We start from the raw sequence: 55,590 nt of genomic DNA, 5'->3' as shown, positions 1-55,590 counted from the left end.
CTAATGGGAGGTCCGAGGGTGGGGGTGACATGACTCTTCTTAGGTTCCCATGCCCTGTAGCACACTCATGTCACACTCCTGCAAGTAATACAGATGACAACAGCAGAGAGGGTGCACTGTCCATCTGCTCCCCTGACACAAAGACACTAAGAGATGCAGCGGTACTGTAGCTGGACGCTGAGCATTAGTGTGTGTGTACAAGAGGATGTGTGGACAGTGTGTGTGTGTGACGTGAGGGTGGTAAGATATATAACATGATGTATAGGAACATGTGCCACACACACACACACACACACACACACACACACACACACACATACACACACACACACACACACACACACACACACACACACACACACACACACACACACACACACACACACACACCATTATGGGAAGTGGGATATATATCTATATATATTTGTTCCTTTATGCTGAAGGAAATGTAATCCTTGGGGATGTGAGCAGAAGGGGGGTCTTTATCTTTTCACATCCAATATTCATCACATTTTACTAAGATGTATTTTGTATTATTTGGAATCAAGTTGTGATGAAAATATTATGATGCTGTAGAGCAGCCACAGATTGCCTGTGCTTAGTTCCCTTTTATTCACAATTGTTTTACCTGCTATTTACTAAGATCATCGAGAAGCTGCAACTTATCTGTTTAGGTTCTATAGATAAAAAGAATGCATTTTGTCTTTGAGAAGAAAACACACAACATACATCAACCTCAAATAATTAAAAAACAAAGCATGCTGATACGATACCATATTCATAACAGAGTCAGTAGAGCACATTTAAAAATGTGTTAAGAATTTACACTAAGCTACACAACAATGTGAGCAGTTGCCAGGGAACGCATGAGGAATGAATTCAGAACCAATTGTTAACCTTAAAGGGGACCTATCATGCAAAATGCATTTTTGTACGTCTTTTATACATGAATATGTGTCCCCGGTGTTCCAGGGAACTCACCAAGTGTCAGAAAACACAACCCTCTCTATTTTCCTCCATACCCAAATCTCTTAAAAAGGGGCTGCAACGGATCTGATAAAAACTGATCCAGATTTGAACACTGTCCTGACGTCAGGACGGTGGCGCTACGGCTATTGGGCCAACTCTCCACCTATCAGGGGAATGTGGGGTTGGGCCACGGCCATTGCCGCTCGAAAGCGCTGGAGACGCTGTAGTACATATGCCAGGCCTGTAAGTGGCGCTGTAGTCTGCCACAAAAGCAACGAAGAAGACTTCCCGCCCATAGTTACCATGGTTACCCTTCTGTTTATTCTCTGCTGTGGCTCTTTTTCTCCCTCCCCGAGGCAAGCGTTTGCTCCTGCTGCTGTAATTCAATGCAATCCCTCCCCGTCGAGGCAAGCACTGTAGTTCTCTCCGGTTAGTCCACCAGCAGATGACAAACACCCACCTCTCCGCCTCTTCCAAGGAACGAGGGGACCGTGCGGCAGAGTTTCAGTTTCAGTTTGTTTCGCCGGTCAAGATGTCCGTTACATTTTAAATCTTCCGGACAAAATTAGAAAAGTGCCGGTCAAAGGTCTTCTTTGTTATTTATTGAGCTTTAAAACAAATGAATAACGACTCTATATAATAAAACACGGAGGACGGAGATCTCTTTTTCTTCCCCTCTTCTGACAGCCCAGCAGCTGATCAGAGCACGTCTCCCCTCTCCTGCAGGGGGGCGTGGTCAGCAGAATCAGACCCGTAGACAGCAAACAGCACATAGAGCGAAATGAGGCATGGCTAAAATGCATGATCTGTTTGGTATTTTGAAAACAGAAACGTATAAATATACCTTATATAGGTATGGCCCTACAATATATCATTTAAATATAGCATGATAGGTCCACTTTAAGTTAATTCCTTATCAAATTTGAGTTGCTTTTGATTAATTAAGGCTTGGATAGGTACATTTGAGAAGGCAGTGAGAGTAGGTAAGATCTTAAAATTATTCAAACAAAAAACCTAGCTCAATGCCGCCAATCCTTTTCCAGCAATAATCAGCACTAGCTTCAAAAGTCGTTACATTTAGAGAACAAAGTTCTAATGTTGGCTATTTTGACAACCCCTACAGACCACTTCACCATAATAATCTTAGGTTGGCCGTCCAATCAATACATTCGACCGAATGAAATGATATATCATCATTAACGCATGAGTACTGAATAGTTACTTCATCCCCCATACATTATCGTTATCTTTACAATTAGTTATTAATGAGAAATCAAAGACAGGTTTCTTTAACAAGTTTATTTTGTTCATCATATACATTAACAATAACATACATGGATATTATGAACATAATATAACTTCACACACTTTAGCCCCATTGACTGTTGGCTTCATTATCGTATGTTGGTTAGCCTAGCATGCTAACATGTTCACTTCAGTCACAAGTTGTTGTTGCATGGAAACAGTTATTTTCTGAGGTTGAATAAAGGAACATAAAAACTCAACCTGACCATCTTATCTTAATACAAAATGTAAGTTGACTGTTGGTGCACAATCTATACATCCTACCTGAAGCCAAGTGATATGTACATGTGCAACTCTCAACCAACAAAGATGGAAAATAAGTGAGATGGGTGAAAATGCGGTGTTTAATAAATAGTATTTCCTCTTGTAGAGAATATTCACAGCATATACCTCATCGGAATGCATCAAGAAGAATTTAAACTTGATGATGATGATGATGATGATGATGATGAGGATGATGATGATGAGGATGAGGATGAGGATGTCTCAAGTTACTAACAAGTGAGCTGTCTGTTTCATTCCCATCTCTGGTAAAATGTATTTTCACTGTTTCTATTTCTGACGCTTGTACAGCATGATTATTAGTTGTTTGTCAGATAGTCAAGTTGAAATTATTTGGTATTGTTACTTATCCTGACATAAGGATTAAGCATGAGGGACTACTTAGGAACTTAAGAACCACTTTTCACTTTACTTGGGTGGACAGAAAATCAGTAGGCTAACTCATTTTTAAGAAATTCCTTCTTCTCTTGTTTCTTATTTTACTAATCATTAGCCATAATATGTGATAAGGAGTTATACTCGTTAACTTAGGAATCACCAGCAGTTATTTCCTCTTTATCCCCCCTCATTTGTTCCCTGTTAACTCCTTTTTGTGTCCCTTAATGTAGTGTTCCCAAAAAGTGTACTTTGATGATTACCTTCTTCTCCTTATAAGATAAATAATGCTATAAACAAGCCATTTTCATTTTTAAATAGCATGTTTTTAAATGTACTCTCCAAAAGTTGAATGAAACTTTAAAAAACAAAAGGAATTCCTTGGCCCCCCTTTTGGGACCACTGTTCTGGGCTTGAGGTTTGACATTAAAGTTAGTAAGCTAACCTTGAATAACAACAAGAGGCTGCTCCAGTCTTTTATCTTCACATACTTTGCATACAACTGTGTGTTTCCTCCTCCTTTAGGACTCTGTCCTGCACAGAAGCGTGCCAGGATGTTCAGGGGGCCACCTCAGGCACGCGTCCTCTCCCCTCATTACAATATCAATGGAACCCCACCCCCAGCCGCCTACTATCACCATGCACATAACACACGCGTTCCAGGGTGGAATTAATAAACACAGAAATGTCATGCAGTTGTCATCTTGAAATCTCTGACTTTATGTCAGTTTGTTGAATTTGTTCCTTCCCTTTCTGAATCAAACTTGCTTTTTATATCTATTAATGATTATGTGTTGATGTATTACACCACCATCGCTGTTTGGATACAGAACTTTACGCACCTTCAAGCGACCATAACCATAAAGTAGCGAACAGAACACCAATGTTTATTTTAAGGTTGTGAAACTTAAATTACCTTATATTATAATATAAATCTGATGCTGTTCACTATTAAATCGCTCATTCGGGTGGATCAGCTTTAAAGTAAATAACCGTTTAGGTGTGTTTACCCTCCACCATCCAGCGACGACAGCTGCTGAAACCGACGGCCAGCCAGAACCCTCCTAAATCAATACTGTGTGTGTGTGTGTGTGTGTGTGTGTGTGTGTGTGTGTGTGTGTGTGTGTGTGTGTGTGTGTGTGTGTGTGTGTGTGTGTGTGTGTGTGTGTGTGTGTGTGTGTGTGAGGGGGTCCTGCAGAGTTTGGACTATCATGTTGCTTTTGTCTGGACTCATGCGAACAGCTGTATGGTAATCAACGGCACATGGTCGACCGTGTGGGGCTCCAAACCGGCTATTGTCTCCCCAAAGCGTCCACCCACAGCACACACACACACACACACACACACACACACACACACACACACACACACACACACACACACACACACACACACACACACACACACACACGCACACACACACGCACACACACACACACACACACACGCCTCCCCCTTCCTTCTTGTATACCCCCGCACCCTTCTCCAGGAGCGCCACAGAGGTCTGAATAGCCGCCAGACGCACAATAGTCCCTCTCCAGGACCTGCCCACTTTCTTTGTCACCCCACACGCGTTGGAGCAATTACAATGTTGGGCATAAAGAAAGAGAAGTTATATGTGCTATTCTTCACCGCTTCCTTCTGATCTTTGTGTAGGCCAGCTCCAAAGAAAAAACAAATAATGATCTGTATATTGGTGAAACATTTAATGTAGTGATGATGTAATGCAGGAGTCATTGATTGTATAGTTTCCTGGCACGCTCATTGTTTGGCACATTCCCACAAATCTGGATGTAAAAGTATTTTTACATATTTTTATGGCGTGTGTGTTATATAAGGCATATAATCTACAGTTTTCCTTCCACTCAGTTATAAGATAGAAGACATTAATGTTGGCCTCACGAGCTTGGATAGACCTTTTGTGGCGCGTTTGATTCAATTCCACCACCCACATGCGTTAGGATTCATACAGATATGCTTAGATATCTGCCTTGCACTAGCTTATGCATATCCTTATTACAAATTCAGTCCAGGTGTAATGTGGGTTTCTAAATCCCCAGGCCGGCGGGCAGGCTGGGCCCCCGTGTCAGGATGCTCCCCTGAGGTCTGCCCCTGCTCCTCCTCTTTGCCAGTGACGCGCAGCAACAGAGAGTATAAAACCACTCTGCGCCTTTTACGAAGCAGAACCAAAACAAGTGGAGTACCAACCAGGACCGAGTAGAAGCCTGTCAGCAGAAGACAAGGATTTAGGATAGACCACCAGGATAACAGATGTCAAAGGGATGAAACTTTTTTAATTTTGATCCAACATTTTTTGGGAATATTATCGCAAGCGACGAATGCGAACATTCACATAGAACTGGAAATCAAACTCCGAGAAGAAAATGGCACATCTGCACCTGAGATACCTATTAGCTCTGGCCTTAGTGCACGTAGTAAGTTGGCTATCTTTGTATGTCCTGATAAGATCATCTTAACATGTCTTTACGCACAGCGTGTCTGACATCATGTGTTTCTGTCATTGCAGGTTTGTTCCTCCGGTGTGTTTGAGCTGAAGATAAACTCATACCACACGGCGCAGCGGATCTGCAGAAGACACAGGGACTGTCACATATTTTTCAGGATTTGCCTTAAACACCCCGAGGATGTGATCTCAGCCGAGCCACCATGCACCTTTGGCACCGGACACACCAATGTTATCAGGGCTGATCACACCTCCATCTCCAGCAGCGCTCCTATCAGGGTGCCTTTCCACTTCAAGTGGCCGGTAAATGGAAAAATCATACTTAAACAATTACAAGTTTTAGATTTCGGAAGTTTAAGGTTTGAAATCGGGCAATGTAACAATGACAGATTCGTGCGTAAATACCCCCATTGACCAATTCCGTTTTCTCTATTATAGGGAACATTTTCGTTGATTATTGAAGCCTGGAATGCCGAGAATCCGACTGAATACACAGGTAGGTTGTTTATACTATGAGATGCTAAATCATTGAGTCGAAGTTTTATGTATATCACTAAAACTTTATTCTGATATAAATCACAAGTGTACGTAGGCTTTGGGCTGACGCAGGCAAGGGTAATAACAATTGTGCTCATTCCCTCTTCAGACAACCAAAACAACCTTGTGAGCCGCCTGGCCACCCGGAGGAGACTTGCCATCGGGGAGGATTGGTCCCAGGATGTTCACTTTGGAGAGCAGAGCGAGCTGCGCTACTCCTACCACGTCTTCTGCGATGAGTACTACTTTGGAGACGGCTGTGCCGAATACTGCAGGCCGAGAGACGACACGCTGGGCCACTACACCTGCGACGAGGAGGGAAACCGCATCTGCCTGGAGGGCTGGAAGGGAAACTACTGCTCTGAACGTAAGTTTAATAATAAGTACCAAAGTGTTCTGGAGCAAGGCGCCTTATAATAGTTTGCTGAGGCACTTTAGGGACTCAAATATGAGAGAAAACACTGCATTTGATTACCAAAACACATGTAAAAAGTGAATAAAGTACAATGCAATACAAGAAAAAAACAGTAAGAAAAAAAACAACACATTAATTAAATGTCATCCTTCTGGAGACTGTTTACTGTCATTCTATAGGAGTTTCCAGTCCGTGCACTCTCTTCACTAAACAAAACAGTACATCACAAAACACACCAACAAACATCTGGCAAGAAAGTCAAGAAATGTAGGGCATTTATTGAGTGGAGACAAATGTAGGCATTTGTTACTCAAAAATCTGTTAAATGGAGGAAAAAACCCAACCCTTTGTCCTCCCAAGGCTTGAAAAATTACACCCAAGTTTTGTCAAAGCAGAGATAAACATAGCTTTTTTATTTAGCACTCAGGTTGATCTCTTACAGTTAGATATGTGTTCAGAGCATATAGATTTTATTTTATCAGAGTGATGTCCCGTAGTGCTGTGTGTTACCGGCTGTGGTGTTCCATCTGTCTTTTGTTCTCTGTTACAATGAGAGAAAGAGCTGTGGCCCCTATTACACACAAACACACACTCACACACACACACCTACACTCACATCACCTTGAAATGTGTGTGTGTGTGTGTGTGTGTGTGTGTGTGTGTGTGTGTGTGTGTGTGTGTGTGTGTGTGTGTGTGTGTGTGTGTGTGTGTGTGTGTGTGTGTGTGTGGAGATAAAAGAAAGCGTTTTCTCCGGCAGTGTGCCTACCAGCTGCTTGGCTTAATACTTAACCAACAGTGAAGTCTGGAGCAGCGCTGGGGTCAGACAAGGGGCCCTGTACGTGTGTGTGTGTGTGTGTGTGTGTGTGTGTGTGTGTGTGTGTGTGTGTGTGTGTGTGTGTGTGTGTGTGTGTGAGTAAGAGATGTATGAGGAGGCATTCCCATTGTAATCATGCCCCCTCTCTCCCCCCCCCTCTCCAGCCATCTGCTCGGCGGACTGCAGTGAGAAGCACGGTTACTGCGAGGCCCCTGGGGGCTGTACTTGTCGCATGGGCTGGCAGGGCCCCTTCTGCACCGAGTGTGTTCGCTACCCAGGCTGCCTCCATGGGACCTGCGGCCAGCCCTGGCAGTGTACTTGCCAGGAGGGCTGGGGGGGGCCTCTTCTGCGACCAGGACCTCAACTACTGCACCAACCACAAGCCCTGTGCCAACGGGGCCACCTGCACCAACACGGGCCAGGGCAGCTACACCTGCACCTGCCGGCCCGGCTTCGGAGGGACCAACTGTGAGCTGGAGACCAACGAGTGTGACAGCAACCCCTGCAAGAACGGAGGCAGCTGCAACGTGAGTACAAGGGGATCAAGTGTTATTCGTTTGATTTTAAGGTGCAATTTTACTGAAACACCTGCATAAAGAAATACAAGCTTTAAAGTTAGGATAGAAAGGATCCCATGCGTGGAATATCAAGTGTCACAACAGCAGAAATATAAGAACAGTATCAGAATCAGAATACTTTATTTATGTAGAAACTGAAATAAATGAAAATTGAATAAAAATACACATGAGAAGTTAAAGTAAGAATGTGCAATAAAAAGTGGAATAATTTATAAAATACAAATAAATAAATGTATATAAACTGAGGAAATGAAAGTAATATATTTAATTAAATTAAATGTAATACAAATATGTATATAAACATAAGAAGCTAAAGTAGAAGGGTGCACATTGTACTACATTATTTAAAATGTATATTGCAATATATACAGAGGGGTATTAATAAGATAATAATGCAGAACTGCACAGTTTAAAAGGGTTTGGCTGCTGATGATGTCATAGTGCCAGTCTATTAACTTACAGTGCTACCAGTATATAGATTATTTTGCATTTAAGTCGTGTGAAGAGACTATTCATTTGCAATAAACAAGTAGATTGCTGAACTGCAAATGTACAACTTCATGTAGACTCATTTGATGCATATTGAAAATGAAAAGCTTGTATCATCCCTTTACCTAACATTAAAACAGCTGCAGAACAACATGGCGCCACACATCTATCCCGAACTTTATTTCTTTTTTAACATAGACCTTTTATCTCCCTCTGTCCACAGGACCTGGAGAATGACTACTCATGCAGCTGCCCTCAGGGATTCTACGGTAAAAACTGCGAGATCATCGCCATGACCTGTGCTGACGGTCCCTGCTTCAACGGAGGCACCTGTGTGGAGGCCATGACTGGGGGCTACACCTGCCGCTGCCCCCCCAGCTACACCGGCTCCAACTGTGAGAAGAAGCTGGACCGCTGCAGCAACAGGCCCTGTCTGAACGGTGAGTATTCCTCTGGCGACATCTAGTGGCTGAAAGACAACCCAGCAGTTACTTGGCAAAATATCAAATCGTTTTCCTGAATCACTGTCAACACTCCAGCATCATTGCACCTGCTGCAAGGGAGTGTTAAGATGTAATCACATTAACAACCCTTTTAACAAAGAGTCGTCTCAGATCTCTTGGATGCTCAACAGTATTTTCTCTCTCCTGCAGGTGGTGATTGTCTGGATCTCGGCCAGAGCGTCTTGTGCCGCTGTAAGGCCGGCTTCACTGGTGCCAACTGCCAGGTCAACATCGACGACTGCGCCTCCACCCCCTGCCAGAACGCTGGAACCTGCCAAGACGGTGTGAGCGGCTACACCTGCTCCTGCACCCTGGGGTACACCGGCAAGAACTGCAGCGTGCGCTCAGATGCCTGTGGAGTCCTCCCATGCCAGAACGGGGGCACCTGCTTCACCCACTTCACCGGGCCGGTGTGCCAGTGCCCCAAAGGCTTCATGGGTCCCAGCTGTGAGTTCACCCTGCAGCCCAGCTTCAAGCCCGCCCTGCGTCAGACCTCCCAGCCCTCCTCCGCCACCCTCACTGTCTCCTGCATCCTGGCCGTCCTGGTGCTGGTCCTGCTGGCAGGTATCATCTTCCTGAGGAGGAGAAGGAGGCTGCAGGGGAGGAAGCAGCTCAGCGACGTTGCAGTCTACAACGACTTAGAGAATGTCAACAACGTTGGAGGAAGCGAAAGAGACTCCTTCCTCGGTCCCAACGGCTTGTTCAAGATCAGCAACGGCACGGCTCGCCTCAGCCTCTCCCTCTGCCCAGACGGAAGATCCGGGTACAGACCCACTCCTGCTGAGAGCAGACCGGCCAGAGACGAGCGGCAGGACTTTATGTGGAGGGACGAGGCCAGCCTGGGCTCTGCAGCAGGGCTGAGATGAAACACTGAAGGAACATGGGACGTTCATACAGGGGTAAAGAAATATTAGCACTTGTTGCTCCTCTCTTGTCATGCACAGTGAAGAAAGGAGCGAATCCATGAGTTGAAAACCACTCATGCAGAAGATGTACCATTAAAAATGTAAGCATACAAAAAAAAAAGACAAATGAACTATTCTGTTGATGATGATTTTCAAAGATTTTGACTAGGTGTATGGGGCAAAGCTCTTCCACGTTTCAGATCCAAAGAAACAAATAATACGATCAACCCTTCATAGGACCTACAACACAAACCAAATACAGGAAGTCACAAAACTCTTTGGAAAAATATGTATAAATGAGATATTGTTTTTTTAATATGTTCACTTTGTTTGGCTGTTTCTCATTTTTTAAACACTGATTTTTGTGTTTGCTTTTCAATCTTCCTTTGGACTTTATTTCCTTATTGTGCGTACCATCATAATTATAATTTATATTATTTATTTATTTACAAAAATGTTGTTATTAATGTCTTCTCTTCGATTGTCAAAGATGTAGAGATATATTTATATGATGCTGAATGAAGACCGACACTTGATGTAGCTGGATGTTTTACGGCTGTGTGAAATATCCCAAAGATATTCAGAGCAGGGATATGAAGACAATGTGCTTTTACACAAAGTCAGCCGTTACTGTAATTTATATATATATAGTTTATATACTACTGATTAAATTGCTCTTTCATGTGCCATTTTATGTTCATGCCAAAGTTTGTGTTATGTTTTCATTCATATTATTTAATTTCATCATGTTGTTGTTGTGATGTCAAATAAACAATTTGCTTTAATGCTATTCTGGTTTTGTCTCTCAATACTTCAGGGAAATAAGATGAGATTATCCGATAACATTGTGTATAATCAGGTGTCACCAAGAAGACTTAAAGGGGCCCTATTATGCTTTTTGGGGTTTCCCTTTCCTGTGGTTTGTTATATAGGTATGTGTGCATGTAAATGGTCTGCAAAGGCTAAAATACCAAAGTTCCTTCCAGAGGGAGTTCCTCTCACACACCCCCAGTGACATCACTATACACTTGCGCTTCTTCTGGCTAGCACCTCAACACATCGTACGTGATAAGCAAAATTGTGAAACATCTGTAAGTGGTTGACCAATCACAGCAGAGCCAGCCAGCTAACCAACCAGAGCAGACTCGGCTCTGGTTTCAGACAGAGGGTGAAAAGAGGTGCTGCAGCACAGGCAGTATGAGAAAAATAAAGAGCTTTTTGAAAATGAAAGCATGGAGACATGTCCCAGTAGAGACACTACATACTGATATACACCTAAACATTTGCACAAGAGGGCCCTTTAATATATTATCCACTGAAAACGTACACCCTCAAAAACTACTTAGAATATAAAATATATCATGCCAGTGCCCATAAGGAAAGTGAACACTCAGGAGAACCGAGCAGTGCTGTAGGAACTTTTTACATCATAAAGGAATTAAAAAACGGTACAATCAATCATCTTATTGATTGGTATTGACGCTGTGAACCAATGTACAAATAAAAAGGTATGCATTGTAGCTATCTATGTTGCAGAGGTCAGATGCTATTAGTTGTGAGTCAGCCATAATGATTCCACTTTGCAGTGCTGGAGTAAATACACTATGTTACCTTGTAGTTTAATTCGAAATGCCATTTAAGTCATGCACTGGTTCAGATGATTATTTGTATACCCCGTGTGTAAACATCCCAGGAGGACAGAATGTTGTCCCTGCCTCCCCCCCCCCCACTCCTCCAGAGGAAGGGAACCAGTCACACCAGCGCACAGCAGACATGGCAGCCGAGCGCGCCGGAGCGGCTCTCGAGGAAACGGACGAGGTACATTCATCAGATTTGGAGTTTCAGGAACACGGTGGTAACATCCAGAAGAGACATGCCCGGGTTACCGTGAAGTACAACCGAAAGGAGCTGCAGAGGCGGCTGGACGTGGAGAAGTGGATCGACGAGAGCCTGGAGCGGCTGTACGCGGGGCAGGTGGGTGGAGCAGCGACCTTAAATTCTAAAACAAATCTGTATTGTACAAAAAGCAGTGGTGGGACAAATGTCCAGCTACTTACTTTCTTGTCATGCAATTGGTTATTTGTCCTTTTTACCTTAAACTGATATTCCACTGGTTTGTAATGCAACATCTGAAAAGTAACTAAAGCTGTCAGACAGAGACAAGTACATCTGTTGGAGTAAAAGTACAATATGTATATGAGATGTAGTGAAGTATGAAGTAGCATTAAATGGAAATACTTAAGTAAAGTACAAGTTACTCAAATTGTACTTAAGTACAGTTCTTAAGCAAATGAACTTAGTTACTTTCCACCGCTAATAATAAGACAGTATCCTAATCAAACAAAATGTCATTAAAGATTATGTACAATTCTGAAGGTGTGACTCCATAGTTTAAGTATGGGAAATGAGGCAGGAAGCTTTCAATATAAAGTTATTATATTTCAATAATTTGGTATATTGAGATTACACAGTCCTGAGCTGCAGGCCTCCTGAGGGGATGATCATTAGGAGGAGAGGTGGCCCACCCTGGTTCTCCTTACAAGGCCAAGCATCCTGTGCTCCACAGCTGTCCCCTTCCCAGAGATATGTATATGTCTCTGGGCTTGCCTTACATGGTCACTGTGGAACTGAGAGAGAACATAATTTATGTGAAAAAGGATACGGAGCAGAGAAGGAGCTGTTGTTCAAATCCCAGGAGGACACCTCACATCTGGACTCTGAGGCGACTGACAGGGATTAAGGGTCTCTCAAGAGGACATTTTTGGACATGAAGTGCCTGTTTGTGCTGTTTAGCCAAGTATGTTAAATTATAGAACATATCGGCAGATCATCTCAATGATAAGGCATTTCTTTGAAGCAAAATGACCAAATAGGGCTCAATGGATTCAAGGAATTCACAGGCTTTAATTGTCTTATGCAGAAAAGCTATTTCGTTAGCAAGGAAAATCTTAAATTCCAAGCTCCTCCAACAATGCAACTTACTATATACTTAACATCAAAAGAAAAATACACACAATAGTGCAATAGACATGAAATTGCAGGAATAAGACGACATACATATAAAATAGAATAAGTTAATTTGACATATTATACAGTAGAATAAACATTCCAATAATATATAAATATGTGTTTTTTTGGAATGAATAGATGTAGAGAGTATCAGTGTAATTTAAACACAGAGAATGAAGCCTTCCAATCAATGGCATATTCACATGAACCTCACATCAAAACATAGATTTGATGCGGTATTAGAGGAGAAAATTGTCACTTTGGAAACTCTTATTTTCATTGTAATGGTTCATATCTGTTTTGTTAGTTAGTAGTATTCTCTAACTACTCTAGACAGGATTTATTTTGTTGAACACACACAAACAGAGGTGTGTTTTTCCAGTGAGATGGACCTGGATGTGGACGATGTGACCTGAATGTGATCTGTGGGGCTGTAGAGCAGAAGTCCTGTCTGTGTCAATGGGATTACACATTTCAGTGGTAGCCTATCTATGGGCAGATTGGACTGTCCCTTTCGCCCAGCTAAACTGGAACAACGACTGTTTGTTTAAACAGAACAAGCCACTCTCTCATTGCTAAGTGAACATTGTCCCCATTCAGAGCCTAAACATGCAAGTGATGGATATGCAATGTGTGCAGACGGACTCTAAAGTCTTCAGTTGCTCGACACATGGTTCCAGGATGCTAAATATTTCCTTCTGCTATTATCTCCACCAGTACCTGAGGGTTCCCTGGAATGAACTGTTTGTGTAAATGGACCTTGGCTCCTGCGTATATTTACAGTTGCACCAATATTTGTAGCCGTGGTATTTCTATGGCTGCAGGTCAGTCAGTTTGTTCTTAGGCCACCATGAGGTTCATTATGCAGTGCAGAGGGAAATAGCTTGTCAACGAATGAATGGATTGCCCTGACATTTGCTACAGTTATTCAATGTCTGTACGGATGATAAATGAACGTTCCCTTTGACCCATTGACTTTCCCTCTTGCAACACCAGATGGCCAGAGTTCATCTTAAATACATATTTCAACATTTAGGCTATTGATGGATTGAAAATTATTGTTTTTTTAGATATCAGTGGTTCTCAGAAAGTAAATTGTCCTCTGACTTTTCCTCTTGCGCCACCATGAGCTTAACCCTCTGGCATACTGTTGCCCTCAGGCAACACACCACTTTTTTCGACCTCACACTGGCCCTCTAAATATTTTAATTTTTTAAAATATATACAATGTCACCTGACATGCTGGTGTCCAATACAATGAGGGAATTATATGGGTGTGGCATTTTGTCTGGGGGTGGAGCAGTCCTTTCTGCAAGCAAAGCTGCAGGGGACTCAGTGCCACCACTTGGTAAGATACATTTCACCTTTTAACATATTAGAAATGTACACAACTTAAAATAACGATCAGGCTGTTAGGGCTATTCCGTCTGACAGTGAAGGTCAAGATAGGGTTAGGCACACAGACACACACACATATACACACACACACACGTACAGGGCCCCTATTTCTTCTGAATTGTAGAAATCCCTGGTGTTTCAATACCCTCGTAGCACATTGTTGCCCTGAGGCAACAAACCTACCCCTGGTTGAGGGGTGTGGGGGGTCACATTTTAAAATTGATATAATATCAAGGACCCCTAAGCTCCTAAAACACATGGTGAAACATTTTTTCCAAAATAAAAAGTCATGCCATAGAGCAGGGGTGGGGAACCTTTTTCCTCTCAAGGGCCATTTTACTGTCATATAGTATTTTATACCTGTTTTTCATTTATTCTCTTATTTTTTTACAACTATAATGATCATATACAGATGTGCCTTTACCATGGTTGTAGAAAAAGCTTCTTATATTCGTTAGCATAGCTAGCTAACCAGATGCTAATAACAACAAAGTTATTGACTGTATGATCAGTATGTCAGATGAACAGATCGCCACTGGGCTTACAACTAAAGACACAGCCAGTTTTTGCGGCATGTGTACGGCTCCTTATGGGTACTGCAATTTTTGAAGTGCCGGAGCGACGTTCTGGTGCTCTCCGTCAGCACTACACCCCTGTCAGATGAGACATATACCACGTGATGACACGTTAGGCTCGTGTTGTGTTCAAGGTCCCTGACCTTGGCCAGGAAAAACAGGCACTTGCTTTTTTAATTCTTTTGTGGTCCATTTTTTTTACCTCCAGGGCCGTACCAAATGGTCTCGCGGGCCGGAGGTTCCCCACCCCTGCCATAGAGGGTTAACATTTTTTCTATTTTTATTAAAGTATCTCAACAATTATTTCTGTGAAATTTGGTACAGACATTCATGATTTTGGCAATTGCGATAACTGTGATCCCCAGACCTACTTATGACCTGATACCTGATGGCAATCCTATCAGCCTTAGCTGTACTTTGTGTTAAATGCTATCTAGCAAACGTTAGCATGCTAACATGCTAAACTATCTGCAGTCTCGCAGACCCACTTATCTACAGATACTGAGATATTTTCCTAATTCTAACACTAGCTGTGTGTCCGCACAAAGACCTAGACCGTTAGATCATAATATCTGCTTAACATCAGCAGGCTAGCATTGTTAGCATGTTGACAGCTTAGTGAAGCCTTACAGAGCCACGAGCATGGCTTTTCACTTTAACAGTGTATCAAAATTAATTATGCTTAAAGGTTGCTTATTATACTCTTTTTCAACAATATATTATAGGTCTTAATTATGTACAAAACAAGTCTCTGAAGAGTTTGGCTGAAATACCAAACAGATCATGCATTGTAGCATCTAACATGCCATAAACCCCTCTGTTTCAGCAATGTTTCAAAAGTGCTGATTCTGTGTATTTAGCTTTAATGCTAATGAACTGCTGCTGGCCACGCCCCTCTGAAAAGTGATTGGTTTGAAAAAAAACAAAGGTACTCTAGGAGGAGATTCAGGTAATAAGGTGGGGGGGTTACCTTGGTTGGTTATTAGCTAATGGTTGCACAACCCAGAAAAACCTTGTGACATCACAAAGTGGCCAAAATCTGATCAGCTCATTTTTAGAGAGGTTTTATATAGATGGATCAAGACAAAAAGAGAGCGAACCTTTTTCATCATCATCATCATCATCATCATCATCAAAGTTTATTTATATGGTTCAGTATGATACTTTATTATAATGTTTACGATAATTAAGAGTCTGTACGGGTTTGTTTTATCAGGAAGGTGACATGCCAGAGGAGGTGAACATTGACGACCTGATTGGCCTGCCTAACGATGATGAGCGAGTCAAAAAGTTACAGGTAACATGACCTGTGTGTGAGAAACTGTTGAAGGTGCTGGTTATGAAACAGGAGGAGGGTTTACAGTGGAGAATATTTAATAGTGCAGTGTTAAATAATGGTTTAAATTCACCTCATGCTCATGAATGAAGTCTTTCTGCACCAAGATGAAGATATTTTGTGAAGAGAACCAACATTAACACACACATATTCACAATAACCCTTACACATCATTGCTATTTTATGATTTTATGATTTTCTTTTTAATCTTAATTACTTGGACTATTCTGTTCAACAATTCACTCATATACATATGTTATAGTTGATACTGTAACAGTGATTGATATTGTTAGGTCTTAAAATTACTATGTGTCTGGTTTGTTAAAACATTATCCCTCTTTCTTTGACAGGAGCTCCTTCGAACGTGCAACAACAACACAGAGGTATGTTTAACTTGGATGTTTTTAGATTTGTCATTATTATGCATATACATTATATGCAAATGTACAGTTTAAGTGTCTGTGTACAAATACACACACTGGTCACATGGACCTAAAGCGAAGCTGCAGCTTCTGACACCTCGTCCCATAGTTTCTCCACATGCTTTAACAATGGCTTTCTGTGCTCTCTTGCCTTTTTCTGTTCATTTAAAACTGAAACAATGAGTCTTTCTGGACTCAGGCGTTGGCCTCGCTGTGGCCTGGTCTGAGATGCAAACGCTGGCAAAAGAGCAGGGAGGGTCAGTGTAGCTGCTGCTTTCTAACTCACACGCTGCTGGGGAGCATTGTTAAGAGAAGTCCATATTTTTTTAAGTCTTAAAACAACATGTATGTGTGTACACTAAAATAATTATAGTATTATATTATTAATAATAAGTTTAAACTGGACATATAAAGATCCCCTTCTTATATGCCTCAGATGGTAATGATTGCGAAACTCAAAGTCCTTGCTCTGTGTAAAGATTTATCCCAAAGTGTATCTGAAGTCAATATGTGACTTCAACAGTCTGAGTTTTTCAAATTAAGTGGGCATCTTTCAAAGTAAATCTTATAAAACAGGTTCTGTGTTCCCATGCAGTGGATGAAGAAAAAGTATGTAAATGTTGTAACCTTATTTCAACATCAGATGAATGGCAGAATTTGCCTCTCAACACTTTATTTGAAAAGGTTTTAAAGGGAATCTCTTGATAAGTAGTATGAAAAGAAGAAAAATATTTATTTTTATTTGAGCGCTGATTAATATCTAAAACAAATGAATCTACAGTCTAACAAATGTTTACAGTCAGTATCAAGATAACTTTTGCAGCTGTACCTGTGTTGTTGCCATAACACAGCATGTCACTGTGATTCCTATCAGGCTAAAGACGCTCATACTCAGTATTTTACAAAGTAAGCAGTAGAAGAGGTCACCCAAAGTTGATGCTCAAATAAGTCAAATCAAAATCAAATCAAGTTTTATTTATATAGCACATTTATAAACGATTTTTGGTCGAGCCAAAGTGCTGTACAAATAGTAAAAATACCCTACAGTAAAGACATTTTACAGCAAATACAACAGCACAGTTAGTTCAGAATATCAGTATGAGAAAAAACGACACCCTCTGTCCTTAGACCCTCACATCGTACAAGGAAAAACTTCCGGAGAAAAACCCACAGTTTAAAGGGAAAAAATGGGAGAAACCTCGGGGAGAGCAACAGAGGAGGGATCCCTCTCCCAGGACGGACAGACGTGCAATAGATGCTGTCTGTAAATCAAAGAGATAATACGTCTTACAGCGTAGGTAGGTAGACCGAATGATAGGAAATGCATGTGTCTATAATAAGAAGATGAATCCACGAAGATGTCAACAACAATCCTGTGGGAGCCATCAGGGAAGCAGCATGACGAGACCCAGGCAGGACCGCAGAGACATGAGGATGTTTTAAAGCTGCAGGATGTAACTGTAGGTATGCATATTAAGGGTACAAAGCGTAAACCTGATAAAGATTGTACAGTATGCATAGAGGGAAAGTTTACCCAAACGAGAAACAGAGATCCGACCGATAAAGCAAACACACCACTTGAGTTGGTGAACACTGATCTAGCTGGTCCAGTTAATAACGAGTCCATAAATGGCTTCAGGTATATGCAGTCATTTACAGATGTGTGTACAGGGGCAGTGTTTGTTTATTTCCTGAAAGCGAAGAGTGACGCAGTTCAAGCCACTGAGAAGTATCTGGCAGATGTAGCTCCCTATGGGACTGTGAAATGCATTAGATCAGATAACGGGACTGAGTTCACTAGTAAGGAGTTTCAGACACTATTGAGAAAGAACAAGATCAGACATGAGACGTCTTGTCCTTATTCCCCACATCAAAACTGGACAGCAGAAAGAGAAGGGCGCACTCTTTTTGAAATGGCCAGGTGTATGTTTATTGACACTGATCTACCTAAAAACCTTTGGCACTATGCCATTCAGGAAGCAGCCCATACCAGAAACCGGTGTTTTAATAAGCACACGGGCACTACGCCATATTCAGCACTGACAGGGAAGAAGTGTAACTTAGCTAGGATGCATACGTTTGGAGCAGTGTGTTATGCGTACCAGCAGGATAGGGGGAAATTAGATACTAGGTGTGAGAAAGGACGTTTTGTAGGGCATGACTAGGGAAGCCCCGCCTATCTAGTTTACTACCCCGACAAAGAGAAGGTGCAGAAGCACAGACTAGTAAAGTTTATCACCAGCACAACTTGTGATAGTGAGACTCAGACACAGAGGCTAGAACAGGATTCGGAGGAAGACTGTGAAGAGGGAGTAAAGGCCCCACAGCCTAGTGTACTGAGCACAGATGTACAGACTAACGGTCCACAGTCAGCACCAGAGGATGATGGCGAACAGCACCCTAGGGTGGCGTCACATGCCTCAGACAGTGGGAGATATCCCAGTAGGGAGCGAAAACCCCCAGAGTACTTGAAAGATTATACTCAGGAAGATAGTGATGAAGATGATAAAACACTCACTAGTGTAGATTATTGTTACAGGGCAGTTTGCGGTGTGCGGAGAAAAGCTAGTGTGTAAGCTAGAGAAGTCAATTTACGGCCTGAAGCAGTCAGGGCGAAATTGAAATACGATGTTGCATGACCGGAAGCTGTGGGGTTCATAAAAACATGTTCTTACTCAATATCAAGCCACGATTATTGTTTTTATTTTAAATCGTATAATGTCGGACTTTTTTTGCCGTCCGCGAGGAAAAGAAATGGGGCTCAGAGCCTCAAAATACTGAAATCTGTATTTTTTAAATCTTTTTTTCCTTGTAATTTGTTATTCTTTTCTAAATAACACACTGTTATTTACTCAACAATAACACACAATTATCCATGTTTTTATTTATTTGTTTAATTCCATAATCTCTGGCTTTTTTGGCGTCCGTCAGGAACTGAATTTCAAAATAAAAATAACCGGAAACAGACGTAGGCCTATATGGGACATTTCGAGCATCATTGCGATACACAGCCACTGAACTGATTACCCAAGATCCTCAGCTATGGTTTAAGTTTGGTGATTGGATGTTTTAGCCGCAATGCGCGTTGGGATATGGTGTTAATGCGATATGAAATCCGAAAAACATTTCGGAGTTTAGGATGGCCAAAGACACTACACTACCCATAATCCCTAGCTATCGTTAGGGACTACAGTCCCCGTGATTAATCTTCAAGATCTGGGATTGGATGTTGGAGTGGCAGTGCGCCAAGGTTACGCCGAGCGTCAAACAGCTCTTTGAAATGGAACGAAACCACGGCAGACTATCCAAAACTGGATTCGAACGGGACCAGCAGATTCTGATTAATGATGTGAAATATAAACAACCCTTAAATCAGACTTTAGTTACACCTGAGTACAATTCAGGGAAGGTGATTGTCAAGTGCCAACAATCAGGCGAGATATTTGATAGTTTGATAGCTTGAGAAGACTAAACATTTATCTGCAGATCCCTATAAAGTATATTCATTACTCGTTATTCTCTACTAATAGTTAATTAAAGACTGTATATAATGGCTATATGACAGGATTGTAAGACACGGTTCGGCTATAAATATATCAGCAATTAAACAACATCTTCAATTTCTCTTCACACAATACGTCTCCTTGCAGTATCAACACTAATTCGGCTGACTTTTATATTTGATCCACGTCACGTATTCAGTTTTGGCGGCAGTTCTTCCTGTTTGTCTAGAAGTCTTCTCATCAGGGCTCTATAAATACAGAACTACGGCAGATGTGTAATATTTAATGCAGCCGAACCGTGTCTTACAATGCCGTTATGTGATGACTTTCAAAGAGAAAAGCAAGCACATTCGGAATAAAGTATTATTTTCTTTTTTTTAAAATGTTTTTCGGATTTCATATCGCATTAACACCATATCCCAACGTGCATTGTGGTTAAACAATCCAATCACCGAGCTTAAACCATAGCTGAGGATCTTGGGTAATCAGTTCAGTGGCTGTGTATCTGTTTCCGGTTATTTTATTTTGAAATTCAGTTCCTGACGGACGCCAAAAAAGCCAGAGATTATGGAATTAAACAAATAAATAAAAACAAGGATAATTGTGTGTTATTGTTGAGTAAATAACAGTGTGTTATTTAGAAAAGAATAACAAATTAGAAGGAAAAAAAGATTTTAAAAAATACAGATTTCAGTATTTTGAGGCTCTGAGCTCCATTTATTTTCCTCACTGACGGCAAAAAAAGTCCGACATTATACGATTTAAAATTAAAAACAATAATCGTGGCTTGATATTGAGTAAGAACCATAGACTGTATATATAAAGAACATGTTTTTATGAACCACACAGCTTCCGGTCTTCCAAGACCCGACCGGACAAAAAGACGTGTTGCAGGCACGAAACATACTACCAATAGAAATACATTGCTTTTAAAATCGTTCTGTGTGACACGAAAAAAAGGTGAAAATCGTGTTGGTGAACACGAATCAATAGATTAAATGTCGTGACTATAACACGAAATGCCGTGAGACTGGGTTGGCTATTCAGTTCACTTTCTCCTACTTTCTGTACCCGGTTTCCTGTTTAACCTTCAGTACACATTTTACAAAAATATAAATGTGCAAATATGAAACATACAGGTCAATATCACCTTGCTATTGGTAGCTGAACTGTCAATACCCCAAAACATATTCTTAGATAGAAATACCTAATTTGAGTTATTTAGACACAATTAACACTTATAGTTTCATGTCTTGTAAACAAGTGTTATTATGGGAGAATTACTATTCTTGTGGTACTACTGCCTTATTAGGCCCATATTGAGCAGAGCATATTAAGACCTAAACTCATGTACAACAACTTCCTTACTTGCAATAAATAAGCACTAATTAGAGGGTTATTGAGGAAAAACTCTCAACTAATGGCTTATTACTTGTAGAATATGGTCATGTAGAATAAGGCATTAATAAGTGTTTTATAATGACTAATAAAGAGCCAATATACTGCTAATATACATGTTAATTAACAACTAGTTGATGGTTAATTTGTGTACCTTAATATAAAGTGTTACCGTGTTTTTTTCTGGCATGTCACAGATCACATTCTGGTAACTTATTTTTCTGTGATTTATTTTGTCAGTTTTGAGAAATGATCATCACATTTACGTCACAACACAGAACACAGATGGAACTGTTTCTCAGCCTTCAGTTACAGTCCTGGGACCTCGCTGCTCTCCAAGGGCTTTTTCTATCTATGGGCATTAAAACATCTCAAATATTCAACAAAAAGGGATGGAAAAGGACAAAAAACTAAATTGATTGACACTACTAATGATACTAATTGCTGTTTTATATATATATATTTGACATTGATGCATGAATACTTATCCTTTCAAATGTCTTTACTGTAATGGTGGTTTCCTTAATGTTGCAATTGTCCACTGGTAGTCAAGTAACCTTACCCTAAAAATCCCCTGTCACTCCTTGGTAACAGTATGTTGTTGTTTGTTTGTTTTTGTTTTTTTCACCAACGCTATTTATTAATTTCTAAAATAAATCTTTCATGCTCTGAGTAGCTTAAATTCATAATGTATGTACTGACCATAATATGTTGGTTCTATACCATAGATGTAAAACTGTTTAATGTGTTTTGAGACAGGCTCAGATCTTACACATCCTATTTGTTATGCTCACAGAGCACAGTATATCACCATGTGTATGTGGCAATCAGCAATGTTTTAATTGAAGCTAGTGCTGAGGAAGGGAATAAGCAGATGTGTTTAGTTTAGCAGTATTAAATGTAGCAGAGAAACAGGCCCTTATTTATCTTGTCCTACTGCCTTGTCCTGGATACAAATAGGTTAAATTATACAGAAAGGAAGGAATCATTAGCCATTACTGCTAAATGTTAAAGGAACAGGTTTCATTTTTTTCTAGAAATACCATAAAAAGACCAAAACCAACAAAGTAATAGTCTCTCACTGCTTTTAGCTTCCCCAACCTGTCTGTGCCTCTAAAAAGGGCTTATTAATAAATAATCATAACCTATTAAGGTTGGGTATTGACATGTTTTTAAATGTTAGAGAAAGAGAGGGATAGATCTGGTTCACTAGTCAAAATAAAACATAAACAGTGTTTCTGTGTTCATGGAAACTAAGGTACCACAGTGGGTCTCTCTTCTAACAGAAGAACGAGATTTTGATGTATACACTTACTGTGTATACACATACATGCCTAGTTGGTTTTAATCAAAATTGCTTACAATGATAAAACATATAAAATATTGCTAGACTTCTCCTTTAATGTGCACATGCTAAATGTCAAGCTTAAAGAGGACATATTCTGCTCATTTCCAGATGAATATCTGTATTTAGTGTCTCTGTGACATGTCTCCATGTTCAAAAAGCTCTTTATTTTTCTCACACTGCCTGTGCTGCAGCACCTCTTTTCACCCTCTGTCTGAAACCAGAGCCCAGTCTGCTCTGATTGGTTAGCTAGCATGCTCTCTTGTGATTGGTCAACTGCTAAGAGATGTCCCGCCCCTTAGCCTCACCACGTATGATGTCTTGGAGCACGAGCCAAAATAAGCGCAAGTGTTTGTGATGTCATTATGTTCTGTAAGTAAACAGAGGAGTCCAATGGAGGCGTTTCAGGCAGGGAGGGGAGAGAAACTCCTTCTGGAGGGAACTTTGGGAATTTAGCCTTTGCAGAACATTCACATGCACACAACCCTATATACTGTAACACACTACAGGAAAGGGAAAACCCCCAAAATACAACAGGGCCCCTTTAACATGGATACTGGATCATCTGGGATCATGAATCATATTGAATATACTTGACTTTACATTAGTGACAGCAGACATAATACTTATGAACAAATAACATATAGGGGTCGTGTTGACACATTTAAAAGACCCATTGGAACTCTTTAATTGTAGAAAATGAATCCCTCTCTACTTCCTGTGACGCTGTTCCCCTCAGGCCTTCATCAGGGATTTGGTGGTGAAGCTGGAGGGAGTTCACAAGCAGGAGGAGCTGCAGAGCAAAGGCATCGAGCATCCCATCATCAGCCACAGCCACTACCGCCACGAGCCCTACCACTTCAACAACCACCACTAACCCCACTTTATTTGCAGCACTATAAGCTGTAGCTCTCAAGTTTTCTCGACTGGAACACACTATTTTATCTTGCTCTTATTGATATTACCCTCCTGTCCCCAAGTTAGATGCAACAGTTCTGCACTAACTGATCAAGTCACTGAAGGAAAACAACAACAATATCATGTTTAACACTTTAGACACATATGACCAATTAACATTAGTTAGATTATGATGTCATGAATGTTACAGTATTTATTGTCATGTTCACAGTACATGAAGATGGATCCAAGTGTGACACTGGAAGTAATCCTGTTGCATTGCTGACACACTGTTGCTTTTTAATCATCCATCCCTTCTGTTTTTGAGACAGTGTTACTACTATTTAAGTTGCAAAGTGACACTAGTCCTTTCAATTGCAGGAATTCTAAATAAAAATGTTTTTCTCTGTCGGTTCATGTTTCATGTAACAAATGGTGTGTTCCCCAGGTCAGGAAGCACTGACAATGTGGATTACCTGAACAGTTTACAAAGGACACTGATTACCTGATTATTATTATAATTATCTACATTTCTGCTGAACGTTTTTTAAGGTTCAATTGAATAGATTTATACTGTTTTGTATCCTAAAACAGAGTGGGAACCGGGTCACTAGCTTATCTCTTTTTAATGTGTCACAGTATAGTCACACTAATGATGCAGCATGGCCAAGACTTAGTGTCCAATGCATGTGCACAATTTGAGCAGGAGGGTAAAAGTAACACGAGTCAATACATGCAGACAAATTGAGTACATGGCAATTGCAAGGGGAAGAAATATAACACAAAAATAAATGCCAAATTCTTTACAGCCCACACTCCACCCTTCCCACACCAGAATGACCAAAGCAGGCTATTACATGAAACACCTGGGCCTGTATGTATAAAGATAAGGTTATTTAGAACACTCTCTAAACTTACAGGTGAACAAATCTATTAAATTGTGTAATTGAGAAGCTGTGTAAAGAAACTCAAATCAACCTTTAAGCAAATTCTAAGTTTTATATTTCTGCTGACCGCAGGAACTCATACCGCCCACATACAGTGAATCAGCCCATGAAAGACCTTCAAACATCAGTCATCACAGCTTCATACACACTGAACCTCTCATCAGATACACACCATACAACCACAACCACAGCATTCCTGTTTGATTCCAGCTGGATACTGATCTCTGCCGCAATACCATAAATAATCAATAAATACTCCTTTACAAAAGAAACATTTAAAAAAGCTTAATATCCCATTACACATTTATCTCAGGGTGGGTTCAAGTTTGTCCAGCGAACACCTTCTGTTCTGACTCTACTACTACTACTACTACTTTGGGGAGGAGGGATCCCTCTCCCAGGAAGGACATGCAATAGATACAAATTATAACATAAGCAATCAAATAAAAAAAAATGATAATGTGAACAATATACTGTAAACAAAGATGGATCCAGGTGAATGTCAACCATATTCCAGGTGCCGCCACTAGGTGGCATGTGGGGGCCACAGAGTTCAGCTGTGTTTGGGAACTGTTCACCAGAGCAGTTCTTACCTTGTTGATTTGTTTCTTTGCTTGGTTATTTTTTTAAATTGCACAATACAGCGCTGAGCCATTAGCACAGACGCACACACTCCTCTCGTAAATCCCTCAGCTTTAAGGTTCTGTTCTTTGTGTCACATAAGAGCTCTGCCATTCCTTTAGTGACCTTGAAGCTCTGCAGTAAAGCAAAGACAATATAGCGACCGCACCAGTGTTGATGGGCATTTTAACTGGGATTAGTCCACTAAAGGTCTTCCGCTGAGGAAGATGACGGGCTGATGGCGTACCAACGGGATTAAAACTCAAGGCCGTGGACACTGAATCATCCTCATAGTTCCTTTTCTTCCTCTAACAGAAATCACACACACACACACACACACACACACACACATACTTAAACACACACACATTAACAGACAGACAGACAGGGTGTGTAGAGCTAATAAAAACTTTTAAACACTGCAAGGGAATGCTCTGTATCCTAAACTGCACCGTTAATGCAATTAGCCTAATTAGAAGGGTCCCCAGGGTGCAGGACGTGGGGGTAAGGGGGGGGGGGGTTGGAGGGTCGGTGGCACAGGAGGGGGAGAAAGGACAGGACGGGCCTTTCCTCAGGAAAACATATCACCTTCCACCACAATAGAGGCCGTCAGGAAACCACAGGCAGCCACATTGCTCTCTTGAGTCACAGAGTACTCTCAGACACGCTCTCACACTCATCAGTCACACACACACATCCACAGCGTCCACAGCCTGGCAGCCCGCTCCGCCAGCACACTCCAGGATGACATTGTACTGAAACACTGCAAGGCAATCTCATCAGGTAAGTGTCACACTCAGTGTTTCAGTTTGGATTGTGATGCTTTTATTTTCATCTGGGCTCATGGAGATAACAGGTTTTGCTCATTCACTCAGTTACCATTAATTATGAATGTCAATGTTCAATATTATAATGTTTCTCTGTAGAAATGATTGCGTTGGACATTTTCAGTCTATTTGTCCTTACAGAAATTGGTGCCTTGACTTGTTGTGTTCTTGGAATAGGTTTGAAATAGTACTTGGCATTGATAGAAATAGGAAAACATGGTGTAAGTGTTGGTCTTATAACTGAAAATAATCTCACTTGCACTTACGTTATAGGGTGGAAACTCACTGGTTAGACTTTAGATTACTAAGTGTGTGAATATAATGAGAGCTGAATTGTTTGAATTGTTCTATAATGACGAAGAGGCCCTCATAATGTCTGCTTTCTTCATGTCACCTTTTGTTCTCTCAAGGAACTGTTTTGCTTGAAAAGGGTTGTAAACCTTTTTACAACCATCGAGTGTTTCCCTGTCCTCCACCATTCAGATATCTGATGAGCAGTAGAGAAGATGAGTTACCTTTGTACAGCAATGAGAGGACGTCTAGATGATGCTGATGTTCAGTTTTAAAGAGTTTGCTCCCAGGTTCTATATTAACAGAGACAAATACACAGAGATGATCACTAATCCTGAAAGATGTGGACATGGGACACTCAGAGGTCTGAGGTCTGTTTCATGGCAGTCATTTTGAGGAAGATCAGCTTTTATCAAAATAACAATTCCATGTCTTCTAGTTGTCATGGATACATTTATATCTCTCCACATGGTGACCTAAACATTCAAATGCTAAGACGTTTTTAGTTTGTTGCTATACCCTAATTGAGAGAGAAATACAGCACATTTAATTCCCCACACCCTAAGATTATTTCTAAATTGATGAGTTGAGGCGTAATCATAATACTTTTTTATTATTAGTAACACTTTATTCATCGTTATTTTTTGAATAACATCTAGTGTTTCAAATGCTTTATATCAAGTGTTTCGGAGATTTTGTGACTACTAAGCTCTCTAATGTCAAACACCAATTTAAATGATAGCTTCATTTGCTTCTTACATGCGCACTTACTATAAATTGAAACTGGATGTAATCCTCCTCCTTGTGTTGAGAAGAGATTAAAGCTAACACCAGACTTGCGTCTGACACTCATCCAAAGCTACAGTGTAGCTTGTAGCTTGTAAAACAAGTCTGTCTTCTTTGAACAGTGTTTGCTTAAACATGGAGATTAATAGTGAAATGATCACTTGGTTTGTCTAACTCAGATTTATGTTAGCTTTGGTTGGAATTATGCAAATAATGGTAACTCAGGATTTAGAAAACCAAATACGTTTTAAGTACATAAAGACTTTGTAGCAGACCAATTCTGATATAATTTATAATAATCATTATATGTTGAGCAGGGTGGTATAGCAGGTACGACTGAGATTCAATATTTAACATTCCAACAAGGAATATTTTGGCATCATCTGACTGGTTTCACCTTCTTTTGTGATTATTTGACCCCAAAAGTCTCTTGAGATGCATATAATTGTGTTTGTTTTGTGCTTAAGAGTGCTTTTTGAGTATTTGTTTTTATTAAAGTTGGGCTCATGTGATTTCTAAAATGGATTCACACATTCCTCCAATAAGCAGGAGAAAGACAAACATCATTAATTCTTATAATATGAACTATTATAATATTTATATAAGCTGTTGTTCAGCATGTGAACAGGCAGAAATATTTTGAATACATATTTCCTTATTGACTTAGTGAAGTGCCTTGCATAACCGTCATGTGAACGGATGTTTTTGCTTCCAACTATATATAAACCGTCTGATGGGTGGTGCACCAGCAGAAAAAGTTTTCCACAAGTTCAATTTCCTATGCACTGAGAGGATGGAGACATGTCTTCTGCACAGGGATTCAACAGGTATTTTGGAGGATATCCTGCTTATTAAAGCTCTGTGGTGTAAGTGTTGCCATGTGTCATGTTTGAAATGACCAAAAAGTCCCTAAAAGAGTCTGAGCAAGCATTATTTCTGAAGTTAATTTGATAAGCAGATGCTAATATACACTGAAAACGGAAACGTTGACTTTAATTAAATGTATTATGTCAACAGATTTCACACAACTCTATTAGGTTAATTGAAAGCAATAATATTAAGTTTGAATACAAAATATGAAATAGGGTTATATATGTTATTTTTCAACTAACCTAATGCAGTTATGTGAAATCTGTTGACATAATACATGTAATTAAAGTCACATTTCAGTTTTTCAGTGTAGTTGACCTTGTTAATAATGAACATTATGACTAAATCTGACGTTGTCCTTGTTTGGCAGTTTGGTAAACTCTCAAGTACAACCATGCCGATTCTGAAGAAGCTCCCGGGACGGTCCAAGAGCTCCCAGGAGTTCCCCCGAGCGAACGGGGAGCTGATCCTGCCCCGGCTGGACCTGGACCCTCCAGAACCTGAACGACCTGAAGGAGCTGAACGAGCTGAACGAGCTGAACGAGCTGAAGGACCTGAACAAGAACTTAAACCCCTTCGAGGACATTGACCTGAATGAGGATGAGAGGAAGGATGGTGACATGGGCCTCTTCATGGGGGAGGTCAGGGGGAACCTCCAGCTGAGGTCCACCCGCGATGGAGAAGAGGAGGAGAACGAGGTGAACGCAGAGAGGCACGGGGCGGGGAACCCTAAAGGGAAGCCCTTAAGGGGGACCCTGGAGCGGATCTGTGGAGTGTCGCCGCTTAAAACCCTGGGAAAACTGGGGAAGGGGCTGCGCATATCGGGACGCAATGTATGGGGGGGCAACTCTCCTCACTTCAGCCCTGGAAACTCAAACAGTCTCCCACCAGAGAGGGAGAAAAGGAAAGGACTGCGCAGGGGCTCTGAAGGAATTATGTCCCTGCTCCGGTGAGGAGGGGGAGGGGGGGACAAAAACATTTTAGCCGTTAGCTGTAGGTCAATGAATTGTAAAGAAGTTCTAATACAAAGAGAAAACATTTGCAGCTGTGGAGGATAATCTTTTGGAGTGCACACAGAATGAGTGAAAATCGTATAAGGTATTATTGTTATAAATAGTGTGTAAACACAAATAACCAAATTAGAATCAGAATCAGAAATCTGGTTTATTGCCAAGTAGGTTTACGCATGAATTTGCTTTAGTGTATAACGTTGCATACATAAACACAGCAAACAAATGAGGGTGTAAAAAAGAGTGAATATAGACTTTTAAAGAAATATATACAATTAACAAAAATGTATTTACATTTTTTTTTATAAATATATAAAGGAAATACAATTACAGAAAGTATGACAAATTACTTTAAAATACATTTGTGCAGTTTACCTGAGTTTAAAAAAGAGAACAGTGTGGTTTTAAATAGGAAGCATTGAACAGGAATGTACAACATATACAAAGGAATGTGCAAGGTTCACAGTATTTCTGATGATGTGTGTAAATGTAAGGCATAGTGTCTATGGGAGGGGTTGGGAATCCTTTTCAGTGGGGGTCCGGGGGCCTTGTTAATGAGGCCAGTTGCTGACAGGAAGAAACTGTTTTTGTAAGAGGGGAGCTGATTGAACAGTTTGGGAGCAGGCGTCCAAACTGATTTCTTAAGATTAAAAAGGAAAATGCATTTATGCAACATGTAAAAATGCATTTGTAATGCTTTTGTAAGTCTACAATCGATGGAGTAGAATAAAGATAAGAATAAAGGTTGTCTGCAAACAAAAGCAAAATCGTTTAAAAAACAAACTAATAATATCCTATAACATCAATGAAAGGTCATCAGAATCCAAATAAAGGAGTGATGTAACTATGATAGGAAAACTGCAAGACACATAAGCGAGTACAACAACAGTTTTTATAGTGTGTTGAATTAGCCTCAAAGTCCCAGAGGAGAGGGTGAGAGAAGGAACATCCCTTGTTACTCCCGTGGCCTGTTATAGAATAGAATATATAGTTATCTTATTTCCTGAGGAGTTATGTAATATGCATTACCTCTTTTGTTTTGACCCTGATATGTTGATTACTTGCTTACTCAAAGGGACTATTTTTAACCGAGGCATGCGCACGGTTTAACAGATGTGTGAATATGCTGCATTCCAAGCATACTGTGTAGAGTACAATACAAGCCTCAAGTCCCATAGATGCAGCTCTTTCCATACATTGCGATGTATGGAAGTAACCCTTTTATGTTAAGCATTCTTGTGTCTTTTCTGCTGCAGTCATTCATGTTGTTGGTTGCTGCTCTGCACTGTTCAGCTTCACAGGTCGACGTAAGGAAGAGCGCAGAGAAAGCCTGCCCTGCGGAAACCTGAGCACAGAGTGCGAGGCGGACGCTTCCAGGCAGCCCTCCTTCCTCAGGATGGTGAGTCTGGGCAAGCTGAAGAGGGAGTCCATGTCAGACAAGGCATCCCAAGAGGCTGATGAGGAAACAGATGAGGAGGAGCCGGTGGTGGTAACCAGAGAGCCCCTCTCAGGTAACAATCAAGGAAGCATCAGGTGTAAACACTCCAGGTCCTGATTGAACAAAAACACACCTTTTGTCAGGAGTCCCCATTACATTGGAGAACTTAGCTCTTCCTGGTTAAGCTTCAGCAGTACTTCCTCCAATCCTAGACAACTCTCTCGTGAGGCCGAGAGGTCCCCAGGTCCCTGAGTCACTGGGTTCAATCACCACCAGACTGTGAACCAGGAAATGACCACACTTCCTCCAACCCCAGGTTGCTTTAGATAGAAGTTCAACCAAGCTACTGTTCACAGACTCCACAGGGGACCTATAGGAATAGAAGAGTGTGCAGGATGAGCAACAAATAGCCCTGTTTGTCAGTCAGGCACACGCACACCACTCAATAAAGAAAAAAAACACATCCTTTCCCAGTTTGTTAGTTAACCCTTCATTTTGTGACAAATACAAATAGCTGTGTTTTCTCTTCTTGCTGCCCACAGTACTAGAGATCCTGCAGTTGGTCAACCACAGGGATCTTCTCCTGGCCGACACACACATTCAGGAGCTGGAGTGTGAGTGTGAGCTGCTGTCTCACCTTACAACCACACCTAGTTCCACCCCTACTTCAACTCTTTCTCGCAGCACCCCTCCTGGCATGAATACCTTACGGTCCTCATCCTTAGACGACTCCCTCAGCTCCAACGCAACACTGGACTCAGGCGTGCGGAAGGCTAAGGACGTGGAGCTCCTGTATGAGGCCCTGCAGAAAGAGATGTGGGACGTCGTGCGGGAGTCCCTCCGCCAGCCCAGTGCGGGTCCAAACCTGGGGCTGGTAGTGCTGGTGATCCAACAGGAGGAGCATGCCGATGCTACCTGGGCCCTGAGAGAGGCAACCAAGCCAGAGCAAGAAGGTCTCCAGATCCATTCCAGCCATCGTCCTCGGAAACTGAAGCTGAAGTGGAGGCAGGCTGTGATGGAGGCCGCAGACTGGAGCCCTGCCCCATGAGGTGGACACCCAGGCAGGTCAGCTCGCCTTATACCTGGAACGCCTGAGGACTCGCATGGTGGATGACCTGGACGCAGCGAGGAGGAATGCTGTGTCCATTTACCCAGAGGAGTTTGCTGCTTTCCAGGTGTATGTGGATAGCTACCATCGCGCCGTGGCCAAACGTCTTCGGAGCATCACCAGCGGACCGCTGCAGATCACCGATGTCTACTCTTTACTGGACTGGTTCTACAACATCTACAACAGGTAAGGCCGTGGACATCCATATGCAATAATGATGTATTCAAACTGTAACAAACCTGGAAACTGGACTGGTTTAGTAATGATTTCAAATGTTCTACCAGGGATGTGCTGGGAACCATCGGGACAAAGACACCCATCAACTACTCTCCACTGGAGCCCATTCTGCCCCAAGACACAGTGCAGAGGCTGGAGGAAGACTGCATCAGCATCGTCAGGGTAAGAATGTTCTCTCAACACAGCTGTGTATTTTTTTGTTGAAAATCTGGATTCACATTTATATTTGACTCTGTGATTTCAGGAGAAGGTGACAATAGAGTTGATTCAGGTTCTGGATGAGGAGGAGAGACGATGGCCCAAACTCTGCACATAGAGGAGTATCAGTCCCACCTGGCACGCTCAGTCATCCAGGTACAGGTCACATGTTGTTTTCACTGGGGATTTTAGTAAATGTCTTTTTAGCCTATAGGAAACAGCTGTTTCACCGCTAATGTATTTCACTATTCTAGAGGTTGAAGGTGGACTTGGACCGATCTACATCTGTGAACCAGTTTCTGGGGGCAAGAGTGGCTCGCTGCAGTCTCGTTGGTCTGGCTGACTTTCTCTACTAGTGAGTGTTATTATTATTATTACAAACGTGAAATAATTGCACTCAATTGCACATTTTTGTAATTTTAAATTTCAGGAATGTCAGGTTGAAAAAGAAAATGGTGTGATCTGCATTTACGAAAAATAATAGATTTGTTGTTCTTCATCTAATCAGGCCTTTATTTAATATGCTGGTATTTTTATTGATTTAAGGATGTCTTCAATCCTAAGCAGTGTTTTTGACAGGACAGGACAGGAGTGTCCATTTATTGATTGTTTTAGCATTCAGCATGTTTTTTTTTAAAACTCTGTCCAGTTTCCAGAGGAAGGTGGAGATGTTTCATGATACTCAGGCAGAATTCGGAGAACGAGGGGACGGATATGTGTCCAGAACCATATCTGTGGTCAACTGCTGCCCTCCTCTCAGGTAGACAAAATATTTTTTATTGAGCTAGAAATATACATTTGAGGATTTGTCTGCAGTCATTTTCTGAAGGTTTAGCTTCATGTCTCCTGTGTAGATCCTTAGTGGAGCGCTGCAGGCAGTGTGACCCACAGGGCAGCGAGGACACTGCACAGAGAGCCAACTCCTCCCTGGACCGCATCATCAACCAGTCAGTGAGGGTGCTGACAGAAAGGCTGTTCGAGAACATCAGGGTGAGTAAGACACAAGCTAATTCCAGGCTCATGGCCAGGAAATATGACAATGTACCAGTGGGATGACACATTTGAAAAAATCCCGTAAACGTATTTTATTGAAACAGAAAGTAATATGTGGGTTTCTCAATTTCAAACGATCCATGTCTGCTGTTTAGAACTGGAAAAAGTATTCAGATCACTAAATAAGTAAAAGTAGCAATCCTACAATGTAAAATGTACTAATGTCATACCAATTGAGTTATGTGCCTGCCGACTCCAACAGTTAGGGAAACCGAAAACATGTTTCATTCAAAATGAAGTAAAAATAAGTATTACATTATGCAGGATACACATTATGAAGCCTAAGGACCCCCGGCAGCATTAAATGTTCATTATTTGATTACAGTCACTGCAAAAGCCTGTAAGCAGCATTTAGTTGTTTATAGCTTGATTTAAGTAATGATTAATATCTTATATGATATTTTTTGTTTGTAAATCTCATTCTACAAAGTAACTACAGCCATTAGATAATTTTATTACATTCAAGTTTACTTTTTTGGTGATAATATAATATAAGAATTGTAATTGAGTCGAAGTAAATTACCTTTACATTGCACTTAACTTGAGTAAATGTACTGTGATGGTGTACGCTGTTAAACAGAACTTGTGTGTTGTTGTCTCAGCCTTTCCTGGAGAAACTGATAAAGAGGAAATGGCTGAATAACACGGAGGCCTTTGAGGCCATCGAAGCCAGCATCAAACAACACTTCAAGAAGTTCAGGAGGATGGACCCTCCACCTTACCAGGTAACATTTCTTTGATAAAATAATGAACAACTTGTGTTAAAAGGTTACATGTAACAGAAGGTGATAGTCAGTGATTTGTTTTTCTGAACGCCTGACAGACGCTGGTGGGAGAGGTGCACCGGCGGGTCGTGGTGGAGTATGTCCGCGCCATCATGAGGGGACGGATAATCTGCACATCCTCCAAATGAGAAAGAGGATGGCTTTCCGTCTGCAAGATGAAGCCAAACAGCTCAAAGGACTCTTTAAGGATCTGGTAAGTCTGGACTTCACTCAAAACATTACATTTATAAATTATTCAGACATTATCTTTAAAGTCGGATTTAACTCTTTAGTGTGGCAAAGTACAGTAAGGTTCTAGAAGGAGACCAAAACCCATTGCAACAAAACAGAGCTAATAATTGCTTCTCAGGAGATGCTGAGCATTGTATATCATTCCAATATGCTGATTCTCAAAAACACTGAGCAGAGCTGGCGCCGGGAGTGCAGAGTCTGTTGGTTGTAAATGGAGCCTGACCCCCTAACTTCCGAGGTCAGGAATACACTCAGACTGTTGATACAGGACTGAGCTCTGAAAATGGCTGCCGTCAGTGAGATGGAGATGGATGGAGCAGGCTTACGTTAGCACTCGTCAGAGGAGGGAAGAGGGTGTAAAACAACGAGACCTGACAGCGTGGCATTTGCCCCCTTTCTGTGAGCGAGTTCAAACAAGTGTCCGTCACCTCGGCTGACAACAGGAAGCTGCTGTGTTCAGAAGGAACTTCCTGTTCCTGTCAGCTGGCCAGCTTTGATGTGGCTCTGGGATGGCCTTGATGGCCTTTTTGCGCCGAGGAGCGGGATGAAGTGTCTGTGGAAACTAGAGGGGATGGGGGCGGGGGTTCATGCCTGTCTAAAAAAGACGTCGTTATTTTTAGTGCATGCCAAGCCAAAGAATTTATTTTTCCTGAGTGTTTGAAGAAAAACATGACCCAGAAAAACAGAGGTGGAGTTTTGTTTTTCACTCAGTAAATCACCTTAATGTTTGGCCTCTGGCCTTTAAAGGTATTCATCTGTGTTTCCCCTGAAGGGTTGATTGTTCACGGGTAGACATGCCTTATCTTTAAAATAAACTTTTTGATGAACAGCGTTTACGAATGCAGTATAGTTGACCACATTTCCAAACAGATTCCAATTTATTGATACATTTTAAGTTTCCTTATGGTAAGGAAAAAATCTGTTTCGCAAAAATAAAACAGTTGTCCTCTGCTTGTCTACACTCTGCTTCAGGAATCAAGTTCATCCTGGTTAGACAGCGTCCTCTGCCACCTTGCTGACATCATCCTCCTGGAGGACACTCCCTCCATCCAAATGGAAGTCGCTGTCCTAGTGAAAGAGTTTCCAGATATACGGTAAGGACTGTAACAAAGTGACAGTGTTGAAACAATTATTTTGCAACCAGGAAGCATCTATAAAAACAGATATTCTCTCTACTGTACCCCCGAAGGTCCTATTTTCTTTTATGCTTATTGCTGCATTTTCACAGTTCGCAGTTTTTGGCACTTAGCCAAAGCAAGGAAAAAGTCAGATTAGGTATGTTTTGTTTTTAGTTTTTTTTTGGCCACAAAGGATCAAAACAAGGAAAAGGAGCGTGGAAACATATCTAGCGTACATCAACGTTGCTATATTTGGAGACGAGAGTGGGTCTGTTTTGAGAATGGATGTGGCCGGGAGGCCTTTGGGAGTGAGGAGGCAGGGGGGCTGTTTGTGCACAGATTAAGGTTACCGTTGTCAACCTAATGCCGCGTGTGACGCATAACTCTCCACGGAGCAGACAGGAAGCTGCTGCCGAGTACTTCCTGTTCCTGCCACCCTGCAGGAGACAGACTGGTGCCACAAAGAGGGAGAGGTGTGGAAGAGGAGAGAAAAACATAGAAGTTCAGAGCGGACATGCTAACTCACTGCTTGACTCACCCCTTCTGTTTACTGTATGGCATCCCCTGCTGGTATTTTAGGAGATCAAAGACTGCCAGCCTCCATTCATGCACATGTGCGCATACACATGGGCATACAATTGAATCCTCTAAACAGAGATCCTACCTACGTATCCAAATATGTACTTAAATGCCAATAGATTTATCTTCAAAACAATTTACAATGCTTTATTTACTTAATGCTTTGCCTTCTAGTGCTAGGGCGCTTACACACTGCCTTAATATGTGTTGGTACTACTCCCTGTTAGAGCGTAAGTGCTATTACTTTGTTATGCCGTTGCCAGCTTTATCAACCTTTACTTGCCAAAGAACCCGTTTTTTGGCTTTTGAATTAACTGTTTTTAAAGGTCCCATGTCATGGCCATTTCCACTGATCATAATTCCATTGTTGAGGTCTACTAGAATAGATTTATATTGTGCAATTTTCCAAACTCACATTGGTTTCTCATACAGCATCTCTGTATAGTATGTGTATTCACTCTCTGTCCTAAACGGCTTGTTGGAGCTTCTGCCTAAAAAAACACTTATTCAGGCGAGACACTAACCATTTTTTATCATGTGATTAGTTTATCCAAAAAACGCATCTTCGAGAATGTACAGGTTGGAGCTGTTAGGAGCTGCTTGCTGTATCAGAGCAGGACTGGCGGCTATAAAAACAACGGTTTTTATATTACTCACTGCCGTAACATCAGACCAGGTCTGCACTGCAAGTCTAACCATAGGGTGTTCAATGAGAATTCTGCCACCCACTTACAGAATATGGAGGTCTGTAAAACCATTCCATCGCCACAGTCTAGCTGTAAATGTGTCTAAATAAAACTCATTTTAAACAATGCTGATAATGCTAAACTGGAAGAACGTACATGAAACCATTTGAACCGCAAGTGGGTAAAGGGGCGGGGGTACATGAGGTGAATAGATCAATTAGATGTTCTTGTACCAAGTGGTACCAAATGTTCTGTTACTTCCCAGAAACAGATTGCTATTACTAAAAGAGATGTGACTGTTGCTCAAACTGATGACAGCCTTTGGCAACACCAACAGACCCAATTTTCATTAACACCCGTCTACCCCCCTTCCTCCCTGTATCCTTCCTCCCTACAGGAAGAAGCACGTCTCCACCCTGCTGAATATCAGAGGGATGATGCGCCAGGCGGAGCGCCAGGAGATCCTCAACATTGTCAAAGACTTTGAATGCAGCAATGCCCTCATGTGCAGGGACCACGCCCTCTTTTCTGACATCCCACTCACCTCAGAGGTGCACTGCATCAGCCTGGGATTCCTCCGCCTTGCCATGACCGTCTCCAACTGGTTCTCAGAGCACCGCCCGAGGCGAATCCGCAAGGACAAGTGTCAGAAATGCAACACCTCAACCTGCCAAGAATATGGAAGACATAAATAAACTTCACAGAGAAGACTAGCTGTTGGTGTTTATGTTAGGAGAGCATTCACAGATATAATGTGAAAATAGTGATGAGATGTACATGCACCTTGACCAAAAACTGATTGTACCAAATATTGATACCAAAAACTTGACCTCAGGTACTGCTCGTACTGTACAGGCTCACTGACTTTCTCCATCTCCAGATGTGCATTTTTAATGGAAATGTGAAACTGACTGTACCATAATAATCACCATGGTTTCTAGTATTTTTATGTCGATCTACAGAAGTAAACAAAAGTGGATAGTCTATTAAAGATTCTCAAAATGTAACTTCTTTAGTCTTTCTTAGCCTTTTATTCCCCCAAATCATTGTAGAATCAACTGATAGCAGATGCAATAAAAGAGATCTAGGATGTTCTGCAGTTTAACATGTATTTACCCAACCATATACCCATTCTCTGGTATATAGCCCTAATGTATGTAAGGATGTAGTCGTGTATGGAAATGGAAATGTGTTGAACTCTCACTGTGAATGAAATGGATCTGTTGCTGGAAACATAATAAAAACCCATTGACTGGGTCGACTAAACAGATTCAAGAGCTCTGACGTTGTGTTCAAGTTTTTGTCTTCATAATGTGACAGTTTTGACAGCTCTTGGAATGAATATGGTACTATACAATGAATTGTATTTGTTTTGCCTACTTCTATCTTTAGGTGTTGTTGGCCCCTAAACATAGGGGAGTCAGACACGAAGTCTACAGTTATTTTAAACAATACATAAAAGGCACTTTGACAAACAGACGGGGTCCTGCGGGTCTGACGCAGAACTACATATATACACCCATACTTCATGCCTTCATTGTTTATCTTAAGGATACGGCAGCTTTGTTCAGTAAACACTGCGGCTGCTATATGACGCTCTGCCGCCGTACAGCATGAAGGGTCATACACCCCTGAGGCCAACAACGGGATGTTTTTGCGATAAACAAAGATTTCCTGTTGTCCCCGAGGTGCCAACGGATGCCTTTATTGGAGCCAAGTTTACGTTATGTACTAGGAGGGAACTTCCCCTCTGCTGTTCAGAGTGAAGGTGAAGCAGCAAATCTGAGCTGGCTTTTTTCAACAAAATCAGCCAACCTCAGCGGGGATCAGTGTGCACGCTGACCTCTTTGAAGAAGGGCTTAGACCTCAGGGAGTTAAGTTAGTGGGTTTCTTTTTTTCTGAACAACTTGTATTGTTTTCTAGTTTCCCTCACAGAGGGACATGTACAGTGCATCCGGAAAGTATTCATACCCTTCACTTTTCCACATTTTGTTATATTACAGCCATATTTCAAAATTGATTAAATTCATTTGTTTTCTCAACATTCTACACACAATACCCCATAATGACAAATAGAAAAAAGTTTGTTTACTCAATACGTTGTTGAAGCACCTTTGGCAGCAATTACAGCCTCAAGTCTTCTTGAGTATGATGCTACACGCTTGGCACACCTATCTTTGGGCAGTTTCTCCCATTCTTCTTTGCAGATCGTCTCAAGCTCCATCAGCTTGGATGGGGAGCGTCGGTGCACAGCCATTTTCAGATCTCTCCAGAGATATTCAATCCGGTTCAAGTCTGGGCTCTGGCTGGGCCACTCAAGGACATTCACAGACTTGTCCTGAAGACAGTCCTTTGTTATCGTGGCTGTGTGCTGAGGGTCGTTGTCCTGTTGAAGGGTGAACCTTCGCCCCAGTCTGAGGTCCAGAGCGCTCTGGAGCAGGTTTTCATCAAGGATCTCCCTGCACATGCTGCATTCATCTTTCCCTTGATCCTGACTAGTCTCCCAGTTCCTGCCACTGAAAAAACATCCCCACAGCATGATGCTGCCACCACCAGGCTTCACTGTAGGGATGGTGTTGGCCAGGTCTGGTTTCCTCCAGACATGATGCTTGACATTCAGGCCAAAGAGATCCATTTTGGTTTCATCAGACCAGACAATTTGTTTTTCTCATGGTCTGAGAGTTCTCTAGGTGCTCCATGTGGGCTTCCATGTGCCTTTTACTGAAGAGTGGCTTCCTTCTGGCCACTCTAACCATAAAGGCCTGATTGGTGGAGTGCTGCACAGATGGTTGTCCTTCTGGAAGGTTCTCCCATCTCCACAGAGGAACACTGGAGCTCTGTCAGAGTGACCATCGGGTTCTTGGTCACCGGTCCTTCTCCCCCATTGCTCAGTTTGGTTTGGGCGGCCAGCTCTAGGAAGAGCCCTGGTGGTTTCAAACATCTTCCTTTTGCAAATAATGGAGACCACTGTGCTCGTTAGGGACGTTCAATGCTGCAGACATTTTTCTGTACCTTTCCCCAGATCTGTGCCTTGATACAATCCTGTCTCTGAGGTCTACAGTCAATTCCCTGGACCTCATGACTTGGTTTGTGCTCTGATATGCACTGTCAACTGTGGGACCTCATATAGACGAACCCAGTCTCACGGCATTCGTGTTATAGTCACGAATTTAATCTATTGATTCGTGTTCATTAACACGATTTTCCCCTTTTCTTTTTGTGTCATACAGAACGATTTTAAAAGCAATGTATTTCTATTGGTAGTATGTTTCGTGCCTGCACCACGTCTTTTTGTCCGGTCGGGTCTTGGAAGACCGGAAGCTGTGGGGTTCATAAAAACATCTTCTTACTCAATATCAAGCCACGATTATTGTTTTTATTTTAAAATCGTATAATGTTGGACTTTCTTTGTCAATGAGGAAAAGAAATGGGGCTCAGAGCCTGAAATCTGTATTTCTTTTAATCTTTTTTTCCTTGTAATTTGTTATTCTTTTCTAATAACATACTGTTATTTACTCAACAATAACACACAATTATCCTTGTTTTTATTTATTTGTTTAATTCCATAATCTCTGGCTTTTTGGTATCCGTCAGGAACTGAATTTCAAAATAAAAATAACCGGAAACAGACGTAGGCCTATATGGGACATTTCGAGCATCATTGCGATACACACCCACTGAACTGATTACCCAAGATCCTCAGCTATGGTTTAAGCTCGGTGATTGGATGTTTTAGCCGCAATGCACGTTGGGATATGGTGTTAATGCGATATGAAATCCGAAAAACATTTCGGAGTTTAGGATGGCCGAAGACACTACACTACCCATAATCCCCAGCTATCGTTTGGGACTACAGTCCCCGTGATTAATCTTCAAGCTCTGGGATTGGATGTTGGAGTGGGCAGTGCGCCAAGGTTACGCCGAGCCTCAAACAGCTCTTTGAAATCGAACGAAACCACGGCAGACTATCCAAAACTGGACTCGAACGCCCCCCCAGAACTACACATGCTGGCTATTGTGTTTTGCAAACATGTTCTATGCAACCCGGTATCACGGCAAGACGTGAACATGTGACGATCTACCATGCTGGGAGACGTGAATATATCACGGTTTTCGTCCCTTCAAACGTGACAGTTACACAGTATTGTTAACATGGCCCAACCAAGCCCCCAGGAAGTGCGCCGGACTCTGATGAAAATATTCGTGCTGGCCAAACGGCGGTACTACACTTCCTTTTGGTTGCCAGGCCCGGAAACACTTTTTCCCATTGACTTACATGGGGAAAGAGTGGTCTGTAAATCGTTGGATAATTTTTTTTAACTAAATAAACTACCCAGTATGAACAATTGTATAGCCCTTATTAAAAACAAACTTCGTTCTTCAAGTTGTAAATGTGCTAATAACGTTAGTCTGAGAGTTATTTCCCTCTGCATTATGAACGCGCATCTAACCCACGGGACCGCGCCGCCCGGCACGTTCATGTTACTTGTTCAGCACTACATGCGTTTATCTTTACCCGATGGATGCACAATAAGAACGGACCCATATCGCCTTACTGCCAGCCCACGGAGCTGTAATAATGGATATATTGCACATGTTTGCTGTAATTCATCATTTGTAAAATATTATACTACATGGGCTGTATGATTAAAATCTGTACGTAAATGTTTGTATTAAATAAAGTTAATATTACCGAAGTAGATTAACGTCCCTGTAGCTTCTTATTGCACTAAGAAGCTTAGTTGCAATATAGTATAGTATATATAGATATATATGGCACTAAGAGCTTATTGCATATATATATATGATATATATATATATATATTGCACTAAGAAGCTTATTGCAATATATATATATATATCTATATATTGCCTAAGAAGCTTATTGCACATATATATATTATATATTATATAGTATATATATATATATATACACACACACACACACAGTGCAATAATTCTTTCATGCTAAATGAAAGCTCTGTTGCTTGGATATCACTAGATCCTGTTACAGCGTAATATAAAAGTACATAACGATTGATGTGTAAATTAGGGATAATTACTAGCTAACCGCTAGCTGCTAACTAGCCGCCTCGTTAATATCAAATCTATCATAACAAACAATTACCATGCTGTCATGAACGTGCGGTGCTGTTACGTGTAACGCAAATTGACGTGCTTGATGTGAACGAGCATTTGGGGGGCATGGTTAAAGTTGCGCATGCGCTATGAGCGCACATACGGGTACTTCTCAGGCATGCCGGGTAATCTGTGACGTTTCGCTCTCTCAAAAGTTGGGCCATTTTATCATCATGCGCAAATGAGCAACTCTCATAGGAATGAATGAGGCCCCGCCTCCCACGCTGTATCCAGTTCTTATTATACATCCATGGGCCCAACCATGGATGTATAATAAGAACTGGATACAGCGTGGGAGGCGGGGCCTCATTCATTCCTATGAGAGTTGCTCATTCGCGCATGATGATAAAATGGCCCAACTTTTGAGAGAGCGAAACGTCACAGATTACCCGGCATGCCTGAGAAGTACCCGTATGTGCGCTCATAGCGCATGCGCAACTTTAACCATGCCCCCCAAAATGCTCGTTCACATCAAGCACGTCAATTTGCGTACACGTAACAGCACCGCACGTTCATGACAGCATGGTAATGTTTGTTATGATAGATTTGATATTAACGAGGGCGGCAGTTAGCAGCTAGCGGTTAGCTAGTAATTATGCTAATTTACACATCAATCGTTATGTACTTTTATATTACGCTGTAACAGGATCTAGTGATATCCAAGCAACAGAGCTTCATTTAGCATGAAAGAATTATTGCACTGTATATATATATATATATATATATATATATATATATATATACACACAGTGCAATAAGCTTCTTAGTGCAATAAGAAGCTACAGGGACGTTAATCTACGTCGGTAATATTAACTTTATTTAATACAACATTTACGGTACAAGATTTAATCATACAGCCCATGTAGTATAATATGTTATAAATGATGAATTACAGCAAACATGTGCAATATATCCATTATTACAGCTCCGTGGGCTGGCAGTAAGGCGATATGGGTCCGTTCTTATTGTGCATCCATGGGTAAGATAAACGCATGTAGTGCTGAACACGTAACATGAACGTGCCGGGCGGCGCGGTCCCGTGGGTTAGATGCGCGTTCATAATGCAGAGGGAAATAACTCTCAGAATAACGTTATTAGCACATTTTACAACTTGAGGAACGAATGTTTTTAATAAGGGCTATACAAGTGTTCATACTGGGTAGTTTATTTAGTTTAAAAAAAATTATCCAACGATTTACAGACCACTCTTTCCCCATGTAAGTCAATGGGAAAAAGTGTTTCCGGGCCTGGCAACCAAAAGGAAGTGTAGTACCGCCGTTTGGCCAGCACGAATATTTTCATCAGAGTCCGGCGCACTTCCTGGGGGCTTGGGCCCAACCAGTGGAGAAATACCCGGAAGTGCCTAGCAAAATGGTCTACCGCGCCTATTGGTCGGTTTTTATTGTCAAAATTAGATGTTTTTTAATTTATTTTTTAATCATCACACTCGATTTTGCCGATTTCTTGTTGCCCTAGCTGGTCGACACCTCTTTTAGCAGAAACAAAGGCTACATTAATGTATTAAATCGATGTTAATCCATGTGTGTGGAGGTGAGGATGTGGAATTAACGGACGTGACGTTGTGCGATTGCGTTGCCAGGCAACGCAATTTACAAACTCTTCAACTACAACCCCTAATTATATTTAAAACATTTTAGACAGCCTCACGAAATACTTTAATGTAAATTAAAATGTAAATGTTGAAGGAATGTGTGTAATGTGGTGATTGACATTATTCACCCACGGATCTATGGGTTGGGGGTATTATTCCGCACGGACATTTTAGTTAACCGGACTTACTGTTGATGTGAAATCCGAAAACATTTAAAAAAAAATAAAATAATACTTTATTCCGAGTTTGCTTGCTTTTCTCTTTGGAGGTCATCACATAACGGCATTGTAATACACGGTTTGGCTGCATTAATATGACACATCTGCCGTAGTTCTGTATTTATAGAGCCCTGATGAGAAGACTTCTGGACAAACAGGAAGCACTGCCGCCAAAACTGAAAACGTGACGTGGATCATAAATATATCCGCAATTAAACAAATCTTACATTTATTTTTCACACAATACGTCTCCTTGCAGTATCAATAATAATTCGGCTGACTTTTATATTTGATCCAATTGGTAGATAGGCTGTATTTACACCATAACGGTGCACAGTTGATAGAAAGGCACATCTAGTGGTTAAAGCACGTTATTGAATTTGATTATTTGATTATTTTTCACAAAATGAAACCATCATAGCAGAAACAGAATTAACTGTCATTAGTAAACCACCCAAAAAAAAAGATCATAAATTGTTTTGTTTTATAATATATATTTTAAGGATAATAATAGCAATGTAACACTGTCTATGACACTTACTGTATAACACTGATTTGAAAAACATACAGAAAAAACTAATTCACTGCCCTTAATAAAGTATTTAAATATACATTTCAGGTGTGCTGTTTTGTTTAGATCATTGACATCTGGAGCTCTTTAATGTCCTTTTTGATTATTGTTACAACACAGGTCTTGTCAAAACCTTTATTCCATATTCAATATCCATTACTAAACAAAACAGCAATTCTACTCCACTACAATTCAGAGGTTAACCTGGTATTTTACTCCACTACATTTAATTTAGTTACTTTGCAGATTCTGATTAATTGATGTGAAATATAAACAACCCTTAATCAGGCTTTAGTTACACCTGAGTAAAATTCAGGGAAAGGTGATTGTCAAGTGCCAACAATCAGGAGAGATATTTGATAGTTGCTGCTTGAGAAGACTAAACATTTATCTGCAGATCCCTATAAAGTATATTCATTACTCGTTATTCTCTACTAATAGTTCATTAAAGACTGTATATAATGGCTATTTTGCATATCCCTTTCAAGATTTCAAGATTTTCTAAGGATCATTGACATATCATATACACAACTAATTCAATAACGTGCTTTAACACCACTAGGCGGTGCAACACAGCCATAATAACTTTGTATTATTAGTGTAGGACACTTGTGTATGTATAATATCTGAAGATGTGTAGTTTTATTCATGTTTTCACATAATTGTACAGGATATTGCTATATTATTTCACATGTTTTACTTATAATATCTGATTTGTAAAACATCACAGACAGAAAGGTATATCTGTCATTTAACAGTAAGCTATTGAAATTCTGAATCCATAGATGTGTCTCCCATCACCCAAATCCCCTGACTATTTCTCTCAACTCAGTATTTACATTCTTATATTCAAAGAAAATCAGTAATATCTTTAAAAACGACAAGTCCTTTTATATCAGCTGTGCACCGTTATGGGTGTATAACGTATTTTTTTTCGGAATTTCACATCAACAGTAAGTCCGTTTAACTAAAATGTCCGTGCGGAACAATACCCCAACCCATAGATCCGTGGGTGAATAATATCAATCACCACATTACACACACCCCCTTCACATTTACATTTTAATTTACATTAAAGTATTTCGTGAGGGCTGTCTAAAATGTTTTAAAATATAATTAGGGTGTAGTTGAAGAGTTTGTAAATTGGGTTGCCTGGCAACGCAATCGCACAACGTCACGTCCGTTAATTCCACATCCTCACCTCCACACACATGGATTAACATCGATTTAATACATTAATGTAGCCTTTGTTTCTGCTAAAAGAGGTGTTCGACCAGCTAGGGCAACAAGAAAATCGGCGAAATCAAGTGTGATGATTAAAAAATAAATTAAAAAAGCTCTAATTTTGACAATAAAAACCGACCAATAGGCGCGGTAGACCATTTGCTTGGCACTTCGGTTATTTCTCTCTCCACTGTTTGGGCCATGTTAACAATACCGTGTAACTGTCACGTTTGAAGGGACGAAACCGTGACATATTCACGTCTCCCAGCATGGTAGATCGTCACATGTTCACGTCTTGCCGTGATACCGGGTTGGTTCTATGGCACGTCTCTGGGAATTGTAGTTTTAAAAGACGTTTTCGTTTTTTCCCAAAATTTAGAAGTTGACAGTATTAAACTGTGTACACCCTGGAGGTTAGAGCGATATGAAAACACATTGGTGTCTACAAATTTAAAACATATAATTAATAAATTGGTGAAAATCGCTTGTGTACATAATGCGCAGCATTAATATATACCCACATGACAGCTCATTGTTACTTTGTAATTCTACTCCACTACAATTCAGAGGTTAACCTGGTATTTTGACTCCACTACATTTATTTTAGTTACTTTGCAGATTCTGATTAATGATGATTTATTCATGTTTCACATAATTTACAGGATATTGCTATATTATTTCACATGTTTTACTTCTAATATCTGATTGTAAAAAAATCACAGACAGAAAGGTATATCCATCATTTAATGGTAAGCTATTGAAATTGTGATTCCATAGATGTGTCTCCCATCACCCAAAACCCCTGACTATTCTTTCAACTCAGTATTTACATCTTATATTCAAAGAAAATCAGTAATATCTTTAAAAACTATAAGTTATTTTATATCAGCTGTGCACCGTTATGGTGTAAATATAACCTATCTACCAATGGATCAAATATAAAAGTCAGCCGAATTAGTATTGAAGGAGACGTATTGTGTGAAGAGAAATTGAAGATGTTGTTTAATTGCTGATATATTTATGATCCACGTCACGTATTCAGTTTCCGCTGCATTTCTTCCAGTTTGTCCAGAAGTCTTCTAATCAGGGCTCTATAAATAGAGAACTACGGCAGATGTGTAATATTTAATGCAGCCGAACTGTGTATTACAATGCCGTTATGTGATGACTTCCAAAGAGAAAAGCAAGCACACTCGGAATAAAGTATTCTTTTCTTTTCTTTTTAAAATGTTTTTCGGATTTCATATCGCATAAACACCATATCCCAACGTGCATTGCAGCTAAACAATGCAATCACTGAGCTTCTAGCTCAGGATATTGGGTAATCAGTTCAGTGGGGCTGAAGTCGAATAGTCCATTTAGCTTAGGAACCTTCCTAACGGAGTGAAATGACCCGGAAGTCCCTCAGTGGCAGCCATGATAAGTGCCGTTCGAATTCTCTAGATGATAGGAAAGGAGGTTTCAAACTTCCTTTATAACCTCCTTTAGCTTAGGAACCACTGGACCTCCCTTTACGAAAGGAGAGGAGAAAATGCTGCCCCACAATGCCTTGCAGCCGCAGCATTTGCCGTCACACAACATTCGGCCGTTCACGGAAACAACCGATTATGACCGAGAAATGATATCATGAAAGTTACGGTGCTTATTAAGCATTTTAAAACGTATGTGGTAACTTGCCAAAGTGCTTTGTTTTGAACGTTCATTAGTATTTTTTTACTGAAATGATCAAATAAAGTCAACATTTCAGTCTTTACTGAGCTGTGTGGGGTTTGTTACTTTTAAAAGATGTTTGAATGGTGATATACACAGTGATAGATGTTAAGGACTAATGTTTATAATAAATACGGTGGAGAGAGTCAGCAGCACGGTGGAGAGAGTCAGCAGCTTCAGGTTCCTTGGGGTCCACATCACTGAGGACCTGACATGGACTCTTCACACCACCACCATCACCAAGAAAGCTCGACAGCGGCTCTTCTTCCTCCGCAGGCTGAGGAAGTTCAAAATGGATTCCAGGATACTCTGCAACTTCTACAGGTGCACCATAGAGAGTATCCTGACTGGCTGCATCACGGCCTGGTACGGCAGCTGCACCGACCTCAATCGTAAGGCTTTACAGAGGGTGGTGAAAACTGCACAGCACATCACCAGGACGGAGCTGCTATCCATGGAGGCAGGGGCGGACTGGCCATCTGTAGAATCTGGAGAACCACAGAACGGCCGGTCGTCAAGGGCCGTTGACGGCCGGCCGGCCCTTTAAAAAGAAATGGTTTAACGTCATCATTTAAGTTGCGCTGACGGCCGACAGAGGCCGACAGCGGCCGCTAATGCAGTTGTGTGGTTCTTATCTGTCAAATAATCACACACGAAGAAGAAAAAAGACCGGCCACATGAAGAGAAGGGATTAGACGCCGCGGCAGACAGGGAGAATGAAAAAACATGGATACAAATCAAAGAAAACGAAAAGAAAAAGGTGGGCCTGAGAAGGCAAGAGAAAAATAGGTGAAGTCACTCGCAGGTGAAGCATATAAATGTCGCAAATTGACAGACCTTTTTGGCAGCAGTGCTGCCACAAGCACTATCATCAGCAGTTTAGAACAAGTGCAAGATGATGAAGGCAATGATGAGGGCGCGAGTTCAGATATACAGCCATCCTCCTGCGTTCATGATGAGGGACAGAGAGTTGAGCTGGTGGAAGAACCAGCTCAACTGGCACATACAAGTGCAGGGCAAGAGCAAGAGGTGGGTGAGAATTATCCCTTGAACTGCATAAATGCAGCCTAATAAACAGCTGATTTCTAATAACTAATAACAAATAGAACTGTATGTTTGGTGTTTACTGTTTTACGCTGTCCCATGTGTTTAAGACATCTGAGGAGTGTCCTCCCTCTTTAGGTGAGAATTATCCCTTGAACTGCATAAATGTAGCCTAATAAACAGCTGTTTTCTAATAACTAATAGTAGGCCTACTGTACTTTTTTTTCCGATGTTCCCCCCCCCCGTTGACATTTCATATGGCCGGACTGGGTCAGATTCCAGGGCTGAATTTTAGTCCCAGTCCGCCCCTGCATGGAGGACCTTTACTCCCAGCGGCTCAAGAAGAAATCCCTACGGATTATCAAAGACCCCCATCACCCCAGCCACAAACTGTTCTTTCTGTTGCCGTCTGGCAGACGTTACCGCAGCATTAGGGGGGTCATACTCAGGTGCCAACATGAATCTGAAGGAAATCCTAACATGAGGGGTGTCTAAATTATGTGTTTTTTTATGGGGAATTCAAATATGAGCTTATTCTTTGGATAGGATAACTCTAACCTACATCGTTTTGTATTTCGAAATCGGCAATTTTACCCTTTCGAACCTCTATTTAAGATAGTAAAAGATATAAGGGAAATCATTTATATTGACAAAGCCAAATCCTTTTTACATATTTATTAACAGGTGAACTGCATATATATAACTGGATAAGATTTCAAAGATCAATCTTCTGACTTCTTGAACTTTGCAAGGTTGCACAAGTCCTGCTTTGACTCATTATTGGACATCAGTCTCCTGCTGGTCTCCTGAGCTCTGAGCCCTCCATCCCTCTTTTCCTGTGACGGACCGTCTCCACAGCAGCAGCGTTAAAAAAATCTTGGAGGTGGGCGTATCTGAGGCTTGGGGATTTTTTTGCGATCAACCAATCACATGAATCTCCCGCCCGCGACATACGAAGCCAAAAAGCCCGAAGTAAACTGGATATAAACTCCCCAAAACAGGCGAAAACATACCACTGTCTCTGCCACCTCCCTCCATGCCTGGCTCCTCCGGTTTATATCCCGGTAGGTCTGGTCATAAAGCACCGGGTGATTGATTCGCTACCGCTAATTTCTCCTCCATTTTTTGGAATATGAGGAAATGACCTGCGGTATGTCTCTCCCAGCATACACGCCGTTTGATTGGCTAGAGCTTGAACTGCCAGATTTGCGTACACGGGATTTGATTGGCTGCCGCTTCCACCTCAGCTTCAAAAGTTGAACATTGTTCAACTTTGAATCTTGAAAATCCTGAGAATCTCCGCTCGCCTGCCCACAATGCATTTCGGCGAAAAGTGAGGGAAAGTGACGTCACCCCATTCAAAGTGAATGGGCAGAAGCGTTCCAAGATTTTTTAACGCTGCTGTGGAGACGGCCCGTAAGAAGTACTTAGCAGAAGCCTCAGTCACCATTTTAACAACCCTCTCAATGCTTTGAGTATGGCAAGGCCAGTTGAGTACCTCCATGGGGGTTTTGATGACGTTTTTCACCTCCGAGGTGCTGAAGTAAGAAGATATGATTCTACACTGTATTGAAGTAAACATATATTGTTTGAACGGGTTTTGATAATCACTTAGAAAAAGAATGTTATTCTCACTTTTAAATTCACTGACTTAGAGATTCTGTGTTTCACACACCAACATTGATCCTTATCACCACTAAGAGCCAGATGCTGTTTCTAAGTCGTTAAAGACATCGTAAAATAGGAAAAGATCCCCTGGAAAAGGTAGGGAGGGGAGATCGGGACGGAGATAAGAATTGACTTTTGACCTTAGGGGACTTTGGAATTTCAAGTCCTGGAGAGAACTCTGATTGACCTCGGCCAGAAGCGAATCCAGCCAATCAGGACACTTGGAGGAGGTGGTCAGTTTAAACAGCTCCTCCCCAGGGCTTCTCTGATTCGCTTGGGAGAAAAGTGGGAAGGAAGAATCGACAAATCTCCGCCCCAAAGACAGATAGAAATACTGACGTTTGTGTGTGTAAAATTGCTTTTGGGTTTGGTGAGTTTGTTGGTCCGATATCTGTGTCCGCATCGAATCACACTTGAAGTCCAATTTCTCTCGTTTGATGAGTTTGTCTGGTCCCGATGCATTTATCCGCATCGCATCACAAATCTAAAAGCCCGGGGTACTCGAGTACTCTGTATAACTTGTATATGTGTTTGGTTTCCTACTAGAAGTAAACTCAGATAATTTGTTATAACTTTGATTCCGGTGTTTTCAATTCCTTTCTTAATTTAATAGAGATCCAGCCTCATCCAACGAACGGCGCGTAGCAGAGGTATTCTACTCCAACAAGTGGTGACTCCCGACGTTTGTGAGCTGATCTCTAGAAAGGGACACCGACAGCCAGGGGACAGAATCCAGTCCAGGGGGAGGGCACAGAGATACTGTTGACAACTACACCAAGGCGCCATATACAAAAGGTGAGCAGACACCTGTTTTGATTATCAAAAATCTGTGATTGATTATACTAAAAAATGTAGAGTTGTCAGCAGCGTTCTCAGTGTTCTTAGTCACGGTGGGAAATACAATACATATTCTAGTTAAATTAGATTAATAGTGCTTAGAGAAGGGTATTTGAGTCCTGGATCTAGAGCAAAAACGAAGGCTGCAAGGCTAGAAAAAGAGGGTTAAATTCCCCGCAGATCATGATAAGATTGATTAATGCGGTTACCTTGCAACGCTTTAATTAAAGACTAACGAAGGTGTCAAAATAGGGTTAAATTCCCCGTAGGTCAATATAACATTGATGAATACGGTTACCTTGCAGTGCTTTCATTAAAGACTGTAAGGCTATAAAAGAAGGGTTACATTCCCCGCAGATCATGATAAGATTGATTAATGCGGTTACCTTTCGTGGTGCTTTAAATGTATAAAATGTCTGTAATTGTTATATGGTGGGTGATAGAGAGGAGAGAGACGCGACCTCCAACTAATTATTTGGAACGACCGGCTCATCACAAAACTGTTGTGGGGATAATCAGGCTCATTAAACGTGACGATAAAGAGATTTTGTTGACTGAGTTTTTAACTCTTGACCTGAAGTCGCAATCACCGTGAGGAGATTGTAGAAGCTACTTCTGGAAGTCACGCTATCTGTTGAAATAAACATCGCACAATAAAATTTGCCTGACTGTGATATGATAAGGTATGAGAAGCTCTGTGTGATTTTTTTTAAGTCAAATCTGTGTAATACTTGAGAGACAGAGAGCAACAGAAGGTGGTATAATGTCTGAGACCCTACCTCCACCCTATGGAGATAATGGCTCACGAATGCCACTTATGAGTATCCCATCTACAGATGAAGCGTCTTATTTTGGACAGTTTAAAGTGCGAGGGTCGTGATCGGTTCATGCACGTTCCGTGATGGCCGGCCGGCCCCCAGTCAGACTTGATACCGCCCCCATGATAAATACATTTAATTATTGTGAAGCCAGCTGCAATGGATCATTGATCCACCAGGGGGTGCAGTGGGGTTCCACACTGGAGTCATGTGAAATCAACTTCTAAATAATAGATGTTGTTTAGTCGGAAAAAACGAACGAGCCGGCTCTCCCGATTTTTAATCCTAATTTAATCATCATCATTGATGTTTATGTATCCTCTCCCGCTTTCTCTTGTCCGTTTTGTTTTCGGTTTCGCCGAATTGACATGAAATCACTGACAAATATGAATATTCTGTATTCAACTTCATTGAAACGATCAGGATGGGTGTTATTTTTCCCCACAATGACCAAGTCGCTGCAAATGATCCCATGTATTACATGTACATGGCCACATTCTCAACAAAGTTACGTAACGAAACATTCTGTATTCCTTGCTTACTTTTTATTTAATGCTTTATAACAGCTGGAATAGTTCGTTTAGAACAGGCACCTCACTCGCAATCTGCTCCTCCGCAACGCCTACCACCTACCTCCGGCTGAAATTATGAATGTACAGTAAGGCATAGTAATCATAGATAACACGGCAGGCTCCGTTACAGTTTGTTTTCATCTGATTTCAAATATTTCAAATGTCTGAAGTTAATAAATACATTCTCAGTGTTCAAGTCAATAATAGTCATATAAGAAAAGTACTGATCTAATAACAGAGATTTTATAAGGACTTTTCAATGTTCGACATCGCTCATGTGAAATACAGTAAACTGGATGTTGTGGTGCCGAGAGGCGGGGTATCAAAAGTACAAGCTAAACTTTTATTTAGCATCTGAACGATCTGAACACACTTGTAAACAACGTGATGCCCGGGAAGCGAAGACCCGGCGGAAACAGCTGGTCTGGTTCACTAAAATGTCCGTGTACAGTATATCTGGTACTAATGTATAGCGGATCTTTGTTAAGATCCATATGTCACGGATAGATATTATATATAGAGATGGGATGGCAGAAGGTGCTATATATATATATATATATAATTCCAAAGCTGGTAAAGACCTTTCAAATTTAGCAATAATAGTCATATAAGAAAAGTACTGATTTGTTCTTGAATATTATAATAAAATAAACACCGGCTGTTCTTGCCTGCTGTAACGTTTACTTTCTCCGTTCTCCGCTTAAGTAATTATTACTTCCTGGTTAGCTTTCCGCTCGAAATTTAAATCTGAAAATGGCAAAATAACGGAGAAAAAAACGTTCACAGAGAAGACGACAACAATTGTCACTTGCACTTGTCATTTAGCATCTGAACACACTTGTAAACAACGTGATGCCCGGGAAGCGAAGACCCGGCGGAAACAGCTGGTCTGGTTCACTAAAATGTCCGTGTACAGTATATCTGGTACTAATGTATAGCGGATCTTTGTTAAGATCCATATGTCAGTAGAGATGGGATGGCAGAAGGTGCTATATATATATATATTATATTATATATATATATATATATATATATATATATATATATATATATATATATAAGGTAAAGCTGTAAAGACCTTTCAAATTTAGCAATAATAGTCATATAAGAAAAGTACTGATTTGTTCTTGAATCAACTTTTTTATGGAAAATGTTTTATGTAATTTTATTTCATTTTAAATAAAATGAAAGACATTCACAGTTAATGTAATTAGATATACATTATTAATGCCATACATTTTTAAATGTAATTAGATATACATTATTAATGCCATACATTTTTGCATAAATATTTATTCAGTATGATAGCTGTCTAACAGAAGTTAAATCCATTTCTCACTTATTCTGACAATGTACTTAACCCCAAATAAAAGAACCCAATAAAAATAGTTGTTAAATAATAGTGAAGTCACGTTGTAATAACAATAACTCATCTCTCTCGGTTTTTTTTGTTTTCTTTGTGTGCTTTGCCAAAAGCCACTGTGTCAAGTGTCCTAGTTGGGTTACCGTAACGAACAGCAGCCGGCTCTCGATTTTGAATCCTAATTTAATCGTTTATGTTCGCCGAATTGACATGAAATCACTGACAAATATGAATATACTGTATTCAACTTCATTAAAATGTTATTAACGTGCCTAAACTCAGTAATTCACTAAAAATTACTGATCCCTCCGCGTCGCGGAGGGATCTTGATCCCTGGGTGTTATTTTCCCCATAATGACCAAGTCGCTGCAAATTATCCCGCTTATTACATGGCCACATTCTCAACAAAGTAACGACATGACTCCCAATATTAATTAAAATGCTTTTATGGATTTAGAAAATATTTTTATTGATTTAAAACTTAGTTCTATGTATTGATTTAAATTTACATGCATCCGCTAAGAAAAATAGTCCGTTGTTACCGTTTTTTAAACAGTCAGAATGAAACGGCAGCTCTCAGCTGTGTGTTCACACTCCTAACTCTGATCTTTCTTTTCCAACAGTTAAGTTAACTGTAGGTTACTCTGAGTGACAAGCTTACAGTTAGTGAAGTAACACTTTTTTTTTGTGAGTCACGACCTCGCTGTTTCATTCTAACATAACGCTCCAAATATGACTGTTTCCACTCGGACTTCAATACAGCAACACCATTGTTTGGTTTCCATGGTAGCGTGTCTCTTTAGTAGCGTGCACTCCTTTCCTGTAAATTACAGGTCCAGCCAGGCAAAACAGTAATATGAAATATGAACGTTAGTTTTTAACTGAAATGATCAAATAAAGTCAAAATGTCACAGTGTTTACAAACATTGACCATACCGTTCACCAGCCCCACCCCACTCTTTGTTTAAAACGAATTGGCCATCGGAATGTGTGTGTCCCAACCCCCCCTGTGATATCTCTTCACAGGGGGGAGAGAGTTAGACGCTCGTGAATTGTCAACGGGGGGGGGCCTTCTGCACGGAGGAGCCGCGGAGAAGTGAATCACAGTGATCTGCTATTTTAAAGTAAATTCAACACATATCGACCCTAAATATAGCATATATTAAGAACGAGAAAGTGTTAACATCGTTTTTTGTAAACATATGACCAATGTGCGAGGGTGATGACATCAGAGCATCGTCCTATGGGCTTAGCCCCGGACAGGTACAACAGGTATTCACTCAGAGGGGGGTAGTTACCCATTTACATGTCAAAAAGCAACATACAGTAGGCGGGTGGGGGATGGTGAACGTTTACATTTCTCTACAGCAGTGGTTCCCAAACTTTTTGTGCCCAAGGCACAAAAAGGACAAGTAAAAATCTCAAGGCACACCTATTGTGCGAAATAGCCCTTATAACACGTGTTATCACTCATATCATGTAAAATATCTGTAAATGTGCATAATTATTTACTAATGCCAAATAAAATATATAGATAGAACAATCAGTGGTTCAAGTTAGTATATTCCTGTGTGTAACATATCCACTAGTTGCAAAGCTTAAACATTTTTATATATTTTTTTATTTTAAGGGAAAGGATGTTTTCACTACTCAGTTTGTCAACTATGTTACGGACAAACTTGATGTCATTACAATCATTTGATTAAGTCCTGCACTTCAAGTAAAATCAAATTTGAAAGGCTCTTGAGTCTATTCTACCATATATCCAAAGATTTTTAAAGTTTAAAAAATAATTGTATTAAAGTTTTGTTTTTTCATGTGATATGTTCAGCACTGTCATTAAGTTTAGGGATATTTTGTATTATAAAACTACCATACAGGTCATTTTGATAGTTTTAAGAGATGTCATGTAAAACTCCAACCTGTGTAGATATACATTATACTATAAAGGATATCAGAAGCACTATTTTAGATATTTTAAATTTGAAAAAATGAGGTGCAACATAGTTGACAATGAAAGTCAAACATTTGACGCAAATAACATAGTTGACTGGACACATTATTAACCATCAGCACTATGTTAATTTCAAGGCAGAAGTGCAAAATTCCATTGATAATGATGTGTAATGACGTCTACGACATGTAGACGTCATTACATACATATTCCTATCAATATTATGAAGGCTTTTACAGAAGGGTTTGGTCATATATAATTCATAGCCTGAATTATATAACATTTTATACCTAAAAACATGGTGAAAATTGATATTTTAGGGCTGTTGACAGTATTTTCTGATTTATGGAGTGATACAAAGAGATATCCAAAATCCCTTCTGTAAAAGCCTTAGATACTAATATGACTACAAAATGAAACAATAATTTTGATCCTGGCTTTATCCAAAGTTCAGATTTCGGTTCCTGAAATGTGTTAAAATATGCGCATATTTCATGAGATAATGGTTCATTTGGATATTTAAACATGCTATTTCAGAAAACTTGTAATACAAAAA

At 40.8% G+C, this 55,590-nt stretch overlaps 3 protein-coding genes across 3 annotated transcripts; all 3 read left to right on the top strand.

The window, feature by feature from the left end:
- Positions 1–5,150: 5,150 nt before the first annotated feature.
- Positions 5,151–10,333, top strand: dlb (deltaB). The gene is given in 8 exon segments (XM_034114026.1): positions 5,151–5,366; positions 5,459–5,698; positions 5,834–5,891; positions 6,042–6,299; positions 7,326–7,495; positions 7,497–7,688; positions 8,452–8,668; positions 8,882–10,333. Coding segments are annotated over 8 exon segments (1,902 nt in total). The 5' UTR covers positions 5,151–5,315; the 3' UTR covers positions 9,598–10,333.
- Positions 10,334–11,377: 1,044 nt separating this feature from the next.
- ppp1r14aa (protein phosphatase 1, regulatory (inhibitor) subunit 14Aa) lies at positions 11,378–23,932 on the top strand. Its single transcript, XM_034151683.1, has 4 exons — positions 11,378–11,610; positions 15,835–15,915; positions 16,305–16,337; positions 23,362–23,932. The coding sequence occupies exons 1-4, from the start codon at positions 11,410–11,412 to the stop codon at positions 23,497–23,499; spliced, it is 453 nt and encodes a 150-aa protein (XP_034007574.1). The 5' UTR covers positions 11,378–11,409; the 3' UTR covers positions 23,500–23,932.
- Positions 23,933–25,766: 1,834 nt separating this feature from the next.
- exoc3l2a (exocyst complex component 3-like 2a) lies at positions 25,767–37,574 on the top strand. The gene is given in 16 exon segments (XM_034152584.1): positions 25,767–25,870; positions 28,232–28,810; positions 30,165–30,382; positions 30,852–31,339; positions 31,341–31,603; positions 31,702–31,816; positions 31,899–31,950; positions 31,953–32,008; positions 32,107–32,207; positions 32,502–32,612; positions 32,707–32,842; positions 33,508–33,630; positions 33,729–33,804; positions 33,807–33,883; positions 34,894–35,015; positions 36,702–37,574. Coding segments are annotated over 15 exon segments (2,565 nt in total). The 5' UTR covers positions 25,767–25,870; positions 28,232–28,481; the 3' UTR covers positions 37,000–37,574.
- Positions 37,575–55,590: the final 18,016 nt, after the last annotated feature.

This window comes from Trematomus bernacchii, unplaced genomic scaffold (genome assembly GCF_902827165.1).
Source record: "Trematomus bernacchii unplaced genomic scaffold, fTreBer1.1, whole genome shotgun sequence".
Lineage (NCBI taxonomy): Eukaryota > Metazoa > Chordata > Actinopteri > Perciformes > Nototheniidae > Trematomus > Trematomus bernacchii.
Note: the sequence above shows the minus strand (reverse complement) of the source record. Positions and strands in the feature narration are given on the sequence as shown.

What these genes read in the sequence shown, in the direction of transcription:
- ppp1r14aa (XM_034151683.1), top strand. Translation starts at nt 11,410, where the DNA reads ATGGCAGCCGAGCGCGCCGGAGCGGCTCTCGAGGAAACGGACGAGGTA. An exon ending in AGCGGCTGTACGCGGGGCAG is followed by an intron (nt 11,611 to 15,834) that starts GTGGGTGGAGCA and finishes TTGTTTTATCAG; the next exon opens with GAAGGTGACATGCCAGAGGA. An exon ending in CGTGCAACAACAACACAGAG is followed by an intron (nt 16,338 to 23,361) that starts GTATGTTTAACT and finishes TGTTCCCCTCAG; the next exon opens with GCCTTCATCAGGGATTTGGT.